This window comes from Mesoplodon densirostris, chromosome 15 (assembly GCF_025265405.1).
Source record: "Mesoplodon densirostris isolate mMesDen1 chromosome 15, mMesDen1 primary haplotype, whole genome shotgun sequence".
NCBI lineage: Eukaryota > Metazoa > Chordata > Mammalia > Artiodactyla > Ziphiidae > Mesoplodon > Mesoplodon densirostris.
Window position 1 is genome coordinate 24,996,796 of NC_082675.1, and position 59,932 is coordinate 25,056,727.

The following is a 59,932-nucleotide window of genomic DNA, read 5'->3' on the forward strand; positions in this document are numbered from 1 at the left end:
ACCCGTGTCCCCTGCATTGGCAGGAGGATTCTTAACCACTGTGCCACTAAGGAAGTCCCAATCTGATTTATTTTAACCCAGCCAAGTAGGCTCCATATTTTCTAAGTGTCTGCTAGTCTCAATCTGAAGAATCTTTTGTCTTTATCACAACATTTTACATTTGACCAGAATCATAGGTCTTTCTAACTATATTGTTAAAGATCAGGTATAGTGTAGAAAATATTTACCGACTTCATTTCTAAGATCTACTTTCATTGGGATTACAGCTGCTCCTCAGGTGCAGTGTGGGAATAAGAGTGTTTTTACTCTCCTGATATAGCCTCTGTTATAATATCTACCCTCCCCCATTATTATGGGGACAGCCGTTCTTCCTTTCCTTCTGTACTGTTATCCTGTTCTCTCTCTCTTTTTCTCTATTAAACATAGAGCTGCATTTATAATCCGTTTTGCCTTTTTCTAAGAAAGGCTTGTTTCTTTTCAATGAGAATGACCTGAATCTGGCTCTCCACTTCCTCAGAAGTCACATCCTATGCATTAGCCTGAGCTGTGATATCAAATACTCCTCTAAATATAGTAATCTTGAGCTTGCAGTTTAAACAATCCAGTCCAGGTAATTGTAGGCAGATGTGTGTGTTTGTGCATGAGAATCTGACCAAAGGTCACCTTAGGGCCACACGTGGACCACTCCCGGCTTCTGTCCTCACTTCCGGTTCCAAATGCTCAGTCATGGAGCAGGACATGGATGAGTTTTCAAGAGCACGATGGTGATACACACTAAATCAAGAGGATGTTTGACGCCCTTCTCCTTGATGAGAAAACTTCTGGACAAGTTTTGACCCAATATTTGAGGTGGATTTGGAAAGATATGTTTGACCAAGAAAATAGCTGCTTTCTGGGATAGATGAGATTTTGATTCTCAGTCTCAAGGTAATGAAAATCTCAGAACACAAAGCAACAGACTCAAGTCAAGAGCATCTCTTGCCATATTGTACCACATTCGATGTGATGCCCAAACACTGTTCTAGACAGCATGCCGGTACCCAGCTCTGGAATGAAGGTGTATCTTGTTTTGTCTCCTTATCCCAGAAGTGGGAACAGGAGCCCTCACTCAGGTCGGGGGTGGGGTGGACAGAGAGGAATTTCCCTCAGAGTCCACAGTGAATGAGGGATCAGCACCACAGATATCAAGGGATTTCCAGTGGATTACCTTTTCTGGATCAGTGATGAAGAATCTCTGAGAATTCAGGACTTCCCTGGTGGCGCAGTGGTTGAGAGTCCGCCTGACGATGCAGGGGACACGGGTTCGCGTCCCGGTCCGGAAGATCCCACATGCCGTGGAGAGGCCAGGCCCGTGAGCCATGGCCACTGAGCCTGTGCAGTCGGAGCCTGTGCACCTCAACGGGAGAGGCCACAACAGTGAGAGGCCCGCGTACCGCAAAAAAAAAAAGAAAAAAAAAAGAATCTCTGAGAATTCAATTACAATTTTTTTAAAAATCTGAATTTCTAGGCATGAATCCATCCATAATTTTTGCTGTTGTAACATGTGCAATGCAGAATAATACTCCTGGGAAATCCAATAAGAATTACAGTCAAAAGTGGGTAAACAAAGAACTTTCCTGCAGGTGGTTTGCTTTGGTTATTTCCCCACTGCAAACATTTGGAATATTGAAAGGATAAACAAAGAAGGACTAAGTGGACATTAGCCTGTGTTATGGAGAAAGAAGGGCTGGACTATTTGGGTATTTTCTCCTTAATGAGGGCAAAACACGTGCTAACTGGTAAAGGATTCCCTCCTGCTATTGGGGATTCCCCCCAACATAGAGGCCGGGTGGTGGCCTGAGGCTCTTGTGGGAGCTGTGGCAGCCCTTGAAATCCAGGAGGCAGAGGCTCCAGACCATCTTCCAGGGTTGGTGGGAGAATGTGTCGGCATATAGGGCCCCTGCCTTTGGATCAAGGTTCCACAGAAAGAAATCAAGAGTGGTGTAGACAGGAGCCCACACTGAAAATTAGGAGAGCAGGAGTTCCAAGTGTGGACCTGATCTTTCTCTCACTGGAGCTTGTTCCGGGGGTGGTGGAGAGCTGTGGTGAGTTCCAGTGCTCGTGACTTCATGATCCCCTGGGTGGTCCTGGGGTGTCCACGGAGGGCTGGAGTTTAGTACAAACCCTGAATCTCATGATGACCTTTACTCCCCGGGTGCAGAGGGTAGGAGATGGAGGGAAACCCTAGACCCTGGGTTTGCTGCTTGTTTTCTCAGATCGTCCTGTGTCGAGTGTCCCCAAGACCACAGGCAGCTATTTGTGTCACAAAGAAGACCGCTAGGACTCAGTAGAGAGTCGACCTAATGGCTGTGATTTCCTTCAGTGAATGGAGATCAAGCAAAATCAGCAAAGGGCCATGGTGGATGAGGTGAAATACGAAGAAACTAGGAGAAGATTCCAGGAGGCCTTTCCCAGATGAGGGACTGGCTTCATCACCAGAATCAAATGGTGACAACGTGTGTGAATTGTCCCCCAGGGAGCCTCATCAGACCCATAAGACTCCTACTGGAGGCTGGTCTCCTAGGCCTCCTGTGCCTGGCATCTGTCGAAATTCCAGATTCCCACTGGGGAGCAGGTCAGGGGTTCAGAATAAACCATAAGGTTGCAGGAAAGTGGAGGCTCAGCGGGTCATTGTTCTTGGGGAATAGCCTAAACCTTCCTGAAATGTAATCACAAGACACAAACCAAGGGCGAGTCTTGTGGGCAGGTCTATCTAAGGACATTAGTCTCAGGCTGTGAGGTAATTCTGATGTGCACAAATCCTATGTGTATTCCTGTGCCTGAGTTCAGGCCCTGGATCCAAGGGAAACCCAGAATCTCACCATCAGGTCCAGGTTATGTTCTACTGCAGAATGTGCTGTGTCTCTGTGAAGAAACACACACACAGCCTCACACAAATAAGACAGACAGACAGACACACACACACCCAGCGCCATCACTCCTGTGTCCCCTCCACAGTACCCAGGAAAGAAGCAGGAATCTGTTCTGTGGGACCTGGAGCTCCTTTGGCATCACCCCCGGGGCCCTGTGCCCAGAGGCAGGAGCATAAACCCTGGGATGCAAAGGACAGTTACACCAATTGTCAACATTCCTCGTAATCAGGAACTAGACATTTCAGATACTGAGAAAGTGACAATCTTGGGAAAGACCAGTCAGCTTTGATTCTCTGTCTAGAAAACACAATGGGTCCAGCATCTGGACACAGGTGTCTGACCGCAGGGAGGCGCCAGCTCTGGGGTGAGGACCTCCCGCTGAGCACAGGGGACACAGGAGAATCCTCACTTGCACCATGTGGCAGACAGACCTACCTGAGGAGAGATCCCTGCAGCTGGGCCCTGAGGCCGTCACTGACCCAGTCCCCCCTCCCAGCCCTGCACACCCTGGCATCTTCCTTCATTTTCCATTAGGTCTCCCTCCATCCTGACGGAACTAAAATCCTTCTTACATTATTCTTTTTCAAAGCATTTTGAGAATTCAGATGCATCTCATGGACCCATATTTCTCATCCGCGTACCCATGGGGGTGGAGTCATTTATCGTGTGAGGTTCCCCTGGCCTGAGCTGAGATCTCCTCAAGGTCACTGTCCCTGAGACAAGGTCATGCTGAGACAAGATTAGAGACCCTGTATGGGCCCTTCTGTGTCACCTGGGGAGGAAGGTGACAATTCTGTCCTGATGGTGCTACAGGACAAAGGATGAGCCCATGGAGGCGATGAGGAGGGACAGGGTCGCTGGTGCTGAGCTGGGAGGAGGAGGAGGAGGTTGGGGGATCGGAGCTGGGGGTTCAGCCCCACTGAGCTGCCTCCCTGGGGCTTGGTTATCCCCATCTAAGGCCACCAGGGGGCAGCGAGGTCCTGGTTTGGGGAGGTTATGCTGTGGTTTCCTGACCTGTATGAAGCCCCCCAGGTGCTGCCTCCTGAGCCCCCTAAGGGAGAATGTGGGGTGCAGTGTCCCTAGTCTGTTCTGCTTCATAAGCCCTTTGCTAGGAAGGCCAATAAATGTCCCAGGGCTCCTCCTCCGAGCCCTGCAGAGGCAGGGGACAGGGAGGCAGGGGGCCCATCCTGCCGAGGGGACAGGTGAGGGAGGGGGCTGCACACCCCCAGCACCCCTGTGGTGTTGGGAGGAGACAGGATGGAATCTCTAAGTGACCCCAGCCCCTCGGGCCCCTGTCCTCACCTTCCACCCGCAAATCCCAAAGAGTGATTATCGGGAGTATTGGCCAAGGACATCTTGACTCAAACAGTGGATGACAGGGACATCCCAGGATGGTCCCATTTCCTGGGCCCTGTAATGGTCAGTGTCCTGACTAAAGACGACGTGTCACAGAGTTTTCATCCTCTCAGATGAGCCCTGCTGTCCATGGACGCCTCCAGAGCCAGGTCAGAGGGGTGAGGAGAGAGTGAGGAAGGGCAGGTGCAGGAAGCTGATTTGCATGGAGGCCCCTCCCTCCTCTGAGGGGGAGGGGATAAGAGAGGTCTGTGGGTCCAGGCCCAGTGCTGGGGGCTCAGAAGTCAGTGTCTGGGCCGTCTCCACCATGGCCTGGGCTCTCCTCCTTGTCACGGTCCTCACTCAGGGCACAGTTGAGGTCTCCAGGCAAGGGACCCCGGCGACACCTGGCTGATCCTTTGTGTCTTTGTCCTCAGGGTGACCTGGGTCCCACACGGAACTGATCAGAGTGTGTTTCTCCTCTTTCCAGGGTCCTGGGCCCAGTCTGGCCCGACTCAGCCTCCCTCAGTGTCCGGGAATCCAGGACAGACGGTCACCATCTCCTGTGCTGGAACCAGCAGTGACATAGGGAAATATAATGCTGTCAGCTGGTACCAACAGCTCCCAGGCATGGCCCCCAAAACCCTGATTTATAATGTCAACAAACGGCCCTCAGGGATCCCTGATCGCTTCTCTGGCTCCAAGTCTGGCAACCCTGCTTCCCTGACCATCTCTGGGCTCCAGGCTGAGGACGAGGCTGATTATTACTGTAGCTCATATAGAAGTGGTAACAATGTGCACAGTGGTCCAAGTTCATGGGGAACTGAGACCAATATCTCCTCTGAGATCAGTCAGCCCTTCACTCCTAAACTGAGGCTTTTGTTTGCTTTTGTTTATTTAGAAGGAATTACAAACTTAAAGAAAAATGTATAGGTTACATAGAGAACTGGTGCAGAACTTTTTTCCGGATTCACAAATTTTAAATACTTTGCCATAATCGCTTTTGTTATATCCCGTTTTCTCTCATTCCCTCTCTGCATTTGTATGTCTATACACACACACATCCATATGCACACACAGCACACACCCAGGAACACAAAACATTTATTTTCTGAATGATTTGAGAGTAATTTGTATCTACCAGCAACCAAGCCTTTGTATTTTTTTTTTTTTTTTTTTTTTTTTTTTTTGCTGTACGCGGGCCTCTCACTGCTGTGGCCTCTCCCGTTGCGGAGCGCAGGCTCCGGACACACAGGCTCCGCGGCCATGGCTCGCGGGCCCAGCCGCTCCGCGGCATGTGGGATCTTCCGGGATCGGGGCACGAACCCATGTCCCCTGCATCGGCAGGCGGACTCTCAACCACTGCGCCACCAGGGAAGCCCAACCTTTGTATTTTTTTTTACATACGATTCATAATCCATAACATACATCATTTTAAGGTGAATGATCCAGTGGTTTTTAATAGAGTCACAAGTTTGAACATCCACTAACATTCTATCTTCCAGGATATTTTCATCCTCATAAAAAGAACACCTCATCCGTCACCAGTCAATCCCCTTTCCCTAGTCCCTCCAGCTCTCAAAACCATTTTTTAAAATAGATTTATTTATTTTATTTATTTACTTTTGGCTGCATTGGGTCTTCACTACTGTGCATGGGCTTCCTCTAGTTGTGGTGAGCGGGGGCTACTCTTCGTTGCGGTGTGCAGGCTTCTCATTGCAGTGGCTTCTCTTGTTGCAGAGCATGGGCTCTAGGTGTGTGGGCTTTCATAGTTGTGTCACATGGACTCAGTAGTTGTGGCTCGCGGGCTCTAGAGCACAGGCGCAGTAGTTGTGGCGCACGGGCTTAGCTGCTCTGTGGCATTTGGGATCTTCCCGGACCAGGGCTCGAACCCATGTCCCCTGCATTGGCAGGTGGATTCTTAACCACTGTGCCACCAGGGAAGCCCCTCGAAACCATTAATATACTTCCTGCCTGTTCTAGACTTTTCACATGAATGTAACCATACCCTATGTGGCCCTTTTTGCCTGCCTCCTCTCACTCTTTATAATATTTTCAAGGTTCTTTCCCGTTGCAGCACACATGAATACTTTATTCATTCTTTTATTTATTTATTTATTTATTTATTTATTTATTTATTTATTTATTTATTTATGGCTGTGTTGGGTCTTCGTTTCTGTGCGAGGACCTTCTCTAGTTGCGGCAAGCGGGACCACTCTTCATCACGGTGCTTGGGCCTCTCACTATCGTGGCCTCCCTTGTTGCGGAGCACAGGCTCCAGACGCGCAGGCTCAGTAATTGTGGCTTAAGGGCCTAGTTGCTCTGCAGCATATGGGATCCTCCCAGTCCAGGGCTCGAACCCGTGTCCCCTGCATCGGCAGGCGGACTCTCAACCACTGTGAAACCAGGGAAGCCCTCATTCATTCTTATTGCCAAAGAAGTCCACATTGTCAGCATCGACCTACTTGCTTGAACATCTGGGTGGACCCAGGCATAAGCACCAGGTGGCTTTCCCATTTTGGGAGAACTTTCCCAGTTTTAGCTCTGAAAGTGCCCTGTCCTGCCTGGGACTTCAATCTTGGGCAAATCAGGGTGGATCGTCTCTAAGATGGCTAATTTTAAGTGTAACTTTGACTGGTCACATGGGGACTCAGATGAAGCATCATTTCTGGATGGGTCTGGGCAGATGTTCCTGGATGAGATGAGCATTTGAATCTGGGGACTCAGTAAATACATTGCCCTCCCCAGTGTGGATGGGCATCGCCCAACCTGTTGAGGGTCTGTGTAGAGCAAAAGGCAAAGGCAGGAGGATTTCACGTCTGTTTCTCTTCTCACTGTACGAGCTGGGACATTTCACCTCAACTTCTTCAGCCCTCAGACTGGAATTTACATCACTGGAACCCTGGTTCCCAAATCTTTGGACACAAACTGAATTACATCACCAGCTTTCTCAGCTTTCTCGATGCAGAGAGTGGCTCCTGGGACTTCCCTGCTCAATAATCAATACTAATCTCTCTCACGCTCTCTACCTATATATATATATTCCTTACAAAAAATCTTCTTTATTTATATATATATATTTTTATTTGTTTTGTTTCCCTAGAGAACCGTGACTAATACAGTCCTCTTACCAGGAAACTCAATCTTCTCATAATGTTCTCATCATCATTATTTTTTCTAAGCTTTTACCTGTTAACCTTCTTTCGTTCCCTATAAACACATAGGTCAGTATCATCATGCTTGAATCACCTTGGCTGGAACAAGGTCATACAGGGACCCCCAGCAGCTGGGTCTCAGCACAGGGAGAGGGGTCTCAGCTACTGGACACCAAACAATGTCCTGAGTCAGGTCCCCTTGTGTGTAAGGCTGGTGAGAGGCTACACCTGCCCGACAGGTGTATGTCCTGGTGGAGACGACAGAGGTGGCACAGAGGCCACTGTCCCAGGATCCTCTGTGGCACCAGCAGGGAGACTTGCTCCCTGACTGTAAGGGCATCAATGGGATCTTTACCAAGAGTCACCTGTGCACAGGCGGCGGGAGCCACCCTGGCCTCTACGAGTGTCTCCTGTAAAGGTGGGAGCACAATCTCCTGCTGAGAAATTGGTCACTGTTTTTACAACACGGAGAATTTCCAACAAAACCATAAGGTAGATGTGGAGAGCAGAGGATGCTCCATTAGGAGATTTCTGGAGCCACCACCCTCCAGGTGTGCGATGTGTGGAGTCTCAGGCTGCAGTGGCAGCTTCCAGTGAAGCTTCAAATAATTATACTATATTTGAATATATGAATATATTTATACAATGATGAGAGGAATGTCACTTTGGGTGGAGGGAACATGAAATGGCTTAGCTGTCCCTATGGTCAGGGTATCCACCAGCGTTGTTATTATTCATGGCAACGAGGGGTCAGCTTCGCTGTCCTGGTACCTTCCTGGGTCAGTTGAATTTGGGTCAGGTGTCATTAAACTTTTCTGGCTATTATGACGTTCTTTTCTTAAATGGTTAGTATTTAATGAATCCCATACTTAATTTTTTCCAGAAAGATAAGAATCCAGTAATTGATTTTAGTGATTCTTAATATGTATATGCTTTTACTTTATTGCTTATTACTCCTATTATGTGTTAGTAGTAATTTTCCTCCTTTTGTGGCAGTCATTCTTATTATATTTCCGTCATGTTTGACTGAGTGGGCGCAAACATCTCAGGAATTTTTAATTCAACTGTCTTGCCCGAATCATGAGGGGCCCTGAGTTGCTGCTTGTATGAACAAACGTGCAGCAGAGGCAAGGCAGCTCCCGTGACCCCGGGGTTTGCTTCTTGCAGGAAGCACTGGACACCTGGAGTGATCAGAGGAGGCCTGTCCACAGCAGGCCTGTCCACAGCAGTCCCCAGATATAAAGATCCAAACCACTGGGTTCTGACCTGGTGTCAGATGCCTGACTGATTGACTTGTGAGAAGTTCCTGAACCAGTCCCCACTTTATTATAATCTCAAAAAAAAGACATCGTTAAACGAATGTCTACATAGTACAGCACATACCTCTGTGAAACTCACGTCAACGATTGTCTCAAATCCAGAGCTAACACCTCCCCGCACACTTTTCCTTTCCCGTCCCCAGAGGCCCCCCTTCACCCACCCCAAGCTTGACCAGGGCCTCACCTCCTTAGCTCCTGGAATGTGGTCGTGTGATATGAGCAGTGACACTAAAAACCTTCATCACAATATTCGTGTTCCATAAACTCCTAGTCCATTGCCTGAGGGGTCATGTCCATTTCCAACTAGAAGAGACCCATCATCCTGAGTGTAATAGTTACTGCAAACTCAGCTCTTTCTGGAAAAACACCCTTGGGGAATCGTGTCTGTGATGAAGAGCCTTTACTTCAGGAAGGTGCCAGGCTCTGAGGTGAGGGCGTCTCAAGGGCACAAAGGGGAAGACAGAGAATGTCCGTGTCCCCAAGAACCGCACCTCTCCTGCGGAGAAGACCCAGAGCTGGACCCCCAGGCCCCTCCTGACCCGGTCCCTCCTCCAGAGCCTCAGCCCCAGAATCTCCCCCTTGATTCCCTGGGTCATTCTCCATCTGGACGGAACTCTCTCTCTGTCTCACATTATCCTTATTTTGTCTATATTTAAGGATTCTGGCATCTTCTCGGGGGGCCGTTTCTCTCATCTGCATCCGTAACGAGACTGGATTAATTTATGTCTCAGGTTCCCTCATCCCTGAGCCCACGTCCACCTCCCATGACTAACCCTGTGACAAGGCCATCCTGGGACGAGCAAGGTGACCCTGAGGGGGGCATTTTGGCTTCCTGATTTTGCAGGTGATGTACCTCATTCTGGAGGAAGTCGAGGGAAGGTGAGGCTTGTCTGCAGGCATGGGGGCCTGGCACTGAGCTGGGGAGGGGGAGGGGAGACCTGGGCGTCCAGTCCCCACTCGGCTGTCTCCCTGGGCTCCGCTCTCACCACTGACGCCAACGGGAGGCAGCAGGGCCCAGATCTGGGGGAGGTTGTCTGTGTTGTTATCCTGTCCTGTCCAAAGGCCCAGCAGCTTCTTCCAAGCCAGTCCTAAGGGGGTCATGAGGGAGGGGTGTCCAATATCTCCCGTGCCCCATAATCACTCTACTGGACATGCCAGTGAGCATCTCCAACCTCAACCACCGCAGAGCAGCAGACAGGGTGATGCAGGAGCACCTTAGACTAGGGGACTGGGGAGGGCATGAGGGACAAGGCGAGTATCCCCGGCACTGCCTTGGTCCCTGGAAGAGGGGTCACTGGATGTCCCCTCATCCACAGCATAGATACCCTGTTCCCCAACTCCCAGCAGAAGGAGGGGAGTTCTTGCTTTCCTCTGTATCCACCACGACCCCCCACAGGAGGAGAGGACACAGCCAGCTGGGCTCCGTGTTCTGGACTCTTTCACCTTCTCAGTCTGTCCTGAATCAGAAAATACATGACAGCCCGTTTTAATCTCTCAGGCAGCTCTGCTGTCCAGGGACTCAGACGATCCCAGAATCAAGGGCCACAGTAGAGGCAGTGAGGAAGGGCAGGTGCAGGAAGCAGATTTACATGGCGGCCCCTCCCTCCTCTGTGGGGGAGGGGATAAGAGAGGTCTGGGGGAGCAGGCCCAGGGCTGGGGGCTCAGAAGGCAGCATCTGGGGCATTTCCACCATAACCTGGACTCTGCACCTTGTCACCTTCCTCAGTCAGGGCACAGGTGAGACCTCCCGGGAAGAGACCCCAGGGACATCTGACTGATCCTTTGTGTCTTTGTCCTCAGAGTGACTTGGGTTGGGTATGGAACTGACCAGAGTGTGTTTGTCCTCTTTCCAGGGTCCTGGGCGCATTGCACCTTGACTCAGCCTCCCTCAGTGTCTGGGAATCCGGGACAGAAGGTCACCATCTCTTATGCTGGAACCAGCAGTGAAAGCGGGGGTAGCAGTTATGTTAGCTCTTACCAACAGCGCCTGGGCACAGCTCCCAAAACCCTGATTTATGATGTCAGTAAGTGGCCCTCAGGAATCCCTGATTGCTCCTCTGGCTCCAAGTCTGGGAACACGGCCTCTCTGATCATCTCTGGCCTCCAGGCTGAGGACGAGGCTGATTCTTACTGTAGCTCAGATACAACTAGTAACAATGTGCACAGTGGTCCAAGTTCATGGGGAAGTGAAACCAAAACGTCCCTGAGCTCACAGGCTCCCTATTGCTCTACAGATGCTTCTCCTCCCTGAGCTGCCAGCCTCATGCAGCTCGGCCGTGAGAGGTCAGTGGTCTCTGATCTCCTCCCTCTGCCTACGGTGAAGGTGGTGGGAAATATGCTCTTGGGATTATTGTCTTGGGATGGTAACCGCTTCCTCATCCTGTGTGATGTGCCACTCTTTCCAGCTCTTCCATAGCAGTGTGATGGTTAATTTTATGTGTCTATTTGCCTGAGATAAGAGATGCCCATACAGCGGTTAAAACATTATTTCTTGGTGTCTGTGAGGATGTCTCAGGAGGAGGATATTGGCATTTGAGTCCACAGACTGAGTAGAGAAGATCACTGGTGTGGTGCAGTGGGCACTGTCTTTGAGTTGAGTGCCTGAATAGAACAAAAAGGGGGAGGAAGGGGACGTTTGCTCTCTCCTTGTCATCAGTGGCTTCACCTTCTCCTGACCCTGAACATTGGGACTGCTTCTTGAGCTTTCAAACTTAGCTCAGGACCTACATCCTAGGCCCCCGAATCACAGGCATCTGACTCAGACTGAATTATATCACTGGCTTTCCTGGTTCTGCAGCTTGCTGATAGATTATGAGACACCTTCAGCCTCCATAATGTTGTGAATCAATTCCTACAATAAATTATTATTTTTTCTTCTTCTCTGGAACAACCTGACTAATCATGATTTTGGTACCCGGAGTGGTTTACAAGGAATAGAATTTTAAGGATGATTTTTCTTAATTGATTCTAAGGTTTCTGGAATTGGCTGTCTAATCTGATTCGATTGAATGACGCTAATAGATATTTCCATTAGTACAGAGAGCACGCTAGTGTATGTCATGAACTGTTCATCGAAATGAGAAAAATGCCTGCCTTGGATTCTTCTAAGCAACCACTTGTAAGAATCCAGGAGCTAAGTGACCCTGTATATGATATTTTGGAACGTTTTGGGAACCCAACAGAATATCATGACGTTGGTATCTGCTCGGAATGTTGCTGGATAGAGTAGGGAGAGAAAAAGATGAGCTTAGCGATTCAAGATCCCCTCCTAAGGGCCGCACAAGTGACCTGCGAGCTTCCCGGAGTGCCCTGGAGGAGAGCCTCATCTCCTGCAGCACCTGGACTGAAATAGCTGAAAATCCAACCCAGACCCTCCTCCTTCAATTGGCTAAATTCCAGCAAAGTTGAGTCCCAGCCTTGTAGTGAAGAAGGTGGTTGGGAAAGAACTGGATGCTGCAGGTTGGGTGGGGATGTGTGGGAGGACCTGAGGGACCTGGGGACATTGAGCCCCTCAATTCTCATGTGTCTTCTTTGCCCGTGGAAGACGCCTCCCCACCCCCAGCGGTACAGGTCTTTCCACCTCTGTCTGGGGCGATTGACCTTGTATTGCCCAAGGAAAAGGTCACGGCCACCCTGAGGAAGCTGCCACGTGAGGCTGTGCTGATTCTCCTCAGGAACCCCCGCCCCCATTGCCCCTCTTTGCTTCTGGACCACAATTAGTCTCGGGTCCCAGCAGTTTCCTAGGATGAGAATAGAGTGTGAGCCTTGAGAGGGGCACTGCACTCCACGAACTGCTTGGTTCTCCTAATTCACACAGACAGAAATCCCCAGAACACGTTGGGAAGGGATTTGAGGGTGGGGGGCAGTGGAGGGAGGAACATCAAGCTGGATCAGCTGGATTTGTGATCTGGGCTCACTCCACAGAGACTCTGCGTTTCATGTTCCTTGAAGCTCGGGGAGGTAGAAAGAGCCTCAGCAGTTTGGGGGTTGGTTGGTGGAAGGAAAGTCCAAGATGGTCCTTAGTGAGTGAAGTAGAGAAGCCAGCCCTGCCTGGAGACAAATGGATTCAAAAGGTAGGGAGTTTGGGGCTTCCCTGGTGGTGCAGTGGTTGAGAGTCCGCCTGCCGATGCAGGGGAGACGGGTTCGTGCCCCGTTCCGGGAAGATCCCACATGCCGCGGAGCGGCTGGGCTCATGAGCCATGGCCGCTGAGCCTGTGTGTCCGGAGCCTGTGCTCCGCAACAGGAGAGGCCACAACAGTGAGAGGCCCGTGTATCGAAAAAAAAAAAATATATATATATATATATATATATATATATGTAGGGAGTTTGTAATGTTAGAGTGGATTTGTGTTTTAAGACCTGCTACCCACTCCGGGAGGGTCCAGAAGGCACACTTCTCACCAATACTTTAAGAAACAAATCTGTGAGGGGAGCCCCAGCATCCTTTAAGAACTCTGTGCTCACCCTTGTCTAGGCCAGACCTTATAATGGGAACTGCAGCCCTTTAGCTGGAAATCCTAAACACAATGAGAGGAATTGGATCCTGGGTGGCAGGGGCCAAGGGGCAGCCCTCACCTACCAAGGACAAGGTTACTGTCACAGCGGAGTCACAGCAGCAATCACAAGAGTCTGACGTGTACAGATCTACGTCATGGTTTGTTAATTTTGGTATTTCTAGAAGTGAAAATGGTGGGAAGCCTGCTAAATTCCTACTTGGTCAAAAAACCTTCTGGGTCAAGTGAACAAAAGTCTAAGTAAAATCATAAAAATAGAGAGTCACGGCCCCTCGGTTAATTCCTAGCCTTGAGCAGTTTACAGACCCAGAACCCCATGAATGAAGCAGAGGCTGAGTCCCCTTGCGGAAGGACCCTAGTACACTACCAAAAATGTACATTGTGATCTTTCTCTCAGTCTTCCCCAAAGGGACCAATAGCCTATTATCAGGGTAACTGTGTACTGGGAAAAACAAAAGAATCAGACTTTTCAGGGACTGCTGGATGCTGACTCTGAACTGATATTGATTCTGGAACCCCCAAACACCACTGTGGTCTCCAGAGCAGGGGCTTGTGGAGATGGGGTGATCAACGGAATTTCTTCTCAGGTCTGTCTCACAGTGGCTCCCATGGGTCCCCGAATCCATTCTGTGGTTATTTCTCCAGATCCCGAATATACTTACCGTGTGACCTGAACTGCCCACCATGAACTGGGTGCTATCTGACCCACCAAGGCACATACATCAAAGTGCACAGAAGTGGACAGCTGCAGCATGACAGCCCCTCTCCGGGACGTCCTTGAAGGACATGGTGAAAGGAAACCCTCCCCGCAGGCAGACCCTCCAGCAGTGCACCTGGCTGTGCATTCTGGAGGGAGAAATGGCCCAACGTGCAATTATATACCGAGTCATTGGTTTAGCTGGATGGTCACGGACTTGGAAGGAACGTGATGGAAAGTTGGTGAAAAAATAAATTTGCAACATTGATGGGCCTAGAGATTGTCATACTGAGTGAAGTAAGTCAGACCAAGAAAGACAAATATCATATGATATCGCTTATATGTGGAATCTAGAAAATATGGTACAAATGAACATATTTACAAAACAGAAATTAAGTCACAGATGTATTAATAGAAAACAAACTTAAAGTTACCAAGAAGGAAAGGGGGGGGGATAAACTGGGAGATTGAGATTGACATATACACACTACTATATATAAAAGATAACTAATAAGAACCTACTGTATAACACAGGGAACTCTATTTGGTGCTCTTTAATGACCTATATGCAAAAATAATCTAAAAAAGAGTGGATATATGTATATGTATGGCTGATATATTTTGTTGTACAGCAGAAACTATCAATAACGCAACATTGTAAATCAACTATACTCCAATAAAAAATTAATTTAAATAAATAAATAAGTAAATTTGGGAAGAGGTACGTGGATAGACCTCTCTGAAAGGGCAAAAATTACGTGAAGACTATGGAGAACAGTATGGAGGTTCCTTAAAAAACTAAAAATAGAACTACCATATGACCCAGCAATCCCACTACTAGGCATATACCCTGAGAAAACCATAATTCAAAAAGAGACATGTACCAAAATGTTCATTGCAGCTCTATTCACAATAGCCCGGAGATGGAAACAACCTAAGTGTCCATCATCGGATGAATGGATAAAGAAGATGTGGCACATATATACAATGGAATATTACTCAGCCATAAAAAGAAACAAAACTGAGCTATTTGTAATGAGGTGGATAGACCTAGAGTCTGTCATACAGAGTGAAGTAAGTCAGAAAGAGAAAGACAAATACGGTATGCTAACACATATATATGTAATTTTTAAAAAAATGTCATGAAGAACCTAGGGGTAAAACAGGAATAAAGACACAGACCCACTTGAGAATGGACCTGAGGATGTGGGGAGGGGGAAGGGTAAGCTGTGACAAAGCGAGAGAGAGGCATGGACATATATACACTACCAAGCGTAAAATAGATAGCTAGTGGGAAGCAGCCGCATAGCACAGGGAGATCAGCTCGGTGCTTTGTGATCGCCTGGAGGGGTGGGATGGGGAGGGTGGGAGGGAGGGAGATGCATGAGGGAAGGGATGTGGGAACAGATGTATATGTATGACTGATTCACTGTGTTATAAAGCAGAAACTAATAAAAAAATTACGTGAAGATATTTGCATCCAATGTGAATGTTCACCAATGCGTGACCTCAGCAGAGGAGAATTTTAATAATCAAGTGGATAGGATGGCCCATTCTGTGGATTCCAGGCAGCATCTTTCCCCAGCCACCTCTGTCTTCATCCAATGGTCTCACAAATCAAGTGGCAATGGTGACAGCGACAGAGATTATGCATATGGACTCAGCAACATGGGCCAAAGCTATAAAAAACCAAGGTCGACCTGGCAGTCCAAACAGTTCTTCTAATAGACCAGAATAGCCTCTGGGAATGAAAGTTTGCATCACCCCATCGAGTCAAGAACCATGACCAGCTGAGGTGCTTGCTGAAGGCAGAGGAAATACAGAATGGATGGTAGAAGAAGGTAGTTATAAATACCACCTATGACGGTGTGACCAGTCACAGAAATGAGGACTGAATGGTCATGAGTGTTTCCTCTTCATTTTGTTATGAGTACCTTTGTGTGTGTGTGTGTGTGTGTGTGTGTGCGTGCGTGCACACATGCACGTATTAAGCAAACAGCTTTGTTTTCTTTCCTCTCTTGTTCCCTTTCACTGTCACTTCTCTGGGGGTGCTTGGGCTCCATTTAAGGTTCAAATCTCCAGGAGGCAAATAATCTTCAGAGACTTATTGCTGCCTCAGCTTCCCAAATCCCTGCACCATGGTGAGCCATCTTACAATGTGGGGGCCACCATCTGATAGAATCAACATGCTTAAAATATCCAACCGAGTCCAGAAGAGTAGGGTCACATCCCCCACTCCATCCTCCCTCAGTTGCCCCCATGAGGCTTGGAAAAAGACTAAGTTAATAGACACCCAACCCAGAGCAATGAGTCCCAGGTTCCCTTACTCCTCACATCCATAAACAACCAGACTTTGTGGGGAATCAAAAAGGGTGTCTCCAAATGTCCACATGCATTCCCTTCATGTCAGAATGTAATAGAGGACACAGACAGTATTTGATACAGAGCTACTGGCTGGATTCTAAGACTTCTAAGCTCAGATAGAGCTTGGATTTGAGACAGAGAAGTTTTATTTAGAGGCTTTCAAGAAAAGACTGAGGTTCATTTTAGAGGGAATCAACCAGAGACCCAAAGTCAAGTCTATCAGTCCTGAAGTCCCTTTTGGGAAAGGAGATTTTCAGACATTTGGGAAGCAGGGGACACTGTGAGTCCATATCTCTGTTTGTGGGGGAACTGGCCCAGCTGTGCATCTTTTCAACTGACACCATTTTCATCTCCCGTAAGTGGTCCCCAAGCATGCCGCAGCAGCTGTGACGACCCTCACGCCCAGAGAGGGTGGGCGACTGCTGAAGGAAAACAGACACAAAGCCCTCACCACCCCTCCACCCACTCTTCATCTGCAGGTGTTTACCCAGCTGGGATGCAGCCCTGGTGCAAGCAGGAAGCTGGGTGGGGGATTTGCATGAGGGCTGCCCTTCACTGAAGAGATGGAGAAGAGGAGATTTAAGTTGAAGGAGTCCAGCCCCAGTTGTAAGGTCCTCAAAGAGCAGTGCATGTAGAAGCATCACCAACATGTCTTGGACCACTGTCTCCTTCATGGGCTTTTGCACAGGTCGGGGCAGACTCCCTGGGCTCTGGGGAGGGGGCCTGGGCAAGGGGCCCTATGGAGGAGTCACCCTAACTGTGGTGCCCATGGGTGTCTCCTTCTGTTCTCGTCAGCTGTCAGCTCCCAGCCTGTGGTGACCCAGGATCTCTCCCTCACGGTGTTGCCCGGACTGACAGTCACCCTCACTGGCTCTATGAGTACAGGATCCAGCACAACTGGGAATGCTCAAGGATTGTTGCTGAAGAAACCTGGCCAAACTCCTCTGCATCTCATACACCACACGGACAAATGCCTGGCATCCATCCCCAGCTGCTTTTCAGGCTCCATCCTTGGGGGCAGAGCTGCGCTCACCATCGCTGGGGAGCAGTCAAAGGAAGAGACTGAGGACTTCTGTATAGTCTGGTCTGATGCACCTGTTTCATAGTGACAGCTTCTAACGGGGAGCTGAATCAGCCTGGAGTAGCCAGCTCCACCTTCCTACCTGCATGGTCCTTCCAGGGCACGGAATCTGGATCAGCACCGCGGACAGGGCTTCCCTTCCCCATAGGAAAAGCAGCTCCTTTCTCCGCTGACCATGGGCAGAGCAGACAAGCGACAAAGACCAGACTGGAGGCTGAGCTAGTGATGACCATCACAAGTCAAGTCATGTTGATCCAGCATTTTCAAGCAAGATCTCTTTAACCTAAGACTTCAGGAGAATGTTTCTAACGTTCCACCAGAAAAACCATCTTCCTCCCCAAGTGAACTTGGCATTGTTATTCCTTCTCTCAGCCCCTGCCTTTCCCTGTCAAGTATGCTCCCCAGATCCTGTGCTCCCAATCACAGCAGCAAATCTACAGACGTTTGGGGAAGGCAGTGACTAGTCACCCACACAGGACAGTAGACAGGGCTCAGGACCAGAGGCACATGCAGCAGCTAAAGCCCCAGAACTGCTTCATGGTGAGTACCGGACAGAGGAGAAGGAGTAACCCCTCCCCTGAAGGTCTTCAGACCCCAGGTAAAATAGGGGAGGCCGAGGGGTTTGTCTCAACCCACCTGTGTCAATCCTGCTCCTGCTCCCCGGGCTCCAGCCTGTGCTAAGCAGCTGCAAAGACCCGGATTTATTATGTGTGAATCCCCTTTACTCCACCTGAACACATGTCACTTCTACCCCTCAAATTCTTAACTCAAGGAAAATATCACTCTGGCCCTGAGCTGGGTTTGAATCCCAGATCCCTCATGATCTGCCCATGTGTAGGTGTTGTATATGATGGGGACCATTTTAAAGTGAAAAGTGAGTAAATGACAAGTGCCAGGGGGATTAAATATCTGATTTTATCCCCAAAAATAGATATATAGACAGAAGACTCTCTGACATAAATTGTAGTAATATTTTTCCATCTGTCTCTTCCGGCAAAGAAAACAAAACCAAAAATGAACAAATGGGTCCTAATGAAACTTAAAACTTTTGCACAGGGCTTCCCTGGTGGCGCAGTGGTTAAGAATCCACCTGCCAACGCAGGGGACATGGGTTCGAGCCCTGGTCTGGGAAGATCCCACATGCCACAGAGCAACTAAGCCTGTGTGCCACAACTACTGAGCCTGCACTCTAGAGCCCGCGAGCCACAACTATTGAGCCTGTGTGCCACAACTACTGAAGCCTGCGTGCCTAGAGCCCGTGCTCTACAACAAGAGAAGCCGCTGCAAAGGGAAGCCTGTGCACCACAACGAAGAGTAGCCCCTGCTCACCACCACCAGAGAAAAGCCCATGTGCAGCAACGAAGACCCAACACAGCCAAAAAATAAAATAAATAAAATAAAATTAATTAATTTAAAAAAAACCTTTGCAGAAGACAGGAAGCCATCAAGAAAATGAAAAAGGGAACCTACTGAATCGGCAAAAATATTCAAATGATATGAAAGATAAGGGGTTTATAGATCCAATATATATATAAACAGGTCATACAACTCAATATCAAAAAAACAAACAACCCAAAAACAAATGTGTAGAAGACCTGAATAAACATTTTTTCAAAGAGGACATGCAGATGGCCAACTGGCTCATGAAAAGGTACTCAACCTGGCCAATCATAAGAGAAATGCAAACTAAAACCACAATAAGATATCACTTCACACCTGTCAGAATGGCTATCATCAAAAAGAATACAAATAACAAATGTTGGTGAGGATGTATAGAAAGGGGAACCTGACTACACTGTTGGTGGGAATGCAGCGACTATGGAAAACAGTAGAGAGGTTCCTCAAAAAATGAAAAATAGAATTACCATAAGATGCAGCATTTCCACTCCTGGGTATATATCCAAAGAAAATGAAAACAATAATTCAAAGCAACACATGCACTCCTATGGTCATAGGAGCATTATTTACAAGAGCCGATACATGGAAACAACCTATGTGTCTATCAACAGATGAATGGATAAACATGTGGTATATGTATACAATGGAATATTAAATGCCAAATGAAATTTTGCCATTTCTAACAGCACAGATGGACCTGGAAGGCATTATTCTTAGTGAAATCAGTGAGACAGAGAAAGACAAATACTGTATGTAATCACTTATATATGGAATATTAAAAAAAGAAAACAAATGGATGTATGTAACTAAAATGAAACAGAATCATAGATATAGAGAACAAACAAGTGGTTATTATCAGTGGGAGAAATAGGGCAGAGGAGCTAGAAATGGTAAAGATTTAGAAGTACACACTATTATGTATAAAATAAATAATCTACAAGACATACTTTATAGCACAGGGAATATAGCCAATATATATATATATATATATATATATATATATATATTTTTTTTTTTTTTTTTTTTTTGCAGTACGCGGGCCTCTCACTGTTGTGGCCTCTCCCACTGCAGCGGAGCACAGGCTCCGGATGCGCAGGCCCAGCTGCCATGGCTCTCGGGCCCAGCCGCTCCGCGGCATGTGGGATCTTCCCAGACCGGGGCACGAACCCGTGTCCCCTGCATCGGCAGGCGGACTCTCAACCACTGCGCCACCAGGGAAGCCCTAGCCAATATTTTATAATAACTTTAAATGAAATATAATCTATATAAATATCGAATCACTGTTGTACACCCAAAACTAATATAGTATTGTAAATCAACTATAATTCAATAGAAAAAATACTTAATTTTATAGAGTAAATATGTAATGTTATAGTGGTGTTAATTATGGCTACAGTGGAAATCATATGACAATATACAAATGTAACATTACCATGTTGTACACTTTAAATTTACACAGTGTTATACGGCAAATATATTTCCATTTTAAAAGTCAGCTAAAAAAAAATGATGGGGAGCTTCCTTGGTGGCACAGTGGTTGGGAGTCCGCCTGCTGATGCAGGGGACGCGGGTTCGTGCCCTGGTCCGGGAAGATCCCACGTGCCGCAGAGCGGCTGGGCCCGTGAGCCATGGCCGCTGAGCCTGCACGTCTGGAGCCTGTGCTCCGTGGCGGGAGAGGCCACAACAGTGAGAGGTCCGAGTACCGGAAAAAGAAAAAAAAAAAAAAATGATGAGGACCGACGAGCAAGAATACCTGTTCTGTTTCAAAGTGCTACCCCAGCCTTCACAGTGGACACCTCAGTTATACCAAAACCTTTGTCTTCATCTGAAACAGGGTCCGGGGAGGAACTGGGCTGGTACCTGGACAGCTATTAACCCATCATCCGTTGGCTGGATATGTTTCTCCTTCAGATAAAAAAAGAAAATCCTGACAGCCTCAGTGGTTTGCTAGCCAAACCACTGTCTAAACTCTTAGAGGTGCAAGAGGGAATTTCTGGGTGTCCTACAAAAATAGTGAACTTTTCACACAAAGACCATTTCCCTGGAGAATATTTAAATAACCATGTGACAACCTGGACAAGGGGCCCATAAATCTCCTACTTGACACAGAATTCCAGAGGTTGCAGGGGAAATGTCCACATTGGAAATATAAACATGTCACCTGCAGATTGTTTTGAAAAGAAAAGCCAGAAATTTCCTCCAGGTACATCCCTGTCTAGCATGAGAGCTGATGTCTAACTTGAAGGATGGAGACCACATGGGGAACAATTATGTTCAAAAAGTATTGACAGGGCTTCCCTGGTGGCGCAGTGGTTGAGAATCTGCCTGCCAATGCAGGGGACACGGGTTCGAGCCCTGGTCTGGGAAGATCCCACATGCCACGGAGCAACTAGGCCGTGAGCCACAACTACTGAGCCTGCGCGTCTGGAGCCTGTGGTCCGCAACAAGAGAGGCTGCGACAGTGAGAGGCCTGCGCACTGCGATGAAGAGTGGCCCCTGCCCACCGCAACTAGAGAAAGCTCACGCACAGAAATGAAGACCCAACACAGCCAAAAAAAAAAAAAAAAAAAAAAAGGTCCACATCAAAAAAATCTTAAAAAAAAAAAAAAAAAATGTATTGACAGGACTTCCCTGGTGGTGCAGTGGTTAAGAATCCTCCTGCCAATGCAGGGGACACAGGTTTGAGCCCTGGTCCAGGAAGATACCACATGCCGCGGAGCAACTAAGCCCGTGTGCCACATCTACTGAGCCTGCTCTCTAGAGCCCGTGAGCCACAACTACTGAGCCTGCGAGCCACAACTACTGAAGCCCACGTGTCTAGAGCCTGTGCTCCACAACAAGAGAAGCCACCGCAATGAGAAGCCTGCACATTGCAATGAAGAGTGGCCCCTGCTCACCACAGCAAGAGAAAGCCCACGCGCAGCAACAAAGACCTAACGCAGCCAAAAATAAATAAATAAAATAACTAAATTTATTTTAAAAATGTATTGACAATTACAGATTATTAAATGTACAATTAACTTGTCACACTAATGGACCAGGAACCAGCAACGGATGATATTTTATGCACCGGATCCCTAAGACCTAAGCAGTAATTCCAGAGAAAAGATCATGAAAATGCTGCACTAGTCGCTTTGAATCTGGAGTGTGTTGTCCTTGGGTTTTCTGTTCAACCCCACGGGGAGCAAGGCATTGTCAGCCTCCCAGGTGTCAGACTCCCACCCCAGGGCAGGTGCAGCAGCGCCGCCCTCAGGCAGCAGGGAGAACTGACAGGAAGAATCTACAATTTAGGTTGAGAATTTCCCACACCCGTTCCTAACCCAGACGTGTTCTAGAACACTCAGAAGAGGCTATTATTTAGGGATTAGGAACTCTGTCACTGAGGAACTGTGATCCAGGGAAGGACCTTACCCCTATCTAAGTCCCAGCTTGTCACCCACAGAATGGGTTCAGAGAATACAGACCCACCTCTGAGCTCTCAGTGGCCAGGCCCATCCAGGAGTGAGGCCAGGACTCAGATTGGGGTGGAGATGTCACCCCCAGACTATGGGACAGCAGGTGGAGGAGGATCCCCCGGGCCGAGGTGGGGTCTGCAGGGGCCACCCCTCCCTCTCCGTGTCCCTGGGGGCTGAGCCCTTCTCTGAAGCCACAGAGCTCCCCAGGCAGCCCCCCTGGGCTCTGGCTGATTTGCATCCCCAGCAGCTCTCTCTCCAGCGAGGGGATAAGAGAGGCCTGGGAGCCACCCTGCCCAGCCTAGGCCTCGGGGAGCAGACTCGGGGTGCCTCCACCATGGCCTGGAACCCCTCCTCCTCGGCCTCCTGGCTCACTGCACAGGTGCTGCCCCCAGGGTCCACCCACCCCTGGCCCAGGACTCGGGGACAGGCCTGGCCCTGACTCTGAGCTCAGCAGGGCACTACCCGTGGGGACAGGAGACTCCTGGCCCTGCCGCAGGATGGGAGGCTGGAGGGGCTGAAATCTCCCCACTGTGATCACTGCTGTGTGCGAGCCCCGAGGGGCTGCACCTGCCAGAGAAAGTGAGGGGGGTTCTCATTTGTTCAGAGGCTCCATCCACCAGCCAGGCCCATGGGCCACTGGGGCTGAGACTGACGGGAGGGGGCGCCCTCGGGGCCCAGAGAATCTTTGGAGCTTAGTTCAGGCCAGGCAAGTGGGGGTCTCTGGACATGGGTTCTTCACCTCCAGCCCACCTGTCCTTTTCTCTCCTGCAGGCACTGTGTCCTCCTATGAGCTGACTCAGACGCCCTCGGTGTCGGTGTCCCTGGGACAGACGGCCAGGATCACGTGTCGGGGGAACAACATTGGAAGTAAATATGTTCAACAGTACCAGCAGAAGCCGGGCCAGGCCCCTGTGCTGGTCATCTATGGTGATGGTAACCGGCCCTCGGGGATCCCTGACTGAATATCTGGCTCCAAATCGGGGAACACTGCCACCCTAACCATTAGCGGAGTCCGGGCTGAGGACCAGGCTGACTATTACTATCAGTCATATGACAGCTGTTATAATCCTCATGGTGACACAGGCAGATGGAGAAGTGAGACACTTCTGCCTGGCCCGGCGCTCACTCCACCCGCCTCAGAGCAGCTGGAGGGCAGGCCTGAGGCTTGGGAGTCCTCTCTGGTCCTGGCCCGGCTCCTCCAGGGCTGGACACTCTGTCCTCTTGGGGCCCTGGTTCGTCCTGATGAAAATGGAGAAAGGTGTCTGCTCTGAGCTACAAAGACTGCTGTCAGGGTTGAGAGGAAAGGAAAGTTTTAGGGGTCATGATGTGGTCCAGGGCCCGAGTGTGATCCCGTGTCTCAGGAGAGGCCGCGCTCTCTGAGCCGGTGGAACTCTGTGGGGATCCGTCTCCTCCTGGTGGGACCCACTGCAGGAGGGCTGTGGCTGGGTCCCCTGCTCTCCTGGATGAGGCGCCCCATGTCCTGCGGGGCTACCTGCAGCCTGGAGAGGCCTGAGACCCGGCCCTGTCCCCTAGGACCCTTCCTCTCCTGAGATTTCACAGAAACCGCAGAGGAAGTGCTGAGTCCACCTGGCTTCTCCTGGGGACACTCTCCTGGACACACTGTCCTCAGGTTGGACCCCAGGTCCCAAGTGCCCAAAATTACTGTCTGATGGGGGCAGAGTTTCTGTTTGGGCTGATGAAAAAGCTCAAAAGTAGATCATGGTGATGGGTGCACAACGTTGTGAACGTGTTTTAGTACCACTGGATTTTCACTCAAAAATGATTGTATTATCCAGGTTTCTCCAGACACAAAACAAATAGGATAGATATGAAAAGACAGAGATTGATTGTGAGCAATTTTTTATGAGGATTTATTATGAGGAATCTGCCCATGAGGTTTTGGAGGTTGAGAAGTCCCAGGAAGCACTGTCTGCAAGTGGACACCCGGCAGAGCCAGGGGTGAGATTCAGTCCGAAGGCCTGAGAACCAGGGAAGACGATGTATGACTCTCAGTCCCAGGGTGGGAGACCGATGTCCCAGCTCCCCCGTCAGGGAGGAGGGGGACTCTACCTTCCTTGGCCTTTTATTCCTCCCAGGCCAACATGGGGAGGGCCGCCTGCTTCACTGAGCCCACAGGTTCAAATGCTCATGTCCTCCAGAAACAACCCCGGACACCCGCAGAAATAAAAGTAAGTGGGACCTCGGTTTCCGAGTCAAATGGACACACAAAATGAACCATCACGGTGATTAAAGTAATAACTCTTATGTATGTATATTTTATAATATTTTTTAAATTGCTCAGTCTGAAATAAAGTACAGGAATTTGAATTTTGAAGTCATTTGACCAACAAACAGAAGAAGAATTGTGTAGTACTCAGCCATATACTCTCTCCGTGGTCGTAACATGGGTTACATGGTGCCCTGGACAGTTACAGCCTTTCTCTCTCTCCATATATATGTATGTATGTATGTATTTCAGAGAATTCACATTCATTGGTCCAGTCCACAGACGCTGCATTCCCAGGTGCCCAGAAGTTTATTTTAGCTGTTAGTTTTGTTACCAGATAAGATCCTCAAGGTTCCCGCCCTCACATTTGGTTATCACTTCTCTCTGATCCAGCATTTATCAGCTTAGATTCCTTATGACTCTAGGCTATGGGATCTTTTGCAAAAGTTCCAGAGAGAGGAGTGTGTTCAGTGTGCACAGGAGGACAGTGGTTCTCTATTGTGAGAAACTCTAACAGAGCCCTTCACACAGACATGAAAGGATCAGAGATAGTAATTACAGTCATTCTAAGAAATAAGAACTATAATAAAGGCAACACACAGGTTAATTTTAAAAAGGCTGGTCTTAAGGTACTTTTGGTAAACCTGCAGGCCCTACAGACCCCTGAAGACTCAGCTCTCAACCAATAGATTGGCCATGAGACACCAGTCACTCCCACCTGCTCAGGAGAATGAGGACCAAGCATCACTGCAGCAGAGGCAGCAGGACCCAGCAAGGCCCCCGAATGGCCAGGCAGCCCCACATCCCCACAGATTCTCCAACTTAATCTGGGGTACAGCCCCGCTGTACCACCCCACATGCAGGCTGAGGGGGCTTCTATTGACAGAAATGACGTGGTGGGAACCACAGTGATCCTGGGGACCCCGTCTCTCCTCCCAGCCTGGCCCTCATGCTCCCCTCCCTCCCTGATGAAGTTCTGCCCCAAAGGGCCAGGGTCTGAATCCAGGACCCCTGGGCTCCATCCTGGGCTCACCCCACTTTTCTCTATTAATCTGGGCACTTACTCTCTCTGGGCCACAGCTTAACCTGCTATAAAATGGGGAGGTATGTACTGACCTTAAGAAATTTTTTTCCAAGTTAAATTATAAAAAGGCCACCAAAGTGTATTGTTAACTAAAGAGGGAATCAGTGAGTTATGAGGTCCTAGAGCTTCCTGTCGTCACTCTGCAGGAATCCAAGGAGAGGGGTTCAGCCATCTGTATGATTTCTGGATAGAATCCCAGTGGAATAAGCAGGAGATCCCCAGTTTCCTTAAAGAGGCAGACTATGCTAAGGTAGAAATGCTAGCACCACAAACTCTGAGAGGTGTGAGATGACATAAAAAAATAAAAATAATAAAAAAGGAGGAGAGATGGTGGAGATCATGATGTTGATGATGGAGATGATGGTGATGAAGCTGCTGATGATGGTAATGATGATGGTGATGAAGATGATGATGATGATGATGGTGGTGGTGATGATGATGATGATGTAAGGGCTTAAATGACCTCAAGTGCCAGGAACATCATCACCCAACTGACCTCCTGGGGAGGGGATAGTATCAATCTTGGTTTCCAAATACAAGGAACCTTGGGTCCTGAGGGGATTACACACGTTGCTATGGAACTTGACACTTTGCAGCTACAGTTCATCCTGCACACTCTACTCTACTAACAAAACCCAAAGGGACAGGAAGGGCATTTCTACCCTGAGACATGGTTACAGGAATAACAATTACACTGTGTAGGTGACCTCTCTGTGTTGGGCTGGGCAGGGCAGGGGTCACAGCTCCTCAGAGTCAGCCCTGGACTCCCTGGTCCATACTCTCTCAGGTGGTCTTTGGGGTGACCTGAGGGAGGGGAACCCTGGTCTGATTCTACTCCACAGCAGGGGGAAGCAGAGTGCAGCCAGGAGCATCAGGACAGAGGGTGGGGCTGCCCAAGTGGAGCCTCAGAGGGAACCAGCCCTCAGGGTCCACAGGTGTCCAAGGTTCAGTGCTCGGTAGGAATTTGGGACTGACCGTGCCATCCGCTCAGGGCACAGTAACCATATTAAAGGGTCGCATTCACGGTGAACCCCAGGACACCCAGGGAAAGGGGCACAGTCCATGCCTCAGCCCACGGCCAGGATGCTGCCAGGCTGACAGCCCCACTGGGCCAGCCCAGGAGAGACCACAGGCCAGGATGGTTTCAGACAGTGGTCATGTGGTCAGACATAAGGAAGGTGACTGTGACCTCAGACCTTGGAGGCCAAGTCTGATTTTTTGGACAAGCAAAGCCGTGGAGGAAGCTGGGTGACAGTCACCTGGGCGGATGGTTTGGGTGACTCCCATCTCAGTGAGGAGCCCCGGGGGGGTGTAAATTTGCATAAATCCAAACCCTCACTGCCCTCCTCAAAGCTCTGAGAGGGAATAAAAGGATCTGAGTAGAGCCCAGCGCTGCTGTGGTGTCTCGGAGGCAGAGCTCAGGGCGTCCCCACCATGGCCTCAACCCCTCTCCTGCTCCCCCTCCTCATTCTCTGCACAGGTGCTGCCCCCCGGCCCTGTCCGCAGGCTCAGGCCCCCCAGGACCCTGGGCTGGGCCTGCCTCAAACCCAGAGTTCAGCCCAGGCACAGCCTCAGAGTGGGACCCCTCCCTGCGAATGGGTCCTTCATTCTCAACCTCTCTCCCATCCTCTCTTACAGGCTCCGTGGCCTCCTATGAGCTGACCCAGCCACCATTAGTGTCCATGTCCTTGGGACAGACGTCCAAGATCACCTGCTCTGGAGACCTACTGGACAAAAAATATACATCTTGGTACCAGCAGAAGCCAGGCCAGGTCCCTGTGCAGGTCATTTATAAGGATAGCGAACGGCCCTCAGGGATCCCTGACCGATTCTCCGGTTCTAGCTCAGGCAAAATTGCAACCCTGACCATCAGCGGGGCCCAGGCCGAGGACGAGGCTGACTATTACTGTGCATCAGCTGACAGCAGTGGTGATCTTCACAGTGACACAGGCAGACGGGGAAGTGAGACACGAACCCCCTCCCCATCTGGCTCACACCGTCCTCCAGCCCCAGGAGGACTATGAACAAAACAGTGACAGGTCTGGCCTGGTTCCTCAAGATCTGAGCGCCCAGGCTGCCCTTCCTCCCAGCCCTCCAGGCAGGCTCTGCACAGGGGGCTCAGGAGTGATTATGGACTGGCAGAACCAGGCTGTCTCAGTGTCTGGGCTGTGGTGTTGACTTGAGGAAATAAGGCCTGAATGAAGGACAGAACAGAGAGGGCAGAGACCCAGTGCTAGTGGACCCTGGATGTCCACATGGTGCTGACTGGCCACTCATGAGCCCAAATCTCTTGGATGGATGCCCAGAACCACCCAGCTCATCAGAACTCTGGAATCTCCAGGATCCCGTGACAACCTGGACCCCAAACAAGGCAAAGCAGCACAGTGGACAGAGTGGGGGCCACCACGTCCCTCCTCCGGGTTCACCCACCTCACACCCATGTTGGAGCCCCTGGCAGCACCCACCTGTGCCCTCCCTGGGGAGGGCTGTCATTGTAGAGACAGTACCCCCAAGGTCATGTCCGCTGGTGCCATCTAAAAAAGTGTAAAAACAAGTACAGAAATGATTTAACTCTGACCAAGTACCTCTGCAGAAACTAAAAAAAATAAGAAAGAAAGAACATAGGGAGAAACAAAATATCCCATACCCAGCAAGGGAAGATTCACAATACCTGAATATCAAAAATTTCCTGTAAGGAATCAGAAAAATAAGAGTCAGAATAAGTACAAAAATCAGTTAATCCAAACTTGCCCTGAATGGCCCAGATGATGTATTTGATAGACAAGGACACAAAAGCAACTTTTATAGTTATAGTCCATTTGTTCTTTAGGTTGAGGAAAGATTGAACATGTTAAATGGAGACACAGAGTGTAAAAACATGATCCACATTGAATTTCTGCAAATGAAAACTACAACATCTGAGATTAAAATAAACTGGATGAGACTGAGAGCACATAGATGCTGCAGAAGAAGATCACGGAACTTGAAGAAATAGCAGTAGAAACTATTCAAAATCAAACACATACCCCAGCCAAAAAATGATGACAGATGTCATCCCCTGCCCAAAGCCCACCCATGTGGCCTGAGAAAGTCTCCTCTTAACAAATTTTGCCATCATTCCAGGATGTAGAGACTTACACAAGCTCAGTTTGATGAGTTTAGGACAGTTAAACTCCAGACACAAGTGGCCTAAGAAAGACTAAGGAGGCCAGCAGGAGGGGCTGAGGGTGTCCATGGTGACCTGGAACAGAGCTCCTGAGACCTGGTGGGTGCACTGAATGGGTTGAGGGGCCCCTCAATTCAGTATGAACTCACCTTAAGTAATTACATCAGAATGGACCCTATTTCCAAATAAGGTCCCACTCTTGGGCACTGGTGGTTAGGACTTCAACTGGCTATTGTTAGAGGGCCTACAATATGTTTGTGTATTTTGGTGTGGCCAGAAAATTTTGTCAGTGGCAAATCCCAAGCCCAAGACTTTTCCCTTCCATCCCATTCGTACATCCACTATTCCACTGTCTCTGCTTTCTATTAAGTGTATGGATAAGGATTAAGGATATTCATAGATGGAAGAGGAGTAAATATTCATGTGTGCTTAATACATATCAAGACCCATCCGCGTTCTTCCTACTTATTAACTTGTTTAATCACAACTAATCAATGAACAAGCATCCCCATTATATCCCATCTTACAGATGCGGAAGCTGAGGCATGAAGGGCAGAGCAACTTGTTTCAAGTCAGAACTGGAACGGGCAGAGCCGGCAGCAAAGAGGTCCCTCCACCCGAGTTCCTGGACTTCCCCACCTTCCTGTGGCCTCTCACGGTGCTTCCCAAGCTGAGACATGGCCTTTCCTGAATGTGCTAGCAAGTTCTCCCTCCTATTTCAGACACAAGTGACTGACATTGTGACTTTGCAGTGCTGCCCTATCCATTACATACACTATTTGAACCACATATGTAATTTTCAATTATCCAGTAAACACTTTCTAAAAATTAGGAGAAACCGATGCAGTTAGTTTCCATCATAGGTTTTGCTTAACTAAATTACTTGAAAATATCATTTCAATATGAATTAAATATAAAAATATTGATACATTCTACACTACACTATCCTAAATCTTTGAAATGTGCTGGGTATTTCATATCTACAGCACATCTCACTGCGACCAGCCACATTGCACGTTCAGAAGCCTCATTGGTTGTGGCCACCATGTTGGACAGAGCAGGTGAGATGGATGAGGTTTCCTTGGGGTAACCGTGCCTGTAGTACATACTCACCACACCAAGAGGTGATGGAGGGTCCCAAGCCCAGAATCTTTGCTGGAGAGGAACTGCTGATCCATTTTCCACCCAGACCAGAGATATTGAGGGTAACTCAAAATGAGGAGATTTAATATATGTATCCGTGTGACTTCTTTCTCAATGGCAATATAGTAAATACAACTACAATTTTAAAGGTGGTTCTGAATCGTTAAACATATTTTTATTACAGTCTGTGAAATGAATGACAATAGTCTGTACATTTTTCAGTAAATAGTGTCACATCATCCCTTTCAGTAGGGAGATCATTTCCATAAATCCCACAAGTCATAAAGTTATATTTTTTGAATAGATCTAGATGGAAAGTAGAATCATAAAGAATATTTTATTGACATTGGATACGGATCACCTGAATACAGAAGAGAGGGTGGTGACAGTAGGGACTCAGGAAGCCTGGAGTAGGGATGGAGGAAACTTTGGGGGTTTTGAGGGGGCAGGGTGGGGAGGGGGATGAAAGGTCAGGCTCTGAAGTCTGTCCCTTGGATGGAATCTTGACCCATGCATCCTTGTCTGGGGAAATCTGGCAAAGTCATTTACCCTACCAATGATGGCTCCTCCTCATGAGACTGGGGAGAGGTTGTGCCTTCAGCAGAGGGCGCTGTGGGATTATTATGATGCCAGGTGAGGTGCTGCAGGAAACTCACCAAGGGTCTGGCATATACTGGGGGCTCCAAAGTGGTCATTTTAGTAAAGTAGCTACGTGTGTAGGAAGACGTCCATCCTGGGGGCACCAAGGGGCACTGTGCGTCCTGGCTGGGGCCCTCATAGGTCCAAGTTCCCTGGGGAGGGCTCAAGTGCAAAGGGCATGACTGATGCTGCCTTGAAGACACTACTCTTGAGGAGAGTAAATCTGTCTCTGAAACCCACACGTGGCCCTTCTTCTGACCCCAGGGAGTCCCCAGCGTCAGGCCCATGGGCTCAGGGCTCAGCCAGGAGCTGAGACACAGGATGGGGAGGGAGGAGTAGATTTGCATTCACTGCTCCTCCCTTTTTGAGCTTCAAGGGGAGAGGATAAGACAGAGACCTGGAGAGGCCAGTCCAGCTGGGCAGCCTCAGTGCAGAGCTCGCAGAAGGACCTCCCACCATGACCTGGGTGCCCTTCTACCTCCTGCCCCTCCTGGTTCAACACAGGTCAGAGTGGCCCAGGGACTCGAGGCCTCCCAGCCCCTCCCTTCAGCACAGTCCTGAGGGTCACCTGCCCAGTGTCATTGCCTTCAGCCAACATTTGCATTTCTGTCTGCAGGTCTCTGTGCTCTGCCTGTGCTGACCCAGACCCCATCTACATCTTCTTCCCTGCGAGGCTCGGCTGAGCAGTGACCACAGCTCATACTACATTGAGTGGTACCAACAGAGAGTAGGGCAGGCCCCTAGGTATCGGATGAAGCTGACCAGTGACGGAAGCGTCACCAAGGGGGATGGGATCCCCGACCGCTTCTCAGGCTCCAGCTCTGGGGCTGACCGCTACCTGACCATCGCCAACATCCAGTCTGAGTACGAGTGGTGTCAACTATAAAACTGATGGCCAATATGGATGCCCCAGTGACCCAGACAAAGGGGAAGTGAGGCCAAAACCTCCCTCCCATGCCCTCCGTCCTATGGCACCAGGGTGAGCTGCTCCCTGTCTGTCCCCGGAGTCCTGACTTTCAGTCTTCCCCTTGCAAAACCCTCACACCCAACCACTCCCCGAGTCACCCCCAGGGAGATGCAGACACACGTTAAAATTTAAGTGGTTTTGACGAGGTGGGATTCTGGTTCCTCCTCACAGGCCTGTGTGGGCAATGCTGGGAGAGACCAGCCCAGCCCAGGGCGGAACAGGACACTGAGAAAGGGCTGAGCTGAGATGACCCTGTCCCCAGTAGCCCCCAAGGCCCTGTGCTCCAAGTCTCTCAGGGAAGCAACATGGATCATGGCGTCAAGAGGCCACATGCAGGTCATGGTACTAAGTGTCCTGACATTGGTGCCCCGGGTGCAGAGCAGGACCCTGGCCAGGACTGAGGCCTCAGCCGTAAGCACTGGGCCTCTGGGGAGGGAGGATGGGAACCTTGACCCCATGGTGGGTGCAGAGCTGGGTCCTTAGGGAGTCAGGCGGCGGTGAGGGGGTCTGTGGCAGTACAGACTTGGAGCTTGGCCAAACTTCTCCTGCTGGGGAAGGGTCTCAGCTTTGGTGCCAAGAATGGCTCCCAATTCACCCACAGGACTTTCTAGGGACCGACCAGCACCACGTTCCCTGGGACAGCAGCAGGGTTGGGAATGGGGATGCTGAGCTGGAGAATATGGTCCCCTTAGTGCAGTCGGACCCCCAGTGACTAAGGCCTGAGAGGCAAAGTCCAGGATCTGTCCGTGGCCTGGAGGACTCCATGGGGGCAGGAGGGGAGGAGGGGGCTGGTCTTCGTGGGAGGGATGACAGGGGGCCGGGGGCAGGACTGGACAGGATATCAGGGCTCCGTCCTGCAGTGACCTCTGTCCCTGACTCTGCCGGGACTCATAGGGTACACAGGGCCCTCTCCTGTCACCCCACCACGGAAAGGGTTGTTCTCTCCAAGGGTTTGCTGTGATTTTGTCCCAAACAAGGACTCCTGCAGGTCCCTCTAGGGGAGAGTGTCCTTCTCCCCTTACACTGTAGGAAAGGGAGCCTGGAGGATGGCAGTGAGTAAACCCACCCCCATGTGGTTCGACCACATCCACACGCCTCGGGGCATGTGCTGCTGAGAAATGAATACAGCAGGAGACTGTGATGGACACACAGAGGGACACCCGGCATGATTTGAGGACAAGGATGGAAAAGGGAAGACGATGAGAGCATACACTGCTGTGCTTAGATGGCGACCCACCAGGGAGGGGTCTGCCCCTATGGACTCGATCAGAGAGAGATGGACACCCATTCGAGGGCATCTCTCTGGTCAAGGTCATAATAGGGTCAGGGTCTGGGTGAGAACGCTGTCAGCCTGTCTGTGAAAGGGACTGATGAACAGGATGGAGGACGGTATCTCCTCCCAGGTTGGTCCGCACCTGTGGACATAGGATTAGTGACCTTATAAGAAGAGACCAGAAACACACCCCCAACCCCGAGTGAGCCACCGAGACAGACCATCTAAGGACAGAGCCAGAAAGTGCCTTCAGGGAGCCGGGAGAGAGCTTGCACTGAAAACAATGTTAGGGCATCTTGATCATGGACTTCTGACCTCCAGAAGCATGGAAAGTAAATTTGTGGTGTTTAAGCAACATGTGGGTGGTATTTTTCCATGGCTGCCTGAGCTGACTAAGACAGGAGCTGGGAACACTTGCATGTAGGTGTTTATGGGAGCATTCGTCTTCATTTCTCTGAAAAAAATCCCAAGGGTACAATTCCTAGATTGTACAGTAATTGCATGTTTAGTTTTATAGTAGCTGTAAAGCTGTTTTCTAGGGTGGCTGTACCACTTTATATTCCTACCAGCAACACCTGAGCGACCGGTCCCTCTGCTGCGCAGCCAGCATTGGTTTTGCCACTGTTTTTTACTTTAGCCCATCGGCTCCATTCTGACTGGTGTGTAGTGACGACTCTTTAGGGTGTGACTGACATTCCCCTAATGACTCACAGGGATCATCTTCCCATGTGCTCATCGGACATCTGTACATTCCCGAAAAAATGTCTGTTCACATCATTTCCCAAATTCCACTTGGATTTTAGTTGTTTTGTTTATTGATTACTTTTGACACATTTTTAAATGTATATACAAGTGTTTTGATGAATATGTGAGTGGAAAGTATTTTCTCCCACTTTACTGGATTTTTCAACTCCATAAAAAGGACTTTTAAAGAACAAATGCTTTTCATTTTAATACATTTCAATTTATCTTCTTCCTTTTACAAATCATGCATGTATTGTCAAGTCCAAGAATTCTTACCTAGGTCTAGATAAGGAAGACATTTTTCTTTTTTTAAAAAAAATATAAAATGAAAAAGAATATATATGTTGATTTTAATCACCTAGCTGTGCACCTAAAACTAAAACAACATTGTAGGGCTTCCCTGGTGGCGCAGTGGTTGAGGTCCGCTTGCTGATGTAGAGGACATGGGTTCGTGCCGCGGTCCGGGAAGATCCCACATGCCGCGGAGCGGCTCAGCCCGTGAGCCATGGCCGCTGAGCCTGCGCGTCCGGAGCCTGTGCCCCGCAACGGGAGAGACCACAACAGTAAGAGGCCCGCGTACCTCAAACAAACAAAAAAAACCAAAAAAAACATTGTAAATCAACTATCCTCGAAAAATAAAAATAAAAAAACTTTGAAGAAATATAATAAAAACTCTGCCAGAGGTACATGACCAGTGTCCCTGTATCTGCTGCTGGAATTCTGGGCTCTCGCAGCAGCATGACTGTGGTCCCTGCAGTGCCAGCTTCCAGCAATGTCCAGCCCACCACACGATAACCTCATCCTCAGAGAGGATGCCTGTGTGTCCCCAAGGCACAGGGGGGAGCCCGGAGCAGACTGGGAGGTGTGTGCACATGCTTCAGCAGGGGCAGCCTTTCTCACTCCGCACCAGAAAGAGGTCTGGGGACCTGGGCTCAGTCCTGGAACTCAGGTCCCACGTGAACTCCTCCTTGGATCCCAGCTGTTCTCTGCTCAGCAGGGAGACAGTCACAAGGCCAAAGGTGGCAGGAAGGAGATTTGCATGAGGACACCCCTTCTGAGGATAAGAGAGGCCCAGAGGCCCCACCCCAGCTGTGAGCTCAGAGGCAGAGCTCGGGGCGTCTCCACCATGGCCTGGACCCCTCTCCTGCTCCCCCTCCTCACTCTCTGCACAGGTGCTGCCCCCAGGCTCAGCCCGAAAAGAGACCAGAGCTCAGCCTGGTCCAGAACTTCAGCTCAGCACAGGAGCTGCTACAGGGGGCATGAGGTGGCAGGGATGAGACCCTCTTCCTCACCCTCACTCTCCTCTCCTCTCTTGCAGGTTCTGTGGCCTCTTCTCAGCTGACTCAGCCACCTGCGGTGTCCGTGTCCTTACGACAGACGGCCAGGATCACCTGCCAGGGAGACAACTTAGGAAGCAATTATGTTAGCTGGTACCAGCAGAAGCCAGGCCAGGCCCCTGTGCTGGTCATTTATAAGGATAGCGAGCGGCCCTCCGGGATCCCTAACCGATTCTCTGGCTCCAGTTCAGGCAACACAGCCACACTGACCATCAGCGGGGCCCAGACCGAGGACGAGGCTGACTATTACTGTGCTACTAGTACTGGTTACAGCAGTGGTTATCTTCACAGTGACACAGGCAGACTGGGAAGTGAGACACAAACCCCCTCCCCGTCTGGCTCACACTGTCCTCCAGCCCCAGGAGGACTATGAACAAAACAGGGACTGGTTCCTCAAGATCTGAGCCCCCCAGGCTGCCCCTCCTCCCAGCCCTCCAGGGAGGCTCTGCACAGGGGGCTCAGCAGTGATTATGGGCTGGCAGGACCAGGCTGTCTTAGTGTCTGGGCTGTGGGGTTGACTTGAGGAAATAAGGCCTGAATGAAGGACAGAACAGACAGGGCAGAGACCCAGTGCTAGTGGACCCTGGATGTCCACATGGTGCTGACTGGCCACTCAAGAGCCCAAATCTCTTGGATGGATGCCCAGAACCACCCAGCTCGTCAGAGCTCTGTAAGCTCCAGGATCCCGTGACAACTTGGGACTCCATACAAGGCCAAGCAGCACAGTGGACAGAGTGGGGGCCACCACGTCCCTCCTCCGGGCTCACCCACCTCACACCCATGTTGGAGTCCCTGGCAGCTCCCATGTCTGCCCTCCCTGTAGAGGGCTGTCGTTGTAGAGACAGTCCCCCCAAGGTTGTGTCCCCTGGTGCCATTTTAAAAAGTGTAAAAGCAAGTACAGAAAGGATTTAACTCTGATCAAGTACCTTTGTTGAAACTAAAAAAAAAAAATAAGAAAGAAAGAACATAGGGAGAAACAAAATATCCCATACCTAGCAATGAAAGGTTCACAATACCTGAATATCAAAAATTTTCTGTAAGGAATTAGAAAAATAAGAGTCAGAAAAAGTACAAAAATCAGTTACTCCAAACTTGCCCTGAATGGCCCAGATGATGTATTTGATAGACAAGGACACAAAAGCAACTTTTATAGTTATATTCCATTTGTTCTTGAGGTTGAGGAAAGATGGAACATGTTAAATGGAGACACAGAGTGTCAAAACCTGATCCACATTGAATTTCTGCAAATGAAAACTACAACATCTGAGATTAAAATAAACTGGATGAGACTGAGAGCACATAGATGCTGCAGACGAAGATCACTGAACTTGTTGAAATAGCAGTAGAAACTATTCAAAATCAAACACAGACCCCCCCGCAAAATGATGAGAATTGTCATCCGCTGCCCAAAACCCACCCATGTGGCCTGAGAAAAACTCTCCTCTTAACAAATTTTGCCCATCATTTCAGGGTCTAGAGTCTGACACAAGCTCAGTTTGATGAGTTTAGGACAGTTAAGCTCTAGACCCAAGTGGCCTTAGAAAGACTAAGGAGGCCAGCAGCAGGGGGTGAGGGTGTCCATGGTGACCTGGCACAGAGCTCCTGAGACCTGGTGGACTCACTGAATGGGTTGAAGGGCCCCTCAATCCAGTGTGAACTCACCTTAAGTAATTACATCAGAATGGACCCTATTTCTAAATAAGGTCCCACTCTTGGGCACTGGTGGTTACGACTTCAACTGACAATTGTTAGAGGTGCTACAATATGTTTGTGTACTTTGGTGTGGCCAGAAAATTTTGTCAGTGGGAAATCCCAAGCCCAAGACTTTTCCCTTCCATCCCATTCCTACATCCACTATTCCACTGTCTCTGCTTTCTATTAAGTGTATGGATAAGGATTAAGGATATTCATAGATGGAAGAGGAGTAAATATTCATGTGTGCTTAATACATATCAAGACCCATCTGTGTTCTTCCTAATTATTAACTTGTTTAATCACAACTAATCAATGAACAAGCATCCCCATTATATCCCATCTTACAGATGCGGAAGCTGAGGCATGAAGGGCAGAGCAACTTGTTTCAAGTCAGAACTGGAACGGGGCAGAGCCGGCAGCAAAGAGGTCCCTCCACCCGAGTTCCTGGACTTCCCCACCTTCCTGTGGCCTCTCATGGTGCTTCCCAAGCTAAGACACGGCCTTTCCTGAATGTGCTAGCAAGTTCTCCCTCCTATTTCAGACACAAGTGACTGACATTGTGACTTTGCACTGCTGCCCTATCCATTACATACACTATTTGAACCACATATGTAATTTTAAATTATCCAGTAAACACGTTTTAAAAATTCGGAGAAACTGATGCAGTTAGATTCCATAATAGGTTTTGCTTAACTAAATTACTTGAAAATATCATTTCAGTATGAATTAAATATAAAAATATTGATACATTCTACACTACACTATCCTAAATCTTTGAAATGTGCTGGATATTTCATATCTACAGCACATCTCACTGCGAGCACCCGCATTGCATGTTGAGAAGCCTCATTGGCTTGTGGCCACCATGTTGGACAGAGCAGGTGAGATGGATGAGGTTTCCTTGGGGTAACCGTGCCTGTAGTACATACTCACCACACCAAGAGGTGATGGAGGGTCCCAAGCCCAGAATCTTTGCTGGAGAGGAACTGCTGATCCATTTTCCACCCAGACCAGGGATATTGAGGGTACCTCAAAATGAGGAGATTTAATACATGTATCCGTGTGACTTCTTTCTCATACGCAAGATAGTAAATACAACTATAATTTTAAAGGTGGTTCTGAATCGTTAAACATATTTTTATTACAGTCTGTGAAATGCATGACAATAGTCTGTACATTTTTCAGTAAATAGTGTCACATCATCCCTTTCAGTAGGGAGGTCATTTCCATGAACCCCACAAGCCATAAAGTTATGTTTTTTGAATAGATCTAGATGGAAAGTTGAATCATAAAGAATATTTTTTTGACATTGGATACTGATCACCTGAATACAGAAGAAAGGGTGGTGAGAAGAGGGGCTCAGGAGGCCTGGAGTAGGGATGGAGGAAACTATGGGGGCTTTGAGGAGTCAGGGTGGTGAGCAGGCTTTCAGGCTCTGAAGTCAGGCTCTGAAGTCAGTTCCTTGGATAAAATCTTGACCCATGCATCCTTGTCTGGGGGAATCTGGTAAAATCATTTACCCTCCCAATGATGGCTCCTCCTCATTAGACTGGGGAGAGGTTGTGCCTTCAGCAGAGGGCGCTGTGGGATTATTATGATGCCAGGTGAGGTGCTGCAGGAAACTCACCAAGGGTCTGGCATATACTGGGGGCTCCAAAGTGGTCATTTTAGTAAAGTAGCTACATGTGTAGGAAGACGTCCATCCTGGGGGCACCAGGTGGCACTGTGGGTCCTGGCTGGGACCCTCATAGGTCCAAGTCCCCTGGGGAGGACTCAAGTGCAAAGGGCATGACTGACGCTTCCTTGAAGACACTTCTCTTGAGGAGAGTAAATCTGTCTCTGAAACCCACACGTGGCCCTTCTTCTGACCCCAGGGAGTCCCCAGCGTGAGCCCCTGGGCTCAGGGCTCAGCCAGGAGCTGAGACACAGGATGGGGAGGGAGGAGTAGATTTGCATTCACTGCTCCTCCCTTTTCGAGCTGCAAGGGGAGAGGATAAGACAGAGACCTGGAGAGGCCAGTCCAGCTGGGCAGCCACAGTGCAGAGCTCGCAGAAGGACCTCCCACCATGACCTGGGTGCCCTTCTACCTCCTGCCCCTCCTGGTTCAACACAGGTCAGAGTGGCCCAGGGACTCGGGGGCCTCCCAGCCCCTCCCTCCAGCACAGTCCTGAGGGTCACCGGCGCAGTGTCCGTGCCATCAGCCAACATTTGCATTTCTGTCTGCAGGTCTTTGTGCTCTGCCTGTGCTGACCCAGACCCCATCTGCATCTTCTTCCCTGGGAGGCTCGGCCAAGCTCACCTGCACCCTGAGCAGTGAGCACAGCACGTATTACATTGAGTGGTATCAACAGAGAGTAGGACAGGCCCCTAGGTATCTGATGAAGCTCACCAGTGACGGAAGCGTTTCCAAGGGGGATGGGATCCCCGACTGCTTCTCAGCCTCCAGCTCGGGAGCTGACTGCTACCTGACCATCACCAGCATCCAGTCTGAGGATGAGACTAGGTATATCTGTGGTGTCCACTATAAAACTGATGGCCAATATGGATACCCCAGTGACCCAGACAAAGTGGAAGTGAGGCCAAAACCTCCCTCCCATGCCCTCAGTCCCAAGGCACCAGGGTGAGCTGCTCCCTGTCTGTCCCCGGAGTCCTGACCTTTGAGTCTTCCCCTTGCAAACCCCTCAGCCCCAACCTCTCCCAGAGTCACCCCCAGGGAGAGGCAGACACACGTTAAAATTTAGGTGGTTTTGACGAGGTGGGATTCTGGTTCCTCCTCACAGGCCTGTGTGGGCAATGCTGGGAGAGACCAGCCCAGCCCAGGGCAGAACAGGACACTGGGAAAGGGCTGAGCTGAGATGACACTGTCCCAAGTAGCCCCCAGGCCCTGTGCTCCAAGTCCCTCAGGGAAGGAACACAGATCTTGGCGTCCAGAGGTGCCATGCAGGTCATGGTACCAAGTGTCCTGACTTGGGTACCCCGGGTGCAGAGCAGGACCCTGGCCAGGACTGAGGGCTCAGCAGGAAGCACTGGGCCTCTGGGGAGGGAGGATGGGAACCTTGACCCCATGGTGGGTGCAGAGCTGAGTCCTTAGGGAGTCAGGCGGTGGTGAGGGGGTCTGTGGTAGTACAGACTTGGAGCTTGGCCAAACTTCTCCTGCTGGGGAAGGGTCACAGCTTTGGTGCCAAGAATGGCTCCCATTCACCGACAGGACATTCTAGGGACTGGCCAGCACCACGTCCACTGGGACAGCAGCAGGGTTGGGGAATGGGGATGCTGAGCTGGAGAATATGGTCCCCTTAGTGCAGTTGGACCCCCAGTGACTAAGGCCTGAGAGGCGAAGTCCAGGAGCTGCCCGTGTCCTGGAGGACTCCACGGGGGCAGGAGGGGAGGAGGCGGCTGGTCTCGCGGGGGGTATGACGGGGGGCCGAGGGCAGGACTGGACAGGACATCAGGCCTCCGTCCTGCAGTGACCTCTGTACCCGACTATGCCGGGACTCACAGGGGACACAGGGCCCTCTCCTGTCACCCCACCCCGGAAAGGGTTGTTCTCTCTAGGGGTTTGCTGTGACTTTGTCCCAAACAAGGCCTCCTGCAGGTGCCTCTATTGGAGAGTGTCCTGCTCCCCTTACACTGTAGGAAAGGGAGCCTGGAGGATGGCAGTGAGTAAACCCACCCCCATGTGGTTCGACCACATCCACACACCTTGGGGCCTGTGCTGCTGAGAAATGAATACAGCAGGAGCTTTTGACGGACACAGAGGGACACACAGCAGGATGTGAGGACAAGGATGGAAAAGGGAAGATGATGAGACCATACCCTGCTGTGCTTAGATGGTGACCCACCAGGGAGGGGTCTGCCCCTATGGACTCGATCAGAGAGAGATGGACACCCATTCAAGGGCATCTCTCTGGTCAAGGTCATAATCGGGTCAGGGTCTGGGGGAGAACATTGTCAGCCTGTCTGTGAAAGGGACTGATGAACAGGGTGGAAGACGGTATCTCCTCCCAGGTTGGTCCGCACCTGTGGACATAGGATTAGTGACCTTATAAGAAGAGACCAGAAACACACCCCCAACCCCGAGTGAGCCACTGAGACAGACCATCTAAGGACAGAGCCAGAAAGTGCCTTCAGGGAGCCGTGGGAGAGCTTGCACTGAAAACAATATTAGGGCATCTCGATCACGGAGTTCTGACCTCCAGAAGCATGGAAAGTAAATTTGTGGTGTTTAAGCAACATGTGGGTGGTATTTTTCCTTGGCTGCCTGAGCTGACTAAGACAGGAGCTGGGAACACTTGCATGTAGGTGTTTATGGGAGCATTAGTCTTCATTTCTCTGAAATAAAATCCCAAGGGTACAATTCCTAGATTGTACAGTAATTGCATGTTTAGTTTTATAGTAACTGCAAAGCTGTGTTCTAGGGTGGCTGTACCACCTTATATTCCTACCAGCAACACCTGAGCGACCGGTCACTCTGCGGCGCAGCCAGCATTGGTTTTGCCACTGTTTTTTACTTTAGACCATCGGCTCCATTCTGACTGGTGTGTAGTGACGACTCTTTAGGGTGTGACTGACATTCCCCTAACGACTCACGGGGACCATCTTCCTGTGTGCTCATCGGACATCTGTACATTCCCGAAAAAATGTCTGTTCACATCATTTCCCAAATTCCACTTGCATTTTAGTTGTTTTGTTTATTGATTAGTGTTGACACATTTTTTAATGTATATACAAGTGTTTTGATGAATATGTGAGTGGAAAGTATTTTCTCCCACTTTCCTGGATTTTTCAACTCCATAAAAAGGACTTTTATAGAACAAATGCTTTTCATGTGAATACATTTCAATTTATCTTCTTCCTTTTACAAATCATGCATGTATTGTGAAGTCCAAGAATTCTTGCCTTTGTCTAGATAAGGAAGCCATTTTTCCTTTTTTTTTTAAATATAAAATGAAAAAGGATATATATGTTGATTTGAATCACTTTGCTGTGCACATGAAACTAAAACAACATTGTAAAGCAACTATACTTCGAAAAATAAAAATAAAAAAACTTTAAAGAAATATAATAAAAACTCTTCCAGAGGTACATGACCAGTGTCCCTGTATCTGCTGCTGGAATTCTGGGCTCTCGCAGCAGCATGACCGTGGTCCCCACAGTGCCAGCTTCCAGCACTGTCCAGCCCACCACAAGATAACCTCATCCCCAGAGAGGACGCCTGTGTGTCTCCAAGGCCCGGGGGGAGCCCAGGAGCAGACTGGGAGGTGTGTGCACATGCTGGGGCAGGGGCAGCCTTTCTCTCTAAGCACCAGAAAGAGTTCTGGGGACCTGGGCTCAGGCCTGGAACTCAGGTCCCAGTTGAACTCCTCCTTGGATCCCAGCTGTTCTCTGCTCAGCAGGGAGCCAGTCACAAGGCCAAAGGTGGCAGGAAGGAGATTTGCATGAAGACACCCCTTCTGAGGATAAGAGAGGCCCAGAGGCCCCACCCCAGCTGTGAGCTCAGAGGCAGAGCTCGGGGCATCTCCACCATGGCCTGGACCCCTCTCCTGCTCCCCCTCCTCACTCTCTGCACAGGTGCTGTCCCCAGGCTCAGCCCGAAAAGTGACCAGAGCTCAGCCTGGTCCAGACTTCAGCTCAGCACAGGAGCTGCTACAAGGGGCATGAGGCGGCAGGGATGAGACCCTCTTCCTCACCCTCACTCTCCTCTCCTCTCTTGCAGGTTCTGTGGCCTCTTCTCAGCTGACTCAGCCACCTGTGGCATCCGTGTCCTTAGGACAGACGGCCAGGATCACTTGCCAGGGTGACAGTTCAGGAAGCTATTATGCTAGCTGGTACCAGCAGAAGCCAGGCCAGGCCCCTGTGCTGGTCATTTATAGGAATAGCAACCGGGCCTCAGGGATCCCTGACCGATTCTCTGGCTCCAAATCAGGGAACACAGCCACCCTGACCATCCGCAGAGCCCAGGCCGAGGACGAGGCTGACTATTGCTGTGGTACTAGTACTGGTTACAGCAGTGGTTATCTTCACAGTGACACAGGCAGACGGGGAAGTGAGACACAAACCCCCTCCCCTTCTGGCTCACACTCTCCTCCAGTCCCAGGAGGACTATGAACAAAACAGTGACAAGTCTGGCCTGGTTCCTCAAGATCTGAGCCCCCAAGCTGCCCCTCCTCCCAGCTCTCCAGGCGGGCTCTGCACAGGGGGGTCAGGAGTGATTATGGACGGCCTGGACCAGGCTGTCTCAGTGTCTGGGCTGTGGGGTTGACTTGAGGAAATAAGGCCTGATTCAAGGACAGACAGAGAGGGCAGAGACCAGTGCTAGTGGACCCTGGATGTCCACATGGTGCTGACTGGCCACTCATGAGCCCAAATCTCTTGGATGGATGCCTAGAACCATCCAGCTCGTCAGAGCTCTGGAACCTGCAGGATCCCGTGACACTCTGGAACCCCGGACAAGGCAAAGCAGCACAGTGGAGAGAGTGGGGTCACCATGTCCCTCCTCCGGGTTCACCCACCTCACATATATGCTGGAGGCCCTGGTAGCACCCAGCTGTGCCCTCCCTGGTGAGTGCTGTCGTAGAGACAGTTCCCCCAAGGTCGTGTCCCCTGGTTCCATCTAAAAATGTGTAAAAGCAATTACAGAAAGGATTTAACTGTGACCAAGTACCTTTGTTGAAACTAAAAAAAAATAAGAAAGAAAGAACATAGGGAGAAACAAAATAGCCCATATCCAGCAAGGGAAGATTCACAATACCTGAATATGAAAAATTTCCTGTAAGGAATCAGAAAAATAAGAGTCAGAATAAGTAGAAAATTCAGTTAATCAAAACTTGCCCTGAGGGCCTCCCTGGTGGCGCAAGTGGTTAAGAGTCCACCTGCCGATGCAGGGGATGCGGGTTCGTGCCCCGGTCTGGGAGGATCCCATATGCCGCGGAGCGGCTGGGCCCGTGAGCCATGGCCGCTGGGCCTGCGCATCTGGAGCCTGTGCTCCGCAACGGGAGAGGCCACAGCAGTGAGAGGCCCACATACCGCAAAAAGAAAAAAAAAAAAAAAAAAAAAAACTTGCTCTGAATGGCCCAGAAGATGTATTTCATAGTCAAGGACAAAAAAACAACTTTTATAGTTATAGTCCATTTGTTCTTGAGGTTGAGGAAAGATGGAACATGTTAAATGGAGACATAGAGTGTAAAAACCTGAACCAGATTGGATTTCTCCAAATGAAAACTACAACATATGAGATTAAAATAAACTGGATGAGACTGAGAGCAGATAGATGCTGCAGAAGAAGATCACGGAACTTGAAAAAATAGCAGTAGAAACTATTCAAAAACAAACAGAGAACCCCTCCCAAAAAAATGATGAGAATTGTCATCCGCTGCCCAAAACCCACCCATGTGGCCTGAGAAGAAGTCTCCTTTTAACAAATTTTGCCCATCATTCCATGGTCTAGATTATGACACAAGCTCAATTTGATGAGTTTAGGACAGTTAAACTCCTGACCCAAGTGGCCTTAGAAAGACTAAGGAGGCCAGCAGAAGAGGGTGAGGGTGTCCATGGTGACCTGGAACAGAGCTCCTGAGACCTGGTGGCACACTGAATGGGTTGAGGGGCCCCTCAATCCAGTATGAACTCAACTTAAGTAATTACATCTGAATGGACCCTATTTCCAAATAAGGTCCCACTCTTGAGCACTGGTGGTTAGGACTTCAACTGGCAATTGTTAGAGGTCCTACAATATGTTTGTGTAGTTGGGTGTGGTCAGAAAATTTTGTCAGTGGCAAATCCCAAGCCCAAGACTTTTCCCTTCCATCCCATTCCTACATCCACTATTCCACTGTCTCTGCTTTCTATTAAGTGTATGGATAAGGATTAAGGATATTCATAGATTGAAGAGGAGTAAATATTCATGTGTGCCTAATACATATCAAGACCCATCTGTGTTCTTCCTACTTATTATCTTGTTTAATCACAACTAATCAATGAACAAGCATCCCCATTATATCCCATCTTACAGATGCGGAAGCTGAGGCATGAAGGGCAGAGCAACTTGTTTCAAGTCAGAACTGGAACGGGGCAGACCCGGCAGCAAAGAGGTCCCTCCACCCGAGTTCCTGGACTTCCCCACCTTCCTGTGGTCTCTCACGGTGCTTCCCAAGCTAAGACATGGCCTTTCTTGAATGTGCTAGCAAGTTCTCCCTCCTATTTCAGACACAAGTGACTGACATTGTGACTTTGCACTGCTGCCCTATCCATTACATACACTATTTGAACCACATATGTAATTTTCAATTATCCAGTAAACACTTTCTAAAAATTAGGAGAAACCGATGCCGTTAGTCTCCATAATAGGTTTTGCTTAACTAAATTACTTGAAAATATCATTTCAATATGAATTCAATATAAAAATATTGATACATTCTACACTACACTATCTTAAATCTTTGAAATGTGCTGGGTATTTCATATCTACAGCACATCTCACTGCGACCACCCACATTGCATGTTCAGCAGCCTCATTGGCTTGTGGCCACCATGTTGGACAGAGCAGGTGAGATGGATGAGGTTTCCTTGGGGTAACCGTGCCTGTAGTACTTACTCACCACACCAAGAGGTGATGGAGGGTCCCGAGCCCAGAATCTTTGCTGGAGAGGAACTGCTGATCCATTTTCCACCCAGACCAGGGACATTGAGGGTACCTCAAAATGAGGAGATTTAATACATGTATCCGTGTGACTTCTTTCTCAAACACAAGATATTAAATACAACTATAATTTTAAAGGTGGTTCTGAATCGTTAAACATATTTTTATTACAGTCTGTGAAATGCATGACAATAGTCTGTACATTTTTCAGTAAATAGTGTCACATCATCCCTTTCAGTAGGGAGATCATTTCCATGAACCCCACAAGCCATAAAGTTATGTTTTTTGAATAGATCTAGATGGAAAGTTGAATCATAAAGAATATTTTATTGACATTGGATATGGATCACCTGAATACAGAAAAGAGGGTGGTGACAGGATGGGCTCAGGAGGCCTGGAGTAGGGATGGAGGAAACTATGGAGGCGTTTGAGGGGGCAGGGTGGGGAGCGGGCTGAAAGGTCAGGCTCTGAAGTCAGTCCCTTGGATGGAATCTTGACCCATGCAGCCCTGTCTGGGGGAATCTGGGAAAATCATTTACCCTCGCATAAATGGCTCCTCCACATGAGGCTGGGGAGAGGTTGTGCCTTCCGCAGAGGGCGCTGTGGGATTATTATGATGCCAGGTGAGGTGCTGCAGGAAACTCACCAAGGGTCTGGCATATACTGGGGGCTCCAAAGTGGTCATTTTAGTAAAGTAGCTACATGTGTAGGAAGACGTCCATCCTGGGGGCACCAAGGGGCACTTTGGGTCCTGGCTGGGACCCACATAGGTCCAAGTCCCCTGGGGAGGGCTCAAGTGCAAAGGGCATGACTGACGCTTCCTTGAAACACTTCTCTTGAGGAGAGTAAATCTGTCTCTGAAACCCACACGTGGCCTTTCTTCTGACCCCAGGGAGTCCCCAGCATGAGGCCCCTGGGCTCAGGGCTCAGCCAGGAGCTGAGACACAGGATGGGGAGGGAGGAGTAGATTTGCCTGCACTGCTCCTCCCTTTTTGAGCTGCAAGGGGAGGGTAAGACAGAGACCTGGAGAGGCCAGTCCAGCTGGGCAGCCTCAGTGCAGAGCTCGCAGAAGGACCTCCCACCATGACCTGGGTGCCCTTCTACCTCCTGCCCCTCCTGGTTCAACACAGGTCAGAGTGGCCCAGGGACTCGGGGGCCTCCCAGCCCCTCCCTCCAGCACAGTCCTCAGGGTCACCTGCCCAGTGTCAGTGCCGTCAACCAGCCCTTGCATTTCTGTCTGCAGGTCTCTGTGCTCTGCCTGTGCTGACCCAGACCCCATCTACATCTTCTTCCCTGCGAGGCTCGGCTGAGCAGTGAGCACAGCACGTACTACATTGAGTGGTATCAACAGAGAGTAGGGCAGGCCCCTAGGTATCTGATGAAGCTCACCAGTGACAGAAGCATCACCAAGGGGGAAGGGATCCCCGACTGCTTTTCAGCCTCCAGCTCTGGGGCTGACCGCTACCTGACCATCACCAGCATCCAGTCTGAGGATGAGACTGAGTATATCTGTGGTGTCCACTATAAAACTGATGGCCAATATGGATACCCCAGTGACCCAGACAAAGGGGAAGTGAGGCCAAAACCTCCCTCTCATGCCCTCCGTCCCACGGCACCAGGTTGAGCTGCTCCCTGTCTGTCCCCGGAGTCCTGACATTTGAGTCTTCCCCTTGCAAACTCTTCAGCCCCAACCTGTCCCAGAATCACCCCCAGGGAGGGGCAGACACACGTTAAAATTTACGTGGTTTTGATGAGGTGGGATTCTGCTTCCTTCTCACAGGCCTGTGTGGGCAATGCTGGGAGAGACCAGCCCAGCCCAGGGCGGAACAGGACACTGAGAAAGGGCTGAGCTGAGATGACCCTGTCTCCAGTAGCCACCAGGCCATGTGCTCCAAGTCCCTCAGGGAAGGAACACGGATCTTGGCGTCCAGAGGCGATATGCAGGTCATGGTACCAAGTGTCCTGACGTGGGTGCCCCGGGTGCAGAGCAGGACCCTGGCCAGGACTGAGGGCTCAGCAGGAAGCACTGGGCCTCTGGGGAGGGAGGATGGGAACCTTGACCCCAAGGTGGGTGCAGAGCTGAGTCCTTAGGGAGTCAGGCGGCGTTGAGGGGGTCTGTGGCAGTACAGACTTGGAGCTCGGCTGGGCTTCTCCTGCTGGGGAAGGGTCTTACCTTTGGTGCCAAGAGTGGCTCCCCATTCACCCACAGGACGTTCTAGGGACCGGTCACCACCACGTCCACTGGGACAACAGCACGGGTGGGGAATGGGAATGCTGAGCTGGAGAATATGGTCCCCTTACCCCGTGGGGACCCTCAGTGACTAAGGCCTGAGAGGCAAAGTCCAGGAGTTGCCCGTGGGCTGGAGGCCTCCATGGGGACAGGAGGGGAGGAGGCGGCTCGTCTCGCGGGGAGGGATGACGGGGGGCCGGGGGCAGGACTGGACAGGACATCAGGCCTCCGTCCTGCAGTGACCTCTGTACCCGACACTGCCGGGACTCACAGGGGACACAGGGCCTTCTACAGTCACCCCACCCGGGAAAGGGTTGTTCTCTCCAAGGGTTTGCTGTGACTTTGTCCCAAACAAGGCCTCCTGCAGGTGCCTCTATTGGAGAGTGTCCTGCTCCCCTTACACTGTAGGAAAGGGAGCCAGGAGGATGGCAGGGAACAAACCCACCCCCATGCAGGTCCCACCACATCCACACGCCCCGGGGCCTGTGCTGCTGAGAAATGAATACAGTAGGAGCCTGTGACGGACACACAGAGGGACACACGCCATGATTTGAGGACAAGGATGGAAAAGGGAAGACGATGAGACCATACCCTTCTGTGCTTAGATGGCGACCCACCAGGGAGGGGTCTGCCCCTATGGACTCGATCAGAGAGAGATGGACACCCATTCGAGGGCATCTCTCTGGTCAAGGTCATAATAGGGTCAGGGTCTGGGTGAGAACACTGTCATCCTGTCTGTGAAAGGGACTGATGAACGGGGTGGAGGACCGTATCTCCTCCCAGGTTGGTCCGCACCTGTGGACATAGGATTAGTGACCTTATAAGAAGAGACCAGAAACACACTCCCGAGTGAGCCACTGAGACAGACCATCTAAGGACAGAGCCAGAAAGTGCCTTCAGGGAGCCGTGGGAGAGCTTGCACTGAAAACAATGTTAGGGCATCTCGATCAGGGACTTCTGACCTCCAGAAGCATGGAAAGTAAATTTGTGGGTGGTAAGCAACATGTGGGTGGTATTTTTCCATGGCTGCCTGAGCTGTCTAAGACAGGAGCTGGGAACACTTGCATGTAGGTGTTTATGGGAGCATTCGTCTTCATTTCTCTGAAATAAAATCCCAAGGGTACAATTCCTAGATTGTACAGTAATTGCATGTTTAGTTTTATAGTAGCTGTAAAGCTGTTTTCTAGGGTGGCTGTACCACTTTATATTCCTACCAGCAACACCTGAGCGACCGGTCCCTCTGCTGCGCAGCCAGCATTGATTTTGCCACTGTTTTTTACTTTAGCCCATCGGCTCCATTCTGACTGGTGTGTAGTGGCGACTCTTTAGGGTGTGACTGACATTCCCCTAACGACTCACGGGGACCATCTTCCCATGTGCTCATCAGACATCTGTACATTCCCGAAAAAATGTCTGTTCACATCATTTCCCAAATTCCACTTGGATTTTAGTTGTTTTGTTTATTGATTAGTTTTGACACAGTTTTTAACGTATATTCAAGTGTTTTGATGAATATGTGAGTGGAAAGTATTTTCTCCCACTTTCCTTGATTTTTCAACTCCATAAAAAGGACTTTTAAACAACAAATGCTTTTCATTTTAATACATTTCAATTTATCTTCTTCCTTTTACAAATCATGCATGTATTGTCAAGTCCAATAATTCTTGCCTAGGTCTAGATAAGGAAGACATTTTTCCTTTTTTTAAAAAAACATAAAATGAAAAAGAATATATATGTTGATTTGAATCACTTAGCTGTGCATCTAAAACTAAAACAACATTGTAGGGCTTCCCTGGTGGCGCAGTGGTTGAGAGTCTGCCTGCCGATGAAGGGGACGCGGGTTTGTGCCGCGGTCCATGAAGATCCCACATGCCGAGGAGCGGCTCGGCCCGTGAGCCATGGCCGCTGAGCCTGCACGTCCAGAGCCTGTGCTCCGCAACGGAAGAGACCACAACAGTAAGAGGCCCGCGTACCTCAAAATATATATATATATATTGTAAATCAACTATCCTAGAAAAATAAAAATAAAAAAACTTTGAAGAAATATAATAAAAACTCTGCCAGAGGTACATGACCAGTGTCCCTGTATCTGCTGCTGGAATTCTGGGCTCTCGCAGCAGCATGACTGTGGTCCCTGCAGTGCCAGCTTCCAGCAATGTCCAGCCCACCACACGATAACCTCATCCTCAGAGAGGATGCCTGTGTGTCCCCAAGGCACAGGGGGGAGCCCGGAGCAGACTGGGAGGTGTGTGCACATGCTTCAGCAGGGGCAGCCTTTCTCACTCCGCACCAGAAAGAGTTCTGGGGACCTGGGCTCAGGCCTGGAACTCAGGTCCCACTTGAACTCCTCCTTGGATCCCAGCTTTTCTCTGCCTAGCAGGGAGCCAGTCACAAGGCCAAAGGTGGCAGGAAGGAGATTTGCATGAGGACACCCCTTCTGAGGATAAGAGAGGCCCAGAGGCCTCACCCCAGCTGTGAGCTCAGAGGCAGAGCTCGGGGCGCCTCCACCATGGCCTGGATCCCTCTCCTGCTCCCTCTCCTCACTCTCTGCACAGGTGCTGCCCCCAGGCTCAGCCCGAAAAGTGACCAAAGCTCAGCCTGGTCCAGAACTTCAGTTCAGCACAGGAGCTGCTGCAGGGGGCATGAGGCGGCGGGGATGAGACCCTCTTCCTCACCCTCACTCTCCTCTCCTCTCTTGCAGGTTCTGTGGCCTCTTCTCAGCTGACTCAGCCACCTGCGGTGTCCGTGTCCTTACGACAGACGGCCAGGATCACCTGCCAGGGATACAACTTAGGAAGCAATTATGTTACCTGGTACCAGCAGGAGCCAGGCCAGGCCCCTGTGCTGGTCATTTATAGGAATAGCAACCGGGCTTCAGAGATCCCTGACCGATTCTCTGGATCCAAATCAGGCAACACAGCCACCCTGACCATCAGCGGGGCCCAGGCCGAGGACGAAGCTGACTATTACTGTGGTACTAGTACTGGTTACATCAGTGGTTATCCTCACAGTGACACAGGCAGACGGGGAAGTGAGACACAAACGCCCTCCCCGTCTGACTCACACTCTCCTCCAGTCCCAGGAGGACTATGAACAAAACAGTGACAGGTCTGGCCTGGTTCCTCACGATCTGAGCCCCCCAGGCTGCCCCTCCTCCCAGCCCTCCAGGGAGGCTCTGCACAGGGGGCTCAGCAGTGATTATGGGCTGGCAGGAGCAGGCTGTCTTAGTGTCTGGGCTGTGGGGTTGACTTGAGGAAATAAGGCCTGAATGAAGGACAGACAGAGAGGGCAGAGACCCAGTGCTAGTGGACCCTAGATGCCCACATGGTGCTGACTGGCCACTCATGAACCCAAAACTCTTGGATGGCTGCCCAGAACCACCCAGCTCATCAGAGCTCTGGAACCTCCAGAATCCCGTGACAACTTGGGACTCCATACAAGGCCAAGCAGCACAGTGGCCAGAGTGGGGGCCACCACGTCCCTCCTCCGGGCTCACCCACATCACACCCATGTTGGAGCCCCTGGCAGATCTCATGTCTGCCCTCCCTGGGGAGGGCTGTCATTGTAGAGACATCCCCCCAAAGTCGTGTCCCCTGGTGCCATTTTAAAAAGTGTAAAATCAAGTACAGAAAGGATTTAACAGTGACCAAGTACCTTTGTTGAAACTTAAAAAAATAAGAAAGAAAGAACATAGGGAGAAACAAAATAATACCCAGCAAGGGAAGATTCACAATACCTGAATATCAAAAATTTCCTGTAAGGAATCAGAAAAATAAGAGTCAGAATAAGGACAAAAATCAATTTATCCAAACTTGCCCTGAATGGCCCAGATGATGCATTTGATAGACAAGGACACAAAAGCAACTTTTATACTTATAGTCCATTTGTTCTTGAGGTTGAGGAAAGATTGAACATGTTAAATGGAGACACAGAGTGTAAAAACCTGATCCACATTGAATTTCTACAAATGAAAACTATAACATCTAAGATTACAATAAACTGGATGAGACTGAGAGCACATAGATGCTGCAAAAGAAAATCAATAAACTTGATGAAATAGGAGTAGAAACTATTCAAAATCAAACACAGATCCCCCCCAAAAAATAATGAGAATTGTCATCCCCTACCGAAAACCCACCCATGTGGCCTGAGAAAAAGTCTCCTCTTAACAAATTTTGCCCATCATTTCAGGGTCTAGAATCTGACACAAGCTCAGTTTGATGAGCTTAGGACAGTTAAACTCCAGACCCAAGTGGCCTTAGAAAGACTAAGGAGGCCAGCAGGAGGGGGTGAGGGTGTCCATGGTGACCTGGAACAGAGCTCCTGAGACCTGCTGGGCGCACTGAATGGGTTGAGGCGTCCCACAATCCAGTATGAACTCAACTTAAGTAATTACATCTGAATGGACCCTATTTCCAAATAAGGTCCCACTCTTGGGCACTGTTGGTTAGGACTTCGACTGGCAATTCTTAGAGGTCCTACAATATGTTTGTGTAGTTTGGTGTGGCCAGAAAATTTTGTCAGTGGGAAATCCCAAACCCAAGACCTTTACCTTCCATCCCATTCCTACATCCACTATTCCACTGTCTCTGATTTCTCTTAAGTGTATGGATAAGGATTAAGGATATTCATAGATGGAAGAGGAATTACTATTCTCGTGTGCTTAATACATATCAAGACCCATCTGCATTCTTCCTACTTATTAACTTGTTTAATCACAACTAATCAACGAACAAGCATCCCCATTTTATCCCATCTTACAGATGCAGAAGCTGAGGCATGAAGAGCAGAGCAACTTGTTTCAAGTCAGAACTGGAACGGGGCAGAGCCGGCAGCAAAGAGGTCCCTCCTCCCGAGTTCCTGGACTTCCCCACCTTCCTGTGGCCTCTCACGGTGCTTCCCAAGCTAAGACATGGCCTTTCCTGAATGTGCTAGCAAGTTCTCCCTCCTATTTCAGACACAAGTGACTGACATTGTGACTTTGCACTGCTGCCCTATCCATTACATACACTATTTGAACCACATATGTAATTTTCAATTATCCAGTAAACACGTTTTAAAAATTAGGAGAAACCGATGCAGTTAGTTTCCATAATAGGTTTTGCTTAACTAAATTACTTGGAAATATCATTTCAATGTGAATTAAATATAAAAATATTGATACATTCTACACTACACTATCCTAAATCTTTGAAATGTGCTGGATATTTCATATCTACAGCACATCTCACTGCGAGCACCCGCATTGCATGTTGAGAAGCCTCATTGGCTTGTGGCCACCATGTTGGACAGAGCAGGTGAGATGGATGAGGTTTCCTTGGGGTAACCGTGCCTGTAGTACATACTCACCACACCAAGAGGTGATGGAGGGTCCCAAGCCCAGAATCTTTGCTGGAGAGGAACTGCTGATCCATTTTCCACCCAGACCAGGATATTGACGGTACCTCAAAATGAGGAGATTTAATACATGTATCCGTGTGACTTCTTTCTCATACGCAAGATAGTAAATACAACTACAATTTTAAAGGTGGTTCTGAATCGTTAAACATATTTTTATTACAGTCTGTGAAATGAATGACAATAGTCTGTACATTTTTAATTAAATACTGTCACGTCATCCCTTTCAGTAGGGAGATCATTTCCATAAACCCCACAAATCATAAAGTTATATTTTGTGAATAGATCTACATGAAAAGGTGAACCATAGGAATATTTTATTGACATTGGACACAGATCACCTGAATACAGAAGAGAGGGTGGTGACAGGAGGGGCTCAGGAGGCCTGGAGTAGGGTTGAAGGAAACTACGGGAGGTTTTGAGGGGGCAGGGTGAGGAGGGGGCTGAAAGGTCTGGCTCTGAAGTCAGTCCCTTGGATGGAATCTTGAACCATGTATCCTAGTCTGGGGGAATCTGGTAAAATCATTTACCTTCCCAATGATGGCTCCTCCTCATTAGACTGGGGAGAGGTTGTGCCTTCAACAGAGAGCACTGTGGGATTATTATGACTCCAGGTGAGGTGCTGCAGGAAACTCACCAAGGGTCTGGCATATACTGGGGGCTCCAAAGTGGTCATTTTAGTAAAGTAGCTACATATGTAGGAAGACGTCCACCCTGTGGGCACCAGGTGGCACTGTGGGTCCTGGATGGGACCCTCATAGTTCCAAATCCCCTGGAGAGAGCTCAAGTGCAAAGGGCATGACTGAGGCTTCCTTGAAACACTTCTCTTGAGGAGAGTAAATCTGTCTCTGAAACCCACACGTGGCCCCTCTTCTGACCCCAGGGAGTCCCCAGTGTGAGGCCCCTGGGCTCAGGGCTCAGCCAGGAGCTGAGACACAGGATGGGGAGGGAGGAGTAGGTTTGCCTGCACTGCTCCTCCCTTTTTTGAGCTGCAAGGGGAGCGGATAAGACAGAGACCTGAAAAGGCCAGTCCAGCTGGGCAGCCTCAGTGCAGAGCTCGCAGAAGGACCTCCCACCATGACCTGGGTGCCCTTCTATCTCCTGTCCCTCCTGGTTCAACACAGGTCAGAGTGGCCCAGGGACTCGGGGGCCTCCCAGCCCCTCCCTCCAGCACAGTCCTCAGGGTCACCTGCCCAGTGTCAGTGCCGTCAGCCAGCCCTTGCATTTCTGTCTGCAGGTCCCTGTGCTCTGCCTGTGCTGACACACACCCCGTCTGCATCTTCTTCCCTAGGAGGCTTGGCCAAGCTCACTTGCACACTGAGCAGTGACCACAGCACATAGTACATTGAGTGGTACCAACAGAGAGTAGGGCAGGCCCCTAGGTATCTGATGAAGCTGACCAGTGACGGAAGCGTCACCAAGGGGGATGGGATCCCCGAACGCTTCTCAGGCTCCAGCTCTGGGGCTGACCGCTACCTGACCATCGCCAACATCCAGTCTGAGGACGAGTGGTGTCAACTATAAAACTGATGGCCAATATGGATACCCCAGTGACCCAGACAAAGGGGAAGTGAGGCCAAAAACTCCCTCCCATGCCCTCCGTCCCACGGCACCAGGGTGAGCTGCTCCCTGCCTGTCCCCGGAGTCCTGACTTTCAGTCATCCCCTTGCAAAACCCTCACCCTCAACCACTCCCCAAGTCACCCCCAGGGAGACGCAGACACACGTTGAAATTTAAGTGGTTTTGACAAGGTGGGATTCTGGTTCCTCCTCACAGGCCTGTGTGGGCAATGCTGGGAGAGACCAGCCCAGCCCAGCCCAGGGCGGAACAGGACACTGGGAAAGGGCTGAGCTGAGATGACCCTGTCCCCAGTAGCCCCCAGGCCCTGTGCTCCAAGTCTCTCAGGGAAGCAACATGGATCATGGCGTCCAGAGGCCACATGCAGGTCATGGCACTAAGTGTCCTGACTTTGGTGCCCCGGGTGCAGAGCAGGACCCTGGCCAGGACTGAGGGCTCAGCAGGAAGCACTGGGCCTCTGGGGAGGGAGGATGGGAACCTTGACCCCATGGTGGGTGCAGAGCTGAGTCCTTAGGGAGTCAGGCGGCGGTGAGGGGGTCTGTGGTAGTACAGACTTGGAGCTTGGCCAAGCTTCTCCTGCTGGGGAAGGGTCTCAGCTTTGGTGCCAAGAATGGCTCCCAATTCACCCACAGGACTTCCTAGGGACCGGCCAGCACCACGTTCCTGGGACAGCAGCAGGGCTGGGGAACGGGGATGCTAAGCTGGAGAATATGTTCCCCTTAGTGCAGTCGGACCCCCAGTGACTAAGGCCTGAGAGGCAAAGTCCAGGATCTGTCCGTGGCCTGGAGGACTCCATGGGGGCAGGAGGGGAGGAGGGGGCTGGTCTTCGTGGGAGGGATGACAGGGGGCCGGGGGCAGGACTGGACAGGATATCAGGGCTCCGTCCTGCAGTGACCTCTGTCCCTGACTCTGCCGGGACTCATAGGGTACACAGGGCCCTCTCCTGTCACCCCACCACGGAAAGGGTTGTTCTCTCCAAGGGTTTGCTGTGACTTTGTCCCAAACAAGGACTCGTGCAGGTCCCTCTAGGGGAGAGTGTCCTGCTCCCCTTACACTGTAGGAAAGGGAGCCTGGAGGATGGCAGTGAGTAAACCCACCCACATGTGGTTTGACCATATCCACACGCCTCGGGGCCTGTGCTGCTGAGAAATGAATACAGCAGGAGACTGTGATGGACACACAGAGGGTCATCCGGCATGATTTAAGGACAAGGATGGAAAAGGGAAGACGATGAGAGCATACCCGGCTGTGCTTAGATGGCGACCCACCAGGGAGGGGTCTGCCCCTATGGACTCGATCAGAGAGAGATGGACACCCATTCGAGGGCATCTCTCTGGTCAAGGTCATAATAGGGTCAGGGTCTGGGTGAGAACGCTGTCAGCCTGTCTGTGAAAGCGACTGATGAACAGGATGGAGGACGGTATCTCCTCCCAGGTTGGTTCGCACCTGTGGACATAGGATTAGTGACCTTATAAGAAGAGACCAGAAACACAACCCCAACCCCGAGTGAGTCACTGAGACAGACCATCTAAGGACAGAGCCAGAAAGTGCCTTCAGGGAGCCGGGGGAGAGCTTGCAGTGAAAACAATATTAGGGCATCTCGATCACGGAGTTCTGACCTCCAGAAGCATGGAAAGTAAATTTGTGGTGTTTAAGCAACATGTGGGTGGTATTTTTCCATGGCTGCCTGAGCTGATTAAGACAGGAGGTGGGGACACTTGCGTGTAGGTGTTTATGGGAGCATTCGTCTTCATTTCTCTGAAATAAAATCCCAAGGGTACAATTCCTAGGTTGTACAGTAATTGCATGTTTAGTTTCATAGTAGATGCAAAGCTGTGTTCTAGGGTGGCTGTACCACTTTATATTCCTACCAGAAACACCTGAGCGACCAGTCCCTCTGCGGCGCAGCCAGCATTGGTTTTGCCACTGTTTTTCACTTTAGCCCATCGGCTACATTCTGACTGGTGTGTAGTGGCGACTCTTTAGGGTGTGACTGACATTCCCCTAACGACTCACGGGGACCGTCTTCCCGTGTGCTCATCTGACATCTGTACATTCCCGAAAAAATGTCTCTTCACATCATTTCCCAAATTCCACTTGGATTTTAGTTGTTTTGTTTATTGATTAGTTTTGACACATTTTTTAATGTATACAGAAGTGTTTTGATGAATATGTGAGTGGAAAGTATTTTCTCCCACTTTACTGGATTTTTCAAATCCATAAAAAGGACATTTATAGAACAAATGCTTTTCATTTCAATACATTTCAATTTATCTTCTTCCTTTTACAAATCATGCATGTATTGTCAAGTCCAAGAATTCTTGCCTAGGTCTAGATAAGGAAGACATTTTTCCTTTTTTTAAAAAAATATAAAATAAAAAAGAATATATATGTTGATTTTTTTTTTTTTTTTTTTTTTTTTTTTTGCTGTACGCTGGCCTCTCACTGTTGTGGCCTCCCCCTTTGCGGAGCACAGGCTCCGGACGCACAGGCCCAGCGGCCATGGCTCACGGGCCCAGCCTCTCCGCGGCATGTGGGATCTTCCCAGACCGGGGCACGAACCCGTATCCCCTGCATCGGCAGGCGGACTCTCAACCACTGCGCCACCAGGGAAGCCCTATATGTTGATTTGAATCACTTTGCTGTGCACCTGAAACTAAAACAACATTGTAAATCAACTATACTTCAAAAATAAAAATAAAAAAACTGTAAAGAAATATAATAAAAACTCTGCCAGAGGTACATGACCAGTGTCCCTGTATCTGCTGCTGGAATTCTGGGCTCTCGCAGCAGCATGACCGTGGTCCCCGCGGTGCCAGTTTCCAGCACTGTCCAGCCCACCACACGATAACCTCATCCCCAGAGAGGATGCCTGTGTGTCCCCAAGGCCCAGGGTCGAGCCCAGGAGCAGATTGAGAAGTGTGTGCACATGCTGGGGCAAGGGCAGCCTTTCTCACTCAGCACCAGGAAGAGTCTTGGGACCGGGGCTCAGGCCTGGAACTGAGGTCCCAGTTGAACTCCTCCTTGGATCCCAGCTGTTCTCTGCTCAGCAGGGAGCCAGTCACAAGGCCAAATTTGGCAGGAAGGAGATTTGCATGAAGACACCCCTTCTGAGGATAAGAGAGGCCCAGAGGCCCCACCCCAGCTGTGAGCTCAGAGGCAGAGCTCAGGGCGTCTCCACCATGGCCTGGACCCCTCTCCTGCTCCCCCTCCTCACTCTCTGCACAGGTGCTGCCCCCAGGCTCAGCCTGAAAACTGACCAGAGCTCAGACTAGTCCAGAACTTCAGCTCAGCACAGGAGCTGCTACAGGGGGCATGAGGTGGCAGGGATGAGACCCTCTTCCTCACCCTCACTCTCCTCTCCTCTCTTGCAGGTTCTGTGGCCTCTTCTCAGCTGACTCAGCCACCTGCGGCATCCGTGTCCTTAGGACAGACGGCCAGGATCACCTGCCAGGGAGACAACTTAGGAAGCTATTATGCTGGCTGGTACCAGCAGAAGCCAGGCCAGGCCCCTGTGCTGGTCATTGATGGGTATAGCAACCGGGCCTCCGGGATCCCTGACCGATTCTCTGGCTCCAGTTCAGGCAACACAGCCACCCTGACCATCAGCGGGGCCCAGGCCGAGGACGAGGCTGACTATTACTGTGCGTCAGCTGGCAGCAGTGATTATCCTCACAGTGACACAGGCAGACGAGGAAGTGAGACACAAACCACCTCTGTGTCTGGCTCACACTCTCCTCCAGCCCCAGGAGGACTATGAACAAAACAGGGACAGGTGTGGCCTGGTTCCTCAAGATCTGAGACCCCAGGCTGCCCCTCCTCTCAGCCCTCCAGGCAGGCTCTGCACAGGGGGCTCAGGAGTGATTATGGGCTGGCAGGACCAGGCTGTCTCAGTGTCTCGGCAGTGGTGTTGACTTGAGGAAATAAGGCCTGAATGAAGGACAGACAGAGAGGGCAGAGACCCAGTGCTAGTGGACCCTGGATGTCCACATGGTGCTGACTGGCCACTCATGAGCCCAAATCTCTTGGATGGATGCCCAGAACCACCCAGCTCGTCAGAGCTCTGGAACCTCCAGGATCCCGTGACAACCTGGGACTCAAAACAAGGCAAAGCAGCACAGTGGCCAGAGTGGGGGCCACCACGTCCCTCCTCCGGGTTCACCCACCTCACACCCATGTTGGAGCCCCTGGCAGCTCCCATGTGTGCCCTCCCTGCGGAGGGCTGTCATTGTAGAGACACTCCCCCCAAGGTCGTGTCCCCTGGTGCCATCTAAAAAAGTGTAAGAGCACGTACAGAAAGGATTTAACTGTGACCAATTACCTTTGTTGCAACTAAAAATAATAAGAAAGAAAAAACATAAGGAGAAACAAAATATCCCATACCAAGCAATGAAAGATTCACCATACCTGAATATCAAAAATTTCCTGTAAGGAATCAGAAAAATAAGAGTCAGAATAAGGACAAAAATCAGTTAATCCAAACTTGCCCTGAATGGCCCAGATGATGTATTTGATAGACAAGGACAGAAGAGCAACTTTTATAGTTATAGTCCATTTGTTCTTGAGGTTGAAAAAGATTGAACATGTTAAATGGAGACACAGAGTGTAAAAACATGATCCACATAGAATTTCGACAAATGAAAACTACAACATCTGAGATTAAAATAAACTGGATGAGACTGAGAGCACATAGATGCTGCAGAACAAGATCACTGAACTTGATGAAATAGCAGTAGAAACTATTCAAAATCAAACACAGACCCCTCCCCCACAAAAATGATGAGAATTGACATCCGCTGCCCAAAACCCACCCATGTGGCCTGAGAAAAAGTCTACTCTTAACAAATTTTGCCCATCATTCCAGGGTCTAGACTCTGACACAAGCTCAGTTTGATGAGTTTAAGACAGTTAAGCTCCAGACCCAAGTGGCCTTAGAAAGACTAAGGAGGCCAGCAGGAGAGGGTGAGGGTGTCCATGGTGACCTGGAACAGAGCTCCTGAGACCTGGTCGGCGCACTGAATGGGTTGAGGGTCCCCACCGTCCAGTATGAACTCACATTAAGTAATTACATCTGAATGGACCCTATTTGCAAATAAGGTCCCACTCTTGGGCACTGGTGGTTAGGACTTCAACTGGCAATTGTTAGAGGTCCTACAATATGTTTGTGTGTTTTTGTGTGGCCAGAAAATTTTGTCAGTGGCAAATCCCAAGCCCAAGACTTTTCCCTTCCATCCCATTCGTACATCCACTATTCCACTGTCTCTGCTTTCTATTAAGTGTATGGATAAGGATTAAGGATATTCATAGATGGAAGAGGAGTAAATATTCATGTGTGCTTAATACATATCAAGACCCATCCGCATTCTTCCTACTTATTAACTTGTTTAATCAGAACTAATCAATGAACAAGCATCGCCATTATATCCCATCTTACAGATGCGGAAGCTGAGGCATGAAGGGCAGAGCAACTTGTTTCAAGTCAGAACTGGAACGGGGCAGAGCCGGCAGCAAAGAGGTCCCTCCTCCCGAGTTCCTGGACTTCCCCACCTTCCTGTGGCCTCTCATGGTGCTTCCCAAGCTAAGACAT

At 49.8% G+C, this 59,932-nt stretch overlaps 6 gene segments (V, D, J or C); all 6 read left to right on the forward strand.

The window, feature by feature from the left end:
• Positions 1–26,972: 26,972 nt before the first annotated feature.
• On the forward strand, positions 26,973–30,555 carry LOC132502432 (immunoglobulin lambda variable 3-16-like). The segment is given in 3 exon segments: positions 26,973–27,018; positions 27,177–27,473; positions 30,509–30,555. Coding segments are annotated over 3 exon segments (390 nt in total).
• Positions 30,556–30,943: 388 nt separating this feature from the next.
• LOC132502433 (immunoglobulin lambda variable 4-3-like) lies at positions 30,944–31,372 on the forward strand. The segment is given in 2 exon segments: positions 30,944–30,990; positions 31,132–31,372. Coding segments are annotated over 2 exon segments (288 nt in total).
• A 3,224-nt stretch (positions 31,373–34,596) lies between these two features.
• LOC132502434 (immunoglobulin lambda variable 3-25-like) lies at positions 34,597–35,275 on the forward strand. The segment is given in 3 exon segments: positions 34,597–34,642; positions 34,789–35,082; positions 35,238–35,275. Coding segments are annotated over 3 exon segments (378 nt in total).
• Positions 35,276–37,367: 2,092 nt separating this feature from the next.
• On the forward strand, positions 37,368–39,126 carry LOC132502435 (immunoglobulin lambda variable 4-3-like). The segment is given in 2 exon segments: positions 37,368–37,383; positions 38,729–39,126. Coding segments are annotated over 2 exon segments (414 nt in total).
• Positions 39,127–42,024: 2,898 nt separating this feature from the next.
• Positions 42,025–46,457, forward strand: LOC132502438 (immunoglobulin lambda variable 3-19-like). The segment is given in 3 exon segments: positions 42,025–42,073; positions 42,219–42,548; positions 46,384–46,457. Coding segments are annotated over 3 exon segments (450 nt in total).
• Positions 46,458–49,879: 3,422 nt separating this feature from the next.
• On the forward strand, positions 49,880–54,108 carry LOC132502439 (immunoglobulin lambda variable 3-19-like). The segment is given in 3 exon segments: positions 49,880–49,925; positions 50,072–50,401; positions 54,059–54,108. Coding segments are annotated over 3 exon segments (426 nt in total).
• The last annotated feature ends 5,824 nt before the right edge of the window (positions 54,109–59,932 follow it).